Here is a 72089-nt window from a genome sequence, read left to right as displayed (position 1 = left end):
GAAATGGTATGTTAGCTACTAAGTATGAACTTAACGGGTAGGTACTAACCGAATTAAAGAGTATAAAATGCTAATATGAAGAAAGAGCTTTTATAAATAAGTGAGGCCTTGCTTCATTGGTATCCATGTTTCATGGATTCGTGAGTGACCCAGGTTCGAGTCTAACAACTAACAACTAACCTTGCCTTTCAAAAAAAAAAAATAAGTTCATATTACGCTACGAAATACTATTGACTACTCTTGATATTCTATATGATTAACTCGTTTCATTTGACTATTTTGAAGGAAATGGCACCGGCTACTCGACACACCTTGAATATGAGTGAAGAGGAATTTTGTGCCTTTCTTGCTTCAAACATAGCCGCAGTACAGGTTGCGCTACATACCAACAATAACCTTGGATCTAGCAGTACAGGAAATCGTGTAGAATGCACCTACAAAGAATTCACTGCCTGCAAACCTTTGGAATTTGATGGAACCGAAGGACCGATCGGATTGAAACGGTGGACCGAGAAGGTCGAATCGGTGTTTTCCATAAGTAAGTGTACTGAAGAGGAAAAAGTAAAGTACGCTACGCATACCTTCACAGGTTCTGCGTTAACATGGTGGAATACCTATCTAGAGCAAGTGGGACAAGATGATGCATACGCACTACTGTGGTCAGCATTCAAGCACTTGATGAACGAGAAGTACCATCCCAGAACCGAGGTCAATAAGCTTAAGACAGAACTTAGAGGGTTACGAACCCAAGGATTTGATATTACCATGTACGAAAGACGATTCACAGAATTGTGCTTATTGTGTCCGGGAGCTTTTGAAGATGAGGAAGAGAAGATCGACGCGTTTGTGAAAGGATTACCGGAAAGAATCCAAGAAGATATAAGTTCACACGAGCCCGCCTCCATACAACAGGCATGTAGAATGGCTCACAAACTAGTGAACCAGATTGAAGAAAGAATTAAAGAACAGACTGCTGAAGAGGCCAATGTGAAGCAAGTCAAAAGAAAGTGGGAGGAAAACGGTGATAAGAATCACCAATACAACAACAACAGCAATTACACCAATAATCGCAACAACTATCCCAACAATCGCAACATCAATCGCAACTACAACAAACGGCCCAACAACAACAACAACAACAATAACAACAACAACAACAACAACTACAACAATCATCCCAACAACAATAATAACCGCAACAACAACAACAATCAAAAGCAGCTATGCCAAAGGTGTGAAAAGTATCACTCGGGGTTCTGCACCAAATTTTGCAACAAGTGTAAAAGAAATGGTCATAGCGCGGTGAAGTGTGAGGTCTACGGACCAGGGGTTAACAGAACGAAAGGAACAAATGGTGTCGGAACGAGTAATGGCGGAGTAAGTAGTGTCGGAGCAAGTTATGCCAATGTAGTTTGTTATAAATGTGGAAAACCGAGCCACATTATTAGAAATTGCCCGAACCAGGAGAACACGAATGGACAAGTCCGCGGAAGAGTTTTCAATATTAATGCGGGAGAGTCACAGGAAGACCCGGAGCTTGTTACGGGTACGTTTCTTATTGACAATAAATCTGCTTACGTTTTATTTGATTCGGGTGCGGATAGAAGCTATATGAGTAGAGATTTTTAGGCTAAATTAAGTTGCCCATTGACGCCTTTGGATAGTAAATTTTTACTCGAATTAGCAAATGGTAAATTAATTTCAGCAGATAATATATGTCGGAATCGAGAAATTAAACTGGTTAGCGAAACATTTAAGATTGACTTGATACAAGTAGAGTTAGGGAGTTTAGATGTGATAATCGGTATGGACTGGTTGAAAGAAGTGAAAGCAGAGATCGTTTATTACAAAAATGCAATTCGCATTATACGAGAAAAAGGAAAACCCTTAATGGTGTACGGAGAAAAGGGCAACACGAAGCTACATCTTATTGGTAATTTGAAGGCACAAAAACTAATAAGAAAAGGTTGCTATGTTGTTCTAGCACACGTCGAGAAAGTACAAACTGAAGAAAAGAGCATCAATGATGTTCTCGTCGCAAAAGAATTTCCCGATGTATTTCCGAAAGAATTACCGGGATTACCCCCACATCGATCCGTTGAATTTCAAATAGATCTTGTACCAGGAGCTGCACCAATAGCTCGTGCCCCTTACAGACTTGCACCCAGCGAGATGAAAGAACTGCAAAGTCAATTACAAGAACTTTTAGAATGTGGTTTCATTCGACCAAGCACATCACCGTGGGGAGCTCCTGTTTTGTTTGTCAAGAAGAAAGATGGTACATTCAGGTTGTGTATCGACTACCGAGAGTTGAACAAACTTACCATCAAGAACCGCTACCCACTACCGAGAATCGACGACTTATTTGATCAACTACAAGGCTCGTCTGTTTATTCAAAGATTGACTTACGTTCCGGGTATCATCAAATGCGGGTGAAAGAAGATGATATTCCAAAGACTGCTTTTAGGACGCGTTATGGTCATTACGAGTTTATGATTATGCCGTTTGGATTGACTAACGCACCAGCTGTGTTCATGGACCTTATGAACCGAGTGTGTGGACCATACCTTGACAAGTTTGTCATTGTTTTCATTGATGACATACTTATTTACTCAAAGAATGACCAAGAACACGGTGAACATTTGAGAAAGGTGTTAGAAGTATTGAGGAAGGAAGAATTTTACGCTAAGTTTTCAAAGTGTGCATTTTGGTTGGAAGAAGTTCAATTCCTCGGTCACATAGTGAACAAAGAAGGTATTAAGGTGGATCCGGCAAAGATAGAAACTGTTGAAAAGTGGGAAACCCCGAAAACTCCGAAACACATACGCCAGTTTTTAGGACTAGCTGGTTACTACAGAAGGTCATCCAAGACTTTTCCAAAATAGCAAAACCCTTGACTGCATTAACGCATAAAGGGAAGAAATTTGAATGGAAGGATGAACAAGAGAAAGCGTTCCAGTTATTGAAGAAAAAGCTAACTACGGCACCTATATTGTCATTGCCTGAAGGGAATGATGATTTTGTGATTTATTGTGATGCATCAAAGCAAGGTCTCGGTTGTGTATTAATGCAACGAACAAAGGTGATTGCTTATGCGTCTAGACAATTGAAGATTCACGAACAAAATTATATGACGCATGATTTGGAATTAGGCGCGGTTGTTTTTGCATTAAAGACTTGGAGGTACTACTTATATGGGGTCAAAAGTATTATATATACCGACCATAAAAGTCTTCAACACATATTTAATCAGAAACAACTGAATATGAGGCAGCATAGGTGGATTGAATTGTTGAATGATTACGACTTTGAGATTCGTTACCAACCGGGGAAGGCAAATGTGGTAGCCGACGCCTTGAGCAGGAAGGACAGAGAACCCATTCGAGTAAAATCTATGAATATAATGATTCACAATAACCTTACTACTCAAATAAAGGAGGTGCAACAAGGAGTTTTAAAAGAGGGAAATTTAAAGGATGAAATACCCAAAGGATCGGAGAAGCATCTTAATATTCGGGAAGACGGAACCCGGTATGGGGCTGAAAGGATTTGGGTACCAAAATTTAGAGATATGAGAGACATGGTACTTAGAGAAGCTCATAAAACCAGATACTCAATACATCCTGGAACGAGGAAGATGTACAAGGATCTCAAGAAACATTTTTGGTGGCCGGGTATGAAAGCTGATGTTGCTAAATACGTAGAATAATGTTTGACATGTTCTAAGGTCAAAGCTGAGCATCAGAAACCATCAGGTCTACTTCAACAACCCGAAATCCCGAAATGGAAATGGGAAAACATTACCATGGATTTCATCACTAAATTGCCAAGGACTGCAAGTGGTTTTGATACTATTTGGGTAATAGTTGATCGTCTCACCAAATCAGCACACTTCCTGCCAATAAGAGAAGATGACAAGATGGAGAAGTTAGCACGACTGTATTTGAAGGAAGTCATCTCCAGACATGGAATACCAATCTCTATTATCTCCGATAGGGATGGCAGATTTATTTCAAGATTCTGGCAGACATTACAGCAAGCATTAGGAACTCGTCTAGACATGAGTACTGCCTATCATCCACAAACTGATGGGCAGAGCGAAAGGACGATACAAACGCTTGAGGACATGCTACGAGCATGTGTTTTTGATTTCGAAAACAGTTGGGATCGACATCTACCGTTAGCAGAATTTTCCTACAACAACAGCTACCATTCAAGCATTGAGATGGCACCGTTTGAAGCACTTTATGGTAGAAAGTGCAGGTCTCTGATTTGTTGGAGTGAAGTAGGGGATAGACAGATTACGGGTCCGGAGATAATACAAGAAACTACCGAGAAAATCATCCAAATTCAACAAAGATTGAAAACCGCCTAGAGTCGACAAAAGAGCTACGCTGACATTAAAAGAAAAGATATAGAATTTGAAATTGGAGAGATGGTCATGCTTAAAGTTGCACCTTGGAAAGGCGTTGTTCGATTTGGTAAACGAGAGAAATTAAATCCAAGGTATATTGGACCATTCAAGATTATTGATCGTGTCGGACTAGTAGCTTACCGACTTGAGTTACCTCAACAACTCGCGGCTGTACATAACACTTTCCACGTCTCGAATTTGAAGAAATGTTTTGCTAAAGAAGATCTCACTATTCCGTTAGATGAAATCCAAATCAACGAAAAACTTCAATTTATCGAAGAACCCGTCGAAATAATGGATCGTGAGGTTAAAGACTTAAGCAAAACAAGATACCAATTGTTAAGGTTCGATGGAATGCTCGTAGAGGACTCGAGTTCACCTGGGAATGAGAAGATCAGATAAAGAAGAAATACCCACACTTATTTTATCCAGAAGATACGTCAACACCTCCAACTGCTTAAAATTTCGGGACGAGATTTATTTAACGGGTAGGTACTGTAGTGACCTGAACTTTTCCATGTTTATATATATTAAATGAAATTGTTATTTACATGATTAAGTGTTTCCAACATGTTAAGCAATCAAACTTGTTAAGACTTGATTAATTGAAATAGGTTTCATATAGACAATTGACTACCCAAGTTGACCAGTGATTCACGAACGTTAAAACTTGTAAAAACTATATGATGACATATATATGGTTATATATATAGTTAACATGATATTATTATAAGTAAACATATCATTAAGTATATTAACAATGAACTACATATGTAAAAACAAGACTACTAACTTAATGATTTTGAAACGAGACATATATGTAACGATTATCGTTGTAACGACATTTAATGTATATATATCATATTAAGAGATATTCGTACATCATAATATCATGATAATATAATAATTTAAAATCTCTTTTGATATTATAAACATTGGGTTAACAACATTTAACAAGATCGTTAACCTAAAGGTTTCAAAACAACACTTACATGTAACGACTAACGATGACTTAACGACTCAGTTAAAATGTATATACATGTAGTGTTTTAATATGTATTCATAAACTTTTGAAAGACTTCAAGACACTTATAAAAATACTTCTACTTAACAAAAATGCATACAATTACATCCTCGTTCAGTTTCATCAACAATTCTACTCGTATGCACCCGTATTCGTACTCGTACAATACACAGCTTTTAGATGTATGTACTATTGGTATATACACTCCAATGATAAGCTCTTAGCAGCCCATGTGAGTCACCTAACACATGTGGGAACCATCATTTGGTAACTAGCATGAAATATCTCATAAAATTACAAAAATATGAGTAATCATTCATGACTTATTTACATGAAAACAAAATTACATATCCTTTATATCTAATCCATACACCAACGGCCAAAAACACCTACAAACACTTTAATTATTCAATTTTCTTCATCTAATTGATCTCTCTCAAGTTCTATCTTCAAGTTCTAAGTGTTCTTCATAAATTCCAAAAGTTCTAGTTTCATAAAATCAAGAATACTTACAAGATTGCAAGTTTACTTCCAAGTTTTCTAAATCCATTCCAAGTAATCATCCAAGATCAAGAAACTTTTGTTACTTACAGTAGGTTATATTTCTAATACAAGGTAATAATCATATTCAAACTTGAATTCAATTTCTATAACTATAACAATCTTATTTCGAGTGGAAATCTTACTTGAAATTGTTTTCGTGTCATGATTCTGCTTCAAGAACTTTCAAGCCATCCAAGGATCCTTTGAAGCTAGATCTATTTTTCTCATTTCCAGTAGGTTTATCCAAGGAACTTGAGGTAGTAATGATGTTCATAACATCATTCGATTCATACATAAAAAGCTGTCTTATTCAACGTTATAAACTTGTAATCACTAGAATATAGTTTAGTTAATTCTAAACTTGTTCGCAAATAAAGTTAATCCTTCTAACTAGACTTTTAAAATCAACTAAACACATGTTCTATATCTATATTATATGCTAACTTAATGATTTAAAACCCGGAAACACGATAAACACCATAAAACTGGATATACGCCGTCGTAGTAAAACCGGGGGCTGTTTTGGTTGAGATAATTAAAAGCTAAGAAGAACTTTGATTTTAAAGCTATACTTCTGAAAAAATGATTTTTCTTATGACATGAAACTATATCCAAAAATCATGGTTAAACTTAAAGTGAAAGTATGTTTTTCAAAATGGTCATCAAGATGTCGTTCTTTCGACGGAAATGACTACCTCTTTCAAAAATGACTTGTAACTTCTATTTCTGACAATAAACTTATATTTTTTCTGTTTAGATTCATAAAGTTAAGTTCAATACGAAACTGTGGCCACTGGAATCACTCAAAACGGATTAGAAACGAAGAAATGGCGAGTAAAACAAGATTGATAAAAACTACTCATTTTACCTACGTGAAAGTTAGTAATAAATCTATTCCAACCATAACCTAATCAACTTATATTGTATATTATGTAATCTTGAGATACATAGACACGTATACAATGTTTCAACCTATCATGTCAACCCATCTATATATAAATATATATATATATATATATATATATATATATATATATATATATATATATATATATATATATATATATATATATATATATATATATATATATATATATATATATATATATATATATATATATATAGTTTGAGTTGTGATCAATACTGAGATACGTATACACTGGGTTGTGGATTGATTCAAGATAATATTTATCGATTTATTTCTGTACATCTAACTGTGGACAACTAGTTGTAGGTTACTAATGAGGATAGCTGACTTAATAAACTTAAAACATCAAAATGTATTAAAAGTTTTGTAAATATATTTTGAACATACTTTGATATATATGTATATATTGTTATAGGTTTGTGAATCAACCAGTGGCCAAGTCTTACTTCCTGACGAAGTAAAAATCTGTGAAAGTGAGTTATAGTCCCACTTTTAAAATCTAATATTTTTGGGATGAGAATACATGCAGGTTTTATAAATGATTTACAAAATAGACACAAGTACGTGAAACTACATTCTATGGTTGAATTATTGAAATCGAATATGCCCCTTTTTATTAAGTCTGGTAATCTAAGAATTAGGGAACAGACACCCTAATTGATGCGAATCCTAAAGATATATCTATTGGGCCTAACAAATCCCATCCAAAGTACCGGATGCTTTAGTACTTCGAAATTTATATCATATCCGAAGGTTGTCCCGGAATGATGGGGATATTCTTATATATGCATCTTGTTAATGTCGGTTACCAGGTGTTCACCATATGAATGATTTTTATCTCTATGTATGGGATGTGTATTGAAATATGAAATCTTGTGGTCTATTGTTACGATTTGATATATATAGGTTAAACCTATAACTCACCAACATTTTTGTTGACATTTAAAGCATGTTTATTCTCAGGTGAATACTAAGAGCTTCTGCTGTTGCATACTAAAATAAGGTCAAGATTTGGAGTCCATGTTTGTATGATTTTGTGTAAAAACTGCATTCAAAAACTGATTTAGATGTAACATATTTGTATTGTAAACCATTATGTAATGGTCGTGTGTAAACAGAATATTTTAGATTATCATTATTTGATAATCTACGTAAAGCTTTTTAAACCTTTATTTATGAAATAAAGGTTATGGTTTGTTTTAAAAATGAATGCAGCCTTTGAAAAACGTCTCATATAGAGGTCAAAACCTCGCAACGAAATCAATTAATATGGAACGTTTTTAATCAATAAGAATGGGACATTTCAGTTGGTATCCGAGCATTGGTCTTAGAGAACCAGAATTTTATATTAGTGTGTCTTATCGAGTTTGTTAGGTGCATTAGTGAGTCTGGACTTCGAGCGTGTTTATTTGAAAAAAAAAAAAAAGATTGCTTAACAAATTTTGTTGGAAACTATATATTTTTAACATGTGAATATTATGTGATATATTAATCTCTTAACGTGTTTGATATTATGTGATAGATGTCTACCTCTAGAACTAGTCCCATTGACTCACCTAATAATAATGAAGAGTCAAATGTAAATTGGAATGATTCGTGGACTGATTCACAAGTTCCCGAAGAGGAACCGGAAGAAGAGTCGGAACCGGAAGAAGAACCAGTGGGGGAAATAATAAAATGGTTAAGTAGAAGAAAATCCTCAACTAACCGACCAAAGTTAATTATGGTCAACGGTGTTTCCGCCAAGGAAGCAAAATATTGGGAGGATTACCAATTCTCCAATGAATCGGATCCCGACGAGGATTCCGATGATGTTATAGAAATTACCCCAACTGAATTTAAAAAGGCAAAAGAGAACAATAAGGGAAAGGGTATAAAAATAGAGAAATCTGATTCTAACCCCGATGAACTTTATATGTATCGTCAACACCCATATTTCTTAAGTTGTAACAATAACCCGGGAACCTCTAAACCACCAGGTTTTTCTAGACCAATGTGGAAAACGACGGCTCGTATTAGGGGAACATCATATATCCCTAAAAACTTAGCAAAAAGAACCAAGTTCAAAAAAGAAGAAATGAGTGAGTCGGAATAAGATAGTTGTATTTGTGCGGTGTAATATATGTAATATAGTGTGCTTATGCTTTACGATATATGTAAAAATTGATTGTATTAATAAGTATCTTTTATGAATCTAACTCTTGTCTATTTTACAGTATAAAAACACAAAATGGATAGACAACCCAATATTTTAGAAGACTTACCCGGAGACATGATTGATGAAATCTTGTCTAGAGTCGGTCAGAATTTCTCAGCACAACTATTTATGGCAAAATCAGTTTGTAAGACATTCGAAGAACATTCCAAGAATGCCTTAGTTTATAAAAGGCTTTTGTTTGAAAGATGGGGGATATCACATTGGGAAACCCATAAGTTACGATGTATTTACTTTGACGCATATATTGCTGGGAACCCAAATGCTATTTTACGCAACGGGTTAAGAAATTATTTTGACTCAATGTATCCGAATATAGGACTTCATGATTTAGAAAAAGCGGCTAACATGCAACATAAAGAAGCATGTTATGCTTATGGGTTAGTAATGTTCGCTTCTCACCAAAGTGATAAAAAGAACATCGGGCTACAACTATTAAACAAAATGTTCCCACAAGTGACGGAGTCGGTAATTGGGGTAAGAAATGAGGTTTTTAGGTTATTACGAGACTGTTGGTCATTACGTAACCTTCAACCTTTTGACAACGTTACAACACGTTGTCATACTATCGGTCACAACGGTTACGTTCCGCAAGACCAAGGATGGGAAGTGGTATTAGTAAAACCAGAATGCATGACTTGTTTCTGGACGTATGAATTACGTGTCTTTGTTGCCTTTGATGAACGCCTTATTTATTAGCTAGAATTATCTTCGCAACTACTTTGTATCAAAGTTTTATGTGCTATATTTCATGCTATATGTTGCAAGTTATTGTATAAAGGGTTGAATATGATATATTTTTTTTTGTTGTGATTAGTTTTTCATATAGAATTGTAGTAGTTGAAATGGTATGTTAGCTACTAAGTATGAACTTAACGGGTAGGTACTACCCGAATTAAAGAGTATAAAACGCTAATATGAAGAAAGAGCTTTTATAAATAAGTTCATATTACGCAACAAAATACTATTGACTACTCTTAATATTCTATATGCTTAACTCGTTTCATTTGACTATTTTGAAGGAAATGGCACCGACTACTCGACACACCTTGAATATGAGTGAAGAGGAATTTCGTGCCTTTCTTGCTTCAAACATAGCCGCAGTACAGGCTGCGCTACATACCAACAATAACATTGGATCTAGCAGTACAGGAAATCGTGTAGGATGCACCTACAAAGAATTCACTGCCTGCAAACCTTTGAAATTTGATGGAACCGAAGGACCGATCGGATTGAAACGGTGGACCGAGAAGGTCGAATCAGTGTTTGCCATAAGTAAGTGTACTGAAGAGGACAAAGTGAAGTACGCTACGCATACCTTCACTGGTTCTGCGTTAACATGGTGGAATACCTATCTAGAGCAAGTGGGACAAGATGATGCTTACGCACTACCGTGGTCAGCATTCAAGCATTTGATGAACGAGAAGTACCGTCCCAGAACCGAGGTCAATAAGCTCAAGATAGAACTTAGAGGGTTACGAACCCAAGAATTTGATATTACCACGTACGAAAGACGATTCACAGAATTGTGCTTATTGTGTCCGGGAGCGTTCGTAGATGAGGAAGAGAAGATCGACGCGTTTGTGAAAGGATTACCGGAAAGAATCCAAGAAGATATAAGTTCACACGAGCCCGCCTCCATACAACAGGCATGTAGAATGGCGCACAAACTAGTGAACCAGATTGAAGAAAGAATTAAAGAACAGACTGCTGAAGAGGCCAATGTGAAGCAAGTCAAAAGAAAGTGGGAGGAAAATGGTGATAAGAATCACCAATACAACAACAACAGCAATTACAACAATAATCGCAACAACTATCCCAACAATCGCAACATCAATCGCAACTACAACAAACGGCCCAACAACAACAACTACAACAACAACAATAACAACAACAACAACAACAACAACTACAACAATCATCCCAACAACAATAATAACCGCAACAACAACAACAATCAGAAGCAGCTATGCCAAAGGTGTGAAAAGTATCACTCGGAGTTCTGCACCAAATTTTGCAACAAGTGTAAAAGAAATGGTCATAGCGCGGTGAAGTATGAGGTCTACGGACTAGGGGTTAACAGAACGAAAGGAACAAATGGTGTCGGAACGAGTAATGGTGGAGTAAGTAGTGTCGGAGCAAGTTATGCCAATGTAGTTTGTTATAAATGTGGAAAACCGGGCCACATTATTAGAAATTGCCCGAACCAGGAGAACACGAATGGACAAGTTCGCGGAAGAGTTTTCAATATTAATGCGGCAGAGGCACAGGAAGACCCGGAGCTTGTTACGGGTACATTTCTTATTGACAATAAATCTACTTACGTTTTATTTGATTCGGGTGCGGATAGAAGCTATATGAGTAGAGATTTTTGTGCTAAATTAAGTTGCCCATTGACGCCTTTGGATAGTAAATTTTTACTCGAATTAGCAAATGGTAAATTAATTTCAGCAGATAATATATGTCGGAATCGAGAAATTAAACTGGTTAGCGAAACATTTAAGATTGACTTGATACCAGTAGAGTTAGGGAGTTTTGATGTGATAATCGGTATGGACTGGTTGAAAGAAGTGAAAGCAGAGATCGTTTGTTACAAAAATGCAATTCGCATTATACGAGAAAAAGGAAAACCCTTAATGGTGTACGGAGAAAAGGGCAACACGAAGCTACATCTTATTAGTAATTTGAAGGCACAAAAACTAATAAGAAAAGGTTGCTATGCTGTTCTAGCACACGTCGAGAAAGTACAAACTGAAGAAAAGAGTATCAATGATGTTCCCGTCGCAAAAGAATTTCCCGATGTATTTCCGAAAGAATTACCGGGATTACCCCCACATCGATCCGTTGAATTTCAAATAGATCTTGTACCAGGAGCTGCACCAATAGCTCGTGCTCCTTACAGACTCGCACCCAGCGAGATGAAAGAACTGCAAAGTCAATTACAAGAACTTTTAGAACGTGGTTTCATTCGACCAAGCACATCACAGTGGGGAGCTCTGGTTTTGTTTGTCAAGAAGAAAGATGGTACATTCAGGTTGTGTATCGACTACCGAGAGTTGAACAAACTTACCATCAAGAACCGCTACCCACTACCGACAATCGACGACTTACTTGATCAACTACAAGGCTCGAATGTTTATTCAAAGATTGACTTACGTTCCGGGTATCATCAAATGCGGGTGAAAGAAGATGATATTCCAAAGACTGCTTTTAGGACGCGTTATGGTCATTACGAGTTTATGGTTATGCCGTTTGGATTGACTAACGCACCAGCTGTGTTCATGGACCTTATGAACCGAGTGTGTGGACCATACCTTGACAAGTTTGTCATTGTTTTCATTGATGACATACTTATTTACTCAAAGAATGACCAAGAACACGGTGAACATTTGAGAAAGGTGTTAGAAGTATTGAGGAAGGAAGAATTGTACGCTAAGTTTTCAAAGTGTGCATTTTGGTTGGAAGAAGTTCAATTCCTCGGTCACATAGTGAACAAAGAAGGTATTAAGGTAGATCCGGCAAAGATAGAAACTGTTGAAAAGTGGGAAACCCCGAAAACTCTGAAACACATACTCCAGTTTTTAGAACTAGCTGGTTACTACAGAAGGTTCATCCAAGACTTTTCCAGAATAGCAAAACCCTTGACTGCATTAACGCATAAAGGGAAGAAATTTGAATGGAAGGATGAACAAGAGAAAGCGTTCCAGTTATTGAAGAAAAAGCTAACTACGGCACCTATATTGTCATTGCCTGAAGGGAATGATGATTTTGTGATTTATTGTGACGCATCAAAGCAAGGTCTCGGTTGTGTATTAATGCAATGAACAAAGGTGATTGCTTATGCGTCTAGACAATTGAAGATTCACGAACAAAATTATACGACGCATGATTTGGAATTAGGCTCGGTTGTTTTTGCATTAAAGACTTGGAGGCACTACTTATATGGGGTCTAAAGTATTATATATACCGACCACAAAAGTCTTCAACACATATTTAATCAGAAACAACTGAATATGAGGCAGTGTAGGTGGATTAAATTGTTGAATGATTACGACTTTAAGATTCGTTACCATCCGGGGAAGGCAAATGTGGTAGCCGACGCCTTGAGCAGGAAGGACAGAGAACCCATTCGAGTGAAATCTATGAATATAATGATTCACAATAATCTTACTACTCAAATAAAGGAGGCGCAACAAGGAGTTTTAAAAGAGGGAAATTTAAAGGATGAAATACCCAAAGGATCGGAGAAGCATCTTAATATTCGGGAAGACGGAACCCGGTATAGGGCTGAAAGGATTTGGGTACCAAAATTTGGAGATATGAGAGAAATGGTACTTAGAAAAGCTCATAAAACCAGATACTCAATACATCCTGGAACGGGGAAGATGTACAAGGATCTCAAGAAACATTTTTGGTGGCCGGGTATGAAAGCCGATGTTGCTAAATACGTAGGAGAATGTTTGACGTGTTCTAAGGTCAAAGCTGAGCATCAGAAACCATCAGGTCTACTTCAACAACCCGAAATCCCGGAATGGAAATGGGAAAACATTACCATGGATTTCATCACTAAATTGCCAAGGACTGCAAGTGGTTTTTATACTATTTGGGTAATAGTTGATCGTCTCACCAAATCAGTACACTTCCTGCCAATAAGAGAAGATGACAAGATGGAGAAGTTAGCACGACTGTATTTGAAGGAAGTAGTCTCCAGACATGGAATACCAATCTCTATTATCTCTGATAGGGATGGCAGATTTATTTCAAGATTCTGGCAGACATTACAGCAAGCATTAGGAACTCGTCTAGACATGAGTACTACCTATAATCCACAAACTGATGGGCAGAGCGAAAGGACGATACAAATGCTTGAAGACATGCTACGAGCATGTGTTATTGATTTCGTAAACAATTAGGATCAACATCTACCGTTAGTAGAATTTTCCTACAACAACAGCTACCATTCAAGCATTGAGATGGCGCCGTTTGAAGCACTTTATCGTAGAAAGTGCAGGTCTCCGATTTGTTGGAGTGAAGTGGGGGATAGACAGATTACGGGTCCGGAGATAATACAAGAAACTACCGAGAAGATCATCCAAATTCAACAACGGTTGAAAACCGCCCAAAGTCGACAAAAGAGCTACGCTGACATTAAAAGAAAAGATATAGAATTTGAAATTGGAGAGATGGTCATGCTTAAAGTTGCACCTTGGAAAGGCGTTGTTCGATTTGGTAAATGAGGGAAATTAAATCCAAGGTATATTGGACCATTCAAGATTATTGATCGTGTCGGACCAGTAGCTTACCGACTTGAGTTACCTCAACAACTCGCGGCTGTACATAACACTTCTCGAATTTGAAGAAATGTTTTGCTAAAGAAGATCTCACTATTCCGTTAGATGAAATCCAAATCAACGAAAAACTTCAATTTATCGAAGAACCCGTCGAAATAATGGATCGTGAGGTTAAAAGACTTAAGCAAAAAAAGATACCAATTGTTAAGGTTCGATGGAATGCTCGTAGAGGACCCGAGTTCACCTGGGAATGAGAAGATTAGATAAAGAAGAAATACCCACACTTATTTCCAGAAGATACGTCAACACCTCCAACTGCTTAAAATTTCGGGACGAGATTTATTTAACGGGTAGGTACTGTAGTGACCCGAACTTTTCCATGTTTATATATATTAAATGAAATTGTTATTTACATGATTAAGTGTTTCCAACATGTTAAGCAATCAAACTTGTTAAGACTTGATTAATTGAAATAGGTTTCATATAGACAATTGACCACCCAAGTTGACCGGTGATTCACGAATGTTAAAACTTGTAAAAACTATATGATGACATATATATGGTTATATATATAGTTAACATGATATTATGATAAGTAAACATATCATTAAGTATATTAACAATGAACTACATATGTAAAAACAAGACTACTAACTTAATGATTTTGAAACGAGACATATATGTAACGATTATCGTTGTAACGACATTTAATGTATATATATCATATTAAGAGATATTCGTACATCATAATATCATGATAATATAATAATTTAAAATCTCTTTTGATATTATAAACATTGGGTTAACAACATTTAACAAGATCGTTAACCTAAAGGTTTCAAAACAACACTTACATGTAACGACTAACGATGACTTAACGACTCAGTTAAAATGTATATACATGTAGTGTTTTAATATGTATTCATACACTTTTGAAAGACTTCAAGACACTTATCAAAATACTTCTACTTAACAAAAATGCTTACAATTACATCCTCATTCAGTTTCATTAACAATTCTACTCGTATGCACCCGTATTCGTACTCGTACAATACACAGCTTTTAGATGTATGTACTATTGGTATATACACTCCAATGATCAGCTCTTAGCAGCTCATGTGAGTTACCTAACACAGGTGGGAACCATCATTTGGAAACTAGCATGAAATATCTCATAAAATTACAAAAATATGAGTAATCATTCATGACTTATTTACATGAAAACAAAATTACATATCCTTTATATCTAATCCATACACCAATGACCAAAAACACCTACAAACACTTTCATTCTTCAATTTTATTCATCTAATTGATCTCTCTCAAGTTCTATCTTCAAGTTCTAAGTGTTCTTCATAAATTCCAAAAGTTCTAGTTTCAAAAATCAAGAATACTTACAAGATTGCAAGTTTACTTCCAAGTTTTCTAAATTCATTCCAAGTAATCATCCAAGATCAAGAAACTTTTGTTACTTAAAGTAGGTTATCTTTCTAATACATGGTAATAATCATATTCAAACTTTAATTCAATTTCTATAACTATAACAATCTTATTTCGAGTGGAAATCTTACTTGAAATTGTTTTCGTGTCATGATTCTGCTTCAAGAACTTTCAAGCCATCCAAGGATCCTTTGAAGCTAGATCTATTTTTCTCATTTCTAGTAGGTTTATCCAAGGAACTTGAGGTAGTAATGATGTTCATAACATCATTCGATTCATACATAAAAAGCTGTCTTATTCAACGTTATAAACTTGTAATCACTAGAACATAGTTTAGTTAATTCTAAACTTGTTCGCAAATAAAGTTAATCCTTCTAACTAGACTTTTAAAATCAACTAAACACATGTTCTATATCTATATGATATGCTAACTTAATGATTTAAAACCCGGAAACACGATAAACACCATAAAGTTGGATATACGCCGTCGTAGTAAAACCGGGGGCTGTTTTGGTTGGGATAATTAAAAGCTAAGAAGAACTTTGATTTTAAAGCTATACTTCTGGAAAAATGATTTTTCTTATGAACATGAAACTATATCCAAAAATCATGGTTAAACTCAAAGTGAAAGTATGTTTTTCAAAATGGTCATCAAGATGTCGTTCTTTCGACGGAAATGACTACCTCTTTCAAAAATGACTTGTAACTTGTATTTCTGACTATAAACTTATATATTTTCTGTTTAGATTCATAAATTTAAGTTCAATACGAAATCGTGGCCACTGGAATCACTCAAAACGGATTAGAAACGAAGAAATGGCGAGTAAAACAAGATTGATAAAAACTACTCATTTTACCTACGTGAAAGTTAGTAATAAATCTATTCCAACCATAACCTAATCAACTTATATTGTATATTATTTAATCCTGAGATACCATAGACACGTATACAATGTTTCGACCTATCATGTCGACCCATCTATATATATATTGCGGAACAACCATAGACACTCTATATGTGAATGTTGGAGTTAGCTATACAGGGTTGAGGTTGATTCCAAAATATATATATAGTTTGAGTTGTGATCAATACTGAGATACGTATACACTGGGTCGTGGATTGATTCAAGATAATATTTATCGATTTATTTCTGTACATCTAACTGTGGACAACTAGTTGTAGGTTACTAACGAGGACAGCTGACTTAATAAACTTAAAACATCAAAATGTATTAAAAGTTTTGTAAATATATTTTGAACATACTTTGATATATATGTATATATTGTTATAGGTTTGTGAATCAACCAGTGGCCAAGTCTTACTTCCCGACGAAGTAAAAATCTGTGAAAGTGAGTTATAGTCCCACTTTTAAAATCTAATATTTTTGGGATGAGAATACATGTAGGTTTTATAAATGATTTACAAAATAGACACAAGTACATGAAACTACATTCTATGGTTAAATTATCGAAATCGAATATGTCCCTTTTTATTAAATCTGGTAATCTAAGAATTAGGGAACAGACACCCTGATTGACGCGAATCCTAAAGATAGATCTATTGGGCCTAACAAACCCCAACCAAAGTACCGGATGCTTTAGTACTTCGAAATTTATATCATATCCGAAGGGTGTCCCGGAATGATGGGGATATTCTTATATATGCATCTTGTTAATGTCGGTTACCAGGTGTTCACCATATGAATGATTTTTATCTCTATGTATGGGATGTGTATTGAAATATGAAATCTTGTGGTCTATAGTTACGATTTGATATATATAGGTTAAACCTATAACTCACCAACATTTTTGTTGACATTTAAAGCATGTTTATTCTCAGGTGAATACTAAGAGCTTCCGCTGTTGCATACTAAAATAAGGACAAGATTTGGAGTCCATGTTTGTATGATATTGTGTAAAAACAGCATTCAAGAAACTGATTTCGATGTAACATATTTGTATTGTAAACCATTATGTAATGGTCGTGTGTAAACAGGATATTTTAGATTATCATTATTTGATAATCTACGTAAAGCTTTTTAAACCTTTATTTATGAAATAAAGGTTATGGTTTGTTTTAAAAATGAATGCAGTCTTTGAAAAACGTCTCATATAGAGGTCAAAACCTCGCAATGAAATCAATTAATATGGAACGTTTTTAATCAATAAGAACGAGACATTTCAAATAATATATAGTTCCCAACAAAAATGTTAAGCAATCATTTTTAAAGAAAACACAGTCGAAGTTCAGACTCACTAATGCATCCTAACAAACTCGATAAGACACACTAATGCAAATTTTCTAGTTCTCTAAGACCAACGCTCGGATACCAACTGAAATGTCCCGTTCATATTGATTATAAACGTTCCATATTTATTGATTTCGTTGCGAGGTTTTGACCTCTATATGAGACGTTTTTCAAAGACTGCATTCATTTTTAAAACAACCATAACCTTTATTTTATCAATAAAGGTTTTAAAAATATTACGTAGATTATCAAATAATGATAATCTAAAATATACCGTTTACACACGACCATTACATAATGGTTTACAATAGAAATATATTACATCGACATATGTTTCTTGAATGCAGTTTTTACACAATATCATACAAACATGGACTCCAAATCTTGTCCTTATTTTAGTATGTAACAGCGGAAGCTCTTAGTATTCACCTGAGAATAAACATGCTTTAAATGTCAACAAAAATATTGGTGAGTTATAGGTTTAACCTATATATATCAAATCGTAACAATAGACCATAAGATTTCATATTTCAATACACATCCCATACATAGAGATAAAAATCATTCATATGGTGAACACCTGGTAACCGACATTAACAAGATGCATATATAAGAATATCCCCATCATTCCGGGACACCCTTCGGATATGATATAAATTTCAAAGTACTAAAGCATCCGGTACTTTGGATGGGGTTTGTTAGGCCCAATAGATCTATCTTTAGGATTCGCATCAATTAGGGTGTCTGTTCCCTAATTCTTAGATTACCAGACTTAATAAAAAGGGGCATATTCGATTTTGATAATTCAACCATAGAATGTAGTTTTATGTACTTGTGTCTATTTTGTAAATCATTTATAAAACCTGCATGTATTCTCATCACAAAAATATTAGATTTTAAAAGTGGGACTATAACTCACTTTCACAGATATTTCCTTCCTCGGAAATAAGACTTGGCCACGGATCGATTCACGAACCTATACATATATGTACATATATATCAAAGTATGATCAAAATATAATTACAACCATTTTTATTATGTTTTAAAGATTTGAGTGTATTAAGTCAGCTGTCCTCGTTAGTAACCTACAACTAGTTGTCTACAGTTAGATGTACAGAAATAAATCGATATATATTATCTTGAATCAATTCACGACCCAGTGTATACACGTCTCAGGCTATATCATAACTCAAAGTATATATATGTTTGGAATCAACCTCAACCATGTATAGCTAACTCCAACATTACTGCATATAGAGTGTCTATGGTTGTTCCAATTAATATATATACATGGGTCGATATGATATGTTAAAACATTTGCATACGTGTCTATGGTATCCCAAGATTACATAATATATTAGAATACATGTATAATACAATATAAGTTAGCTAGGATATGATTTGTATAGATTTGTTATACATTTCCCGTAGCTAAAAAGATCAAAAATATCCAATCTTGTTTTACCCATAACTTCTTCATTTTAAATCCGTTTTGAGTGAATCAAATTGCTATGGTTTCATATTGAACTCTATTTTATGAATCTAAATAGAAAAAGTATAGGTTTATTGTCAGAAATATAAGTTACAAGTCATTTTTGTAAAGGTAGTCATTTCAGTCGAAAGAACGACGTCTAGATGACCATTTTAGAAAACATACTTTCACTTTGAGTTTAACCTTGATTTTTGGATATAGTTTCATGTTCATATGAAAAATAATTTTCCCAGAAGAACAACTTTTAGATCAAAGTTTATCATAGTTTTTAATTATCCAAACCAAAACAGCCCCCGGTTTCACTACGACGGCGTATATCTGATTTTATGGTGTTCATCGTGTTTCCAGGTTTTAAATCATTAAGTTAGCATATCATATAGATATAGAACATGTGTTTAGTTGATTTTAAAAGTCAAGTTAGAAGGATTAACTTTTGTTTGCGAACAAGTTTAGAATTAACTAAACTATGTTCTATTGATTACAAGTTTAAACCTTCGAATAAGATAGCTTTATATGTATGAATCGAATGATGTTATGAACATCATTACTACCTCAAGTTTTCTGGATAAAACTACTAGAAATGAGAAAAATGGATCTAGCTTCAAAGGATCCTTGGATGGCTTGAAAGTTCTTGAAACAGAATCATGACACGAAAACAGTTCAAGTAAGATTTTCACTCGAAATAAGATTGTTATAGTTGTAGAAATTGAATCAAAGTTTGAATATGAATATTACCTTGAATTAGAAAGATAAACTACTATAAATAACAAAGGTTCCTTGATATTAGATGATTACTTGGAATGGATTAGAAAGCTTGGAAGTAGACTTGCAAACTTGGAAGTATTCTTGATTTTTATGAAAATATACTTATGGAATTTATGAAGAACACTTAGAACTTGAAGATGGAACTTGAGAGAGATCAATTATATGAAGAAAATTGAAGAATGAAAGTGTTTGTAGGTGTTTTTGGTCGTTGGTATATGGATTAGATATAAAGGATATGTAATTTTGTTTTCATGTAAATAAGTCATGAATGATTACTCATATTTTTGTAATTTTATGAGATATTTCATACTAGTTGCCAAATGATTGTTCCTACATGTGTTAGGTGACTCACATGGGCTGCTAAGAGCTGATCATTGGAGTGTATATACCAATAGTACATACATCTAAAAGCTGTATATTGTACGAGTACGAATACGGGTGCATACGAGTAGAATTGTTGATGAAACTGAACGAGGATGTAATTGTAAGAATTTTTGTTAAGTAGAAGTATTTTGATAAGTGTCTTGAAGTCTTTCAAAAGTGTATGAATACATATTAAAACACTACATGTATATACATTTAAACTGAGTCGTTAAGTCATCGTTAGTCGTTACATGTAAATGTTGTTTTGAAACCTTTAGGTTAACGATCTTGTTAAATGTTGTTAACCCATTGTTTATTACATCAAAGGAGATGTTAAATTGTTACATTATCATGATATTATGATATATAATATATCTTAGTATGATATATATACAGTTAAATGTCGTTACAACGATAATCGTTACATATATGTCTCGTTTCGAAATCATTAAGTTAGTAGTCTTATTTTACATATATAGTTCATTGTTAATACACTTAATGATATATTTAATTATCATTTAACATAATTAAAGTGTATCAATATCTTAATATGATTCATATGTACCTAGTAAGACGTTGTTATAACGATAATCGTTATATATATCGTTTTCGAGTTTCTTAATTTAATAGTTTCATTTTTATGTATATAACTCATTGTTAAAATACCTAATGAGATACTTACTTATAATTAAATCATTTTAACTATATATATATAACCATATATATGTCATCGTATAGTTTTTACAAGTTTTAACGTTCGTGAATCACCGGTCAACTTGGGTGGTCAATTGTCTATATGAAACCTATTTCAATTAATCAAGTCTTAACAAGTTTGATTGCTTAACACGTTGGAAACATTTAGTCATGTAAATATCAATCTCAATTAATATATATAAACATGGAAAAGTTCGGGTCACTACAATGTTGCTGAAGCTGGTAAATTTTGCACCATATTCTCCAAATTTATTTCTCGAGCGCGAAGTTCGTTGACTTCTTCTATTTTCTGGGATGATTGTCAGTCAAAATGAGTGGATGAATAAGGTTTTGAATTTGAGATAGTATATAATCGTGGCGAGATATTCGGGACATGAGTGTGAGAATGGTGTTTCGAATGAGTTCATCGGTAAGTGCATCAGGTTCTTCGCCAAGAGTGCAAGTGTATAAAAGTATTCTATAAGTTGTAGGCACCCGATAACAAGCCTTAATATTCATGTTTTACCCTCTGAAGTACACCAGATCAGGTGTGTTTAAAATAACCTCGAAGTACTAAAGCATCCCATAGTCAGGATGGGGTTTGTCAGGCCCAATAGATCTATCTTTAGGATTCGCGCCTACCGTACATAGACAAGTAGTTTAATGTTACCAAGCTAAGGGTATATTTCTGGTTTAAACCCACATAGAATTAGTTTTAGTACTTGTGGATATTTCGTAAAACATTTATAAAACAGCGCATGTATTCTCAGCCCAAAAATATATTGCAAAAGCAATTAAAAAGGGAGCAAATGAAACTCACAATACTGTATTTTGTAGTAAAAATACATATGACGACATTGAACAAATGTAGGGTTGGCCTCGGATTCACGAACCTATATCAAGTATATATATTAACACATATAATCGTAATCGAGAAAGTTTATATATTAATATTAGTAATATATATATATATATATATATATATATATATATATATATATATATATATATTCATTTTCTATCTTGTTAATAAATAATTATATCTATTTTTAACTTAAATAAGTTCTTAATGTTAGTATATCAAATAATTATTAAACTACTTTAATTAACTAATTTATTGATAATTGATATATAATCAATATAATACATCTAACTTAATATTTGTTTAATAAAAATAATAATAATAATACTAAATAAAATGTTATATTATTTTTACAATAGAAACAATAATGGTCATAATAATACTTAAAAATATTATTTGATAATAATAATACTGATAATTATAATAATTATAAAACTAAAAATTTTTCTGCTAATAATAATTATGATACTAGTTTAGTTGTAATAATAATCCTATGGTAAAAGTAATAATGATAATAATAATAATAATAATAATAATAATAATAATAATAATAATAATAATAATAATAATAACAATAATAATAATAATAATAATAATAATAATAATAATAATAATAATAATAATAATAATAATAATTTATACCATCATTATGTTATCATCTCTACATCATCATTTTCATGTCATGATCATCATCTCTATCATAACATCATCATCATCATCATCATCATCATCATACAATTATCACTCCATGATTATCATCATCACTCTTCCATCATCATTATAATCCTAATATCCATCATCATCATTCTTATCGTCATCTCGCTATCATATTCATCGTCACCATCATTATTATCATATATCATTTTAGTTATCATCATCATTTTCTTAACCATGTTATCGTGATCCTAAACTTTATTATTCGAATTATTATCATAACCCTTATCTTTTTTGATTCTTAATTATCATCATCTACATTCATCTCACGTTTATTTCATCATTCATCTTTAACATCAACATGATATTATCATCTACGTATCTTCCTAATCATGTTCTATAGTTTCTGTATTAAAAGAGATCGAGCAACAACAACAGCTAGTCCACGAACCAACTTCCCGGTTAGATTTCCTTTTTGAAGCCTAATCAAATAAACCAAAGCATAAGCCCAACAGCGAAAGTAATTTGATCTTGGCCCAACAATAAAAAGTATTACGTCCCAAAATCATAATTAAATAAGCCTATTATCCGAAATTATGAAGGGTTTTCGGTTTCTTTCTTTAACAATCAACAAGTGGGATCCGTTTGAAACAAAAATATCACGACATTATCTAGATGTGGGGTCATCAAATCCAACTTTCTTCATCATATCATCATACTTCTCGTCATTCATTCATCATCCTCCATATCAACAAAAGGTGTTGATGCTTCGGCCCACAACAAAAGAAAAAGGGACGGCAATCTAAAAAAAAATACCAAGTGGTTGTTTATATAATTAAAATAGGAGTAGCATCATTATCCTAGTTCATCATGATCTTTAATAAATCATTTATTATCCTCATCACTTTTATCTAATCATCAACCTCACTATCCTAACTTTCCTTCCCATTATGATCGATCACCATAAGCATTATCATCTTTAATTCATTTCCTCATCTTCATTATTTAACACACAATAGCATTGATATCTTCACTGTATACTTCATCATTTCAACAATATCTACAACATAATGAATGCATCGATCTTAGACAGTAACATAGGGTGCTAATGGTGGTTCACGATTTGTGTTGGTGTTCGACTAAACAGAAAAAAACAGAAACGTGGTAGTAGTAGTTTATTGGTGTTAGAAAATGGTTATTTATGGGTTCGAAGGTGGTGATAGTGATGGGGTTCGTAGGTGGTCCTTGGTGGTGAAAGTAGTGATATTAGTGGTGGTTCAAGGGAATGAAGATGGTGGTTTATTCAAAGGGTGGTGAAAGTTGAGATAAAGAAGAGATGGTTGAAGATTTTAATGAAATTGTCCTACAAATCAGACGAAAGTCGTAGTCGTCTTGTTGTTCCAAATTCCTAGTAGCAACAGTAGCACATAGAATATGTTTCGAATACAGTGGTGTTTGCGATTCGTATATATACAGGAAAAAGGAAAAGAAACGCAACAGTTTCAACGATGAGCTGGGTTGTCGGGTTTGCAGGGAGTAGGGTGAAGTGGTGATCACCGTTGGTGATTACAAAGGTGATGAAATGGGTTGTGATGGCGGTTGTAGGTGGTGATTAAATGGAGAAAAAAAAGGCGAATGAGGTGATTGAGCATAGTGACCGAAATAACAAAATGATGTTGGGTTGTCAATGGGTCTCAATATGGTGTGGCGGTTTTGATCATGAAGGTGGTTGTTTGAGAGTTTGTAAGAGGGTGGATTTACTTGCAACAATCATGGAATAATAGCGGCAGTCTGTAGTCAAAATAAATTAGAACAGCAGCATGCTTAAAAGTGTTGGTTTTGACAATTACAGTAATGAATTGGTGGTTGTTTATAGTGATCGAAAAAATATGAAGCAAGGTGGTGTCATGGTGATTATCGATGGTGGTTTGTGGTGGTTGAATAAGAGGTTGAGGTGGCGGATATGGTTAGGGATGGTGGGGTGATGTTGCTTGACAAAAGAAACAAAGAGGAAAGAATAATTGGTGGTGATGATTGAAATGTGGTGGTGTTGAATCAAATGTTTATGTATGTATATATAATATATTAATGAGAGATGGACAGATTTGTTCCATATATAAACATACAAACACAGTAATCAATTATCAATCATCTAATTCATTTACAGCTAATAATATGAGAAAAGAAAAGATTGGTGTGTTTTGTAGTAGGATGGTGGAAGACAAAAGATCACAAGAAGAGAAAAATAAAGATACTGAGATAGATATATATAACTGATTGCACCTTTATCAGATTTTTATATTTATATATATATGCATGCACATTTATTTACAATTAATGGTTCGTGAATCGTGAGAAATGGTCGAGGTTAAATGAATGTAAGGAAATAGTTCAAAACTTTTGAGACGCAACATAACGAACTTTGCTTATCATGTCAGAATTATGAAATCGTATCGTGAGTTTGGTTCAAAATTAGTCGAAATTTTCCGGGTCATGACAGTACCTACCCGTTAAAGAAATTTCGTCCCGAAATTTGAGTGAGGTCGTCATGGCTAACAATAATAATGTTTTCATGACGAATATGAGTTGCTAGATAGAGTTTTATTATTATTGATTAATATAGATAAAACGATTCGATTATGTGAAACGTACGAGTGAAGCTGTCACAAAAGAGTGAATTGAGGAATTTAAGATTTGTCTTACTTTTGACGTAGTCATGTTTGAATTTAAAAAATAAGGTGCGTCTTAACTTTTGATGTTGTCTTGGTTGAATTCCGGAATTCAAAGGATTTAAAGAAAATCTTCGAAAACTAAAAGATTCGATTCTTTGGCGAATAAGGAAATCAAGATCTCTATAATTAGATACGGTGATCTGCCTCGATTATTCTGTCTGATATTTCCATTATAAATTAAGCTCCTCCATTTCATTATTCCCACCATTCTTATACTTTCTTCCTTCATTCATACTTCCAACTCATCAGTCAATATGCTTCATCCAGTTTTAATTCTGGATAAAATTCTGATTTTCATATCAATCATTCTCCTTTTTCATCTACCCCCGAAGGAATCTATTCACTTCTACTATTACCTTGGGGTTATAGTATTCCTAATTCTCCCGTGTCTTTATTTTGCTATACGCATTGATATACACGGTTTGTAATTTATGTGTTTGTGATCGGCTTTATATTTCTTGTTATGTTTCTGAGCTCCATGCTCTTGTTTTCTCTTTTCGACTTCAAGTCAAGCGAATAATGGTCCAGAATTTGTAGATATAGAGTTTTGAATGATTATAATGTTCTAAGCAGGAAGGAACGTGATAGCACGATTTAATTTGTCAAATTACTAGAATCTCTGAGGATGGAATTATCAAGAATATATTTTCTTGATATGTTCAGAGGTTAAGTAGAATGAAAGAGTTATGTGACATGGTTCATGATAAAGGTATGATCTGTGATCCTTTATCACGTTCCATTAGAAACTCAGCATGACTTACTATAATATAATCACGTTGGCCGGGCGTCATTATATTATACTAACCAATGCTTCAATTCCCAACACTTCTCCACAATTCATTCATAATTTATACTTAAATTTTACAGAAGTTTCCAATATAATGGAATACAGAAAACACGAAGAGGTAGATAATTTAAGACAAGAATATTTATGAAAATATCTTCAGAAATATCGAAGATATTTATGATAATATTTTGGAATTTCTAAGTTCGAAGATTGATGAAGAAAATTTTCCGCAAGATTTTAACGTGGGTACGGAGCAAGATATTCTCTAAAGATTTCATCGGATCCAGATTTACTTGGATTCTTTGAAAATAGGGTTTGGTCCTTGTATTTGTTCTTTGTTTCCTTCATGGTTAGCTCAATCCGTTTTTCAATATCAAATTTTTCTATCGAGCGTTCCTAACACTCCCTTCTTTATCATCAAACTTTTGGCCATTTAGACCATCTACAATTTTTCTGTTTCCTCTGCATTTAATGCTACGATATATGAATCATCGGTTATCAATCCGAGGTGGTTTCAGGAGAATTGTGTTTTTAGATGATTAAACACTGATGGTAATATGGTGGAATATAAAAGGTTCTCCAGTAACAATAAAAGAGCACGCATATAAATCAAGGTTATAATAAGGTTGTTTCGAACGAAAAGTCAAAGTTGACTTGCTGGAGCTGTGACAAAATTGACTAATTTGGAAAGAGATTGCAAAGTTATTTTCGGTAATAATAATGCTAAAGGAATTAGCACAGCTACGCGTTAAACGTTTACTCAGTTTTCGAGAGTTTTTAGGTGCATAACTATAGGTATCAATCTTTTCTTTCGTAGATGAAGTGCACTTGGTTCATCCTCTCGATTGAGGTGTTTTCAAGAATCATGAAAAGTTTGAACGCAGATTGAAATCGTCAAGATACGAATGAGGTTTAAGATGAAATCAAGTGGCAAACTTGAAGAATTGTTTAGTTTCATATAATATTCTAATTCATTTTAATTGTCCAAATGTTATTAGTCCACAGTCGATAGTCCATAGTTGACAGTCCAATAATTTATATATAGTTTAATATATAATATTCGAATTAATTAATACGTATCGTGACCCGTTTACATGTCTCAGACTCAATCATAACTCAAACTATATATATTATTGTAGAATCAACCTCAACCCTGTATAGCTAACTCCTGCATTACTGCATATAGAGTGTCTATGGTTATTCCAAATAATATATATAGATGCGTCGATATGATATGTCAAAACCTTGTATACGTGTCCCGATATTTAAAGTGCATAAAATAAATAACAGAAATTAAATGAAGATAAATAAAATTGCGAGAATAAAATTTGCGATAAATAAAATGCGATAAATAAATTGCGATAAATAAAAGGTAATACGGAATTAACAGTTAGCTAGGAACAGTTAGCTAGGAATAGTTAGCGTGGATTCTTAACAAAATTTCTCATAGTTAATTTGTTTTTTTCTAACAAATTTTATTTTTGTCCAATGTTTTCTTCATTATGCCACTTGTTGGATTCTGATAGATCAAAATCCAAATATGAAATTGAATGAAAAGGGTTATTCTGCAGTGAACCGATACGTATAGCGGTGGTTATAAATAGGATAGTAAATGACTGTTGAATTAGATTCGAAGAATGTACAATGTAACTTATTAATGTGAAATCTAAATATTCCTCGGGTATTACCTACCCGTCAAAATATTTTCACCATTAACAGTTTGTACAAAAGAATTTTTAATTACAATCTTTATGAAAATATACTTTCATATATATATTTTCTTCAGATGTAATATAGATTTAATGAGTTAATATGATATTAATCTCATTTTGTTTACCATTAGAACAAGAATATATATATATATAATCTCTAAAACATTAGAGATTATATAATCGCCATGTCGAACGAAGATAAATGATGTAGAACGTCATGTAGAACGATGATTATACTCGAGGTATAGAATGAGATGTTGAGGCATGGATTGTTGATGATATTGGTGCTGTTGCTGATGGTACTGTTGGTACCGGTGATGTTGCTGAAGCTGGTAAATTTTGCACCATAATCTCCAAATTTATTTCTCGAGCGCGAAGTTCGTTGACTTCTTCTATTTTCTGGGATGATTGTCAGTCGGAACGAGTAGATGAATAAGGTTTTGAATTTGAGATAGTATATAATCGTGGCGAGATATTCAGGAAATGAGTGTGAGAATGGTGTTTCGAATGAGTTCGCCGGTAAGTGCATCAGGTTCTTCGCCAAGAGTGCAAGTTGGTGGGTGGAAATGATCGCCTTCTTCTCGTCTCCATCGGTTAAGTCAACTACGAACCCATCAGATGAATTGGGGATGGATGATTGGTTGATTCATTCTGATGACACTGCTTTCGGAGCTTAGGTGAAACTCCATATCAGAATAGCTGTCGGAATAACTATCGAAATAGCTATCGAAATGTAAGGGACTCGAAGTAGTTGAGGGATTCACCTCGTACGATCAGATGAAGGATTTTTGATAAGAAAAAGATTATAGGATGTAGATTAGTACCCTACAATACATAATTTACATATGCATATATAATACTAAAATCCCATAAGTTACGGAGAAATCTACGAAAGCTGTCAGGCAAAGGTATCAATAACAGATACGCTAAGAACTGAATTTATCTATACACTGTCTATGCAATAGAGGCAGTAAGACATGTCTAGATTTTAAGGATGATAAGCAAATAATTTTCGACACGAAATGATAAGCAAAACTTTTGACATGCAGACACGGTCGAAGTCCAGACTCACTAATGCATCTAAACAACTATTAGTTAGACACACTAATGCAAGACCTGGTTCGCTAAGACCACCGCTCTGATACCACCTGTAGTGACCCATTCTAATCCACCTGGACAAGTCATCAACATCTGGTCTCATTGCGAGGTACTGACTTGAATATGCCATGTATGACTCCATATAATATCTTTAAAATGAGCAAATGCACAGCGGAAGATTTCTTTCATACCTGAGAATAAACATGCTTTCAAGTGTCAACCAAAAGGTTGGTGAGTTCATAGGTTTATCATAACAATCATTTCAATATATTAATAGACCACAAGATTTCCGTTTATAAATATATGTACACTCATAAGTGTATAAAAGTATTCTATAAGTTGTAGGCACCCGGTAACAAGCCTTAACGTTCATGTTTAACCCTCTGAAGTACACTAGATCAGGTGTGTTTAAAATAACCTCGAAGTACTAAAGCATCCCATAGTCAGGATGGGGTTTATCAGGCCCAATAGATCTATCTTTAGGATTCGCGCCTACCGTACATAGACAAGTACTTTAATGTTACCAAGCTAAGGGTATATTTCTGGTTTAAACCCACATAGAATTAGTTTTAGTACTTGTGCCTATTTCGTAAAACATTTATAAAACAGCGCATGTATTCTCAGCCCAAAAATATATTTCAAAAGTAATTAAATAGGGAGCAAATGAAACTCACAATACTGTATTTTGTAGTAAAAATACATATGACGACATTGAACAAGTGTAGGGTTGGCCTCGGATTCACGAACCTATATCAAGTATATATATTAACACATATAATCGTAATCGAGAAAGTTTATATATTAATATTAGTAATATATTTATATTTTCATTTTCTATCTTGTTAATAAATAATTATATCTATTTTTAACTTAAGTAAGTTCTTAATATTAGTATATCAAATAATTATTAAACTACTTTAATTAACTAATTTATTGATAATTGATATATAATAAATATAATACATCTAACTTAATATTTGTTTGATAAAAATAATAATAATAATACTAAATAAAAAGTTATATTATTTTTACAATAGAAACAATAATGGTGATAATAATACTTAAAAATATTATTTGATAATAATAATACTGATAATTATAATAATTATAAAACTAAAAATTTTTCTGCTAATAATAATTATGATACTAGTTTAGTTGTAATAATAATCCTATGGTAAAATTAATAATGATAATAATAATAATAATAATAATAATAATAATAATAATAATAATAATAATATAATAATAATAATAATAATAATAATAATAATAATAATAATAATAATAATAATAATAATAATAATAATAATAATAATAATAATGATAATAATAATAATAATAATAATAATAATAATAATAATAATAATAATAATAATAATAATAAGAATTTATACCATCATTATGTTATCATCTCTACATCATCATTTTCATGTCATGAACATCATCTCTATCATAACATCATCATCATCATCATCATACAATTATCACTCCATGATTATCATCATCACTCTTCCATCATCATTATAATCCTAATATCCATCATCATCATCATTCTTATCGTCATCTTGCTATCATATTCATCGTCACCATCATTATTATCATATATCATTTTAGTTATCATCATCATTTTCTTAACCATGTTATCGTGATCCTAAACTTTATTATTCGAATTATTATCATAACCATTATCTTTTTTGATTCTTAATTATCATCATCTACATTCATCTCACGTTTATTTCATCATTCATCTTTAACATCAACATGATATTATCATATACGTATCATCCTGATCATGTTCTATAGTTTCTGTATTAAAAGAGATCGAGCAACAACAACAGCTAGTCCACGAACCAACTTCCCGGTTGGATTTCCTTTTTGAAGCCTAATCAAATAAACCAAAGCATAAGCCCAACAGCGAAAGTAATTTGATCTTGGCCCAACAATAAAAAGTATTATGTCCCAAAATCATAATTAAATAAGCCTGTTATCCGAAATTATGAAGGGTTTTCGGTTTCTTTCTTTAACAATCAACAAGTGGGATCCGTTTGAAACAAAAATATCACGACATTATCTAGACGTGGGGTCATCAAATCCAACTTTCTTCATCATATCATCATACTTCTCATCATTCATTCATCATCCTCCATATCAACAAAAGGTGTTGATGCTTCGGCCCACAACAAAAGAAAAAGGGACGGCAATCTAAAAAAAAAATACCAAGTGGATGTTTATATAATTAAAATAGGAGTAGCATCATTATCCTAGTTCATCATGATCTTTAACAAATCATTTATTATCCTCATCACTTTTATCTAATCATCAACCTCACTATCCCAACTTTCCTTCCCATTATGATCGATCACCATAAGCATTATCATCTTTAATTCATTTCCTCATCTTCATTGTTTAACACACAATAGCATTGATATCTTCACTGTATACTTTATCATTTCAATAATAGCTACAACAAAATGAATGCATCGATCTTAAACAGTAACACATGGTGCTAATGGTGGTTCACGATTTGTGTTGGTGTTCGACTAACCAGAAGAAAAACAGAAACGTGGTAGTAGTAGTTTATTGGTGTTAGAAAATGGTTATTTATGGGTTCGAAGGAGGTGATAGTGATGGGGTTCGTAGGTGGTCCTTGGTGGTGAAAGTAGTGATGTTAGTGGTGGTTTAAGGGAATGAAGATGGTGGTTTATTCAAAGGGTGGTGGAAGTTGAGATGAAGAAGAGATGGTTGAAGATTTTAATGAAATTGTCCTACAAATCAGACGAAAGTCGTAGTCGTCTTGTTGTTCCAAATTCCTAGTAGCAACAGTAGCACATAGAATATGTTTCGAATACAGTGGTGTTTGCGATTCGTATATATACAGGAAAAAGGAAAAGAAACGCAATAGTTTCAACGATAAGCTGGGTTGTCGAGTTTGCAAGGAGTAGGATGAAGTGGTGATCACCGTTGGTGATTACAAAGGTGATGAAATGGGTTGTGATGGCGGACGTAGGTGGTGATTAAATGGAGAAAAAAAAGGCGGATGAGGTGATTGAGCATAGTGACCGAAACAACAAAATGATGTTGGGTTGTCAATGGGTCTCAATATGGTGTGGCGGTTTTGATCATGAAGGTGGTTGTTTGAGAGTTTGTAAGAGGGTGGATTAACTTGCAATAATCATGGAATAATAGCGGCAGTCTGTAGTCAAAATAAATTCGAACAGCAGCATGCTTAAAAGTGTTGGTTTCAACAATTACAGTAATGAATTGGTGGTTGTTTATAGTGATCGAAAAAATATGAAGCAAGGTGGTGTCATGGTGATTATCGATGGCGGTTTGTGGTGGTTGAATAAGAGGATGAGGTGGTGGATATGGTTAGGGATGGTGGGGTGATGTTGCTTGACAAAAGAAGCAAAGAGGAAAGAATAATTGGTGGTGATGATTGAAATGTGGTGGTGTTGAATCAAATGTTTATGTATGTATATATAATATATTAATGAGAGATGGATAGATTCGTTCCATATATAAACATACAAACACAATAATCAATTATCAATCATCTAATTCATTTACAGCTAATAATATGTGAAAAGAAAAGATTGGTGTGTTTTGTAGTAGGATGGTGGAAGACAAAAGATCACGAGAAGAGAAAAATAAAGATACTGAGTTAGATATATATAACTGATTGTACCTTTATCAGATTTATATATTTATATATATATGCATGCACATTTATTTACAATTAATGGTTCGTGAATTGTGAGAAATGGTAGAGGTTAAATGAATGTAAGGAAATAGTTCAAAAATTTTGAGACGCAACATAACGAACTTTGCTTATCATGTCAGAATTATGAAATCGTATCGTGAGTTTGGTTCAAAATTAGTCAAAATTTTCCGGGTCATGACAAAATCCGATATTGCTAAATATGTAGGAGAATGTTTGACATGTTCTAAGGTCAAAGCTGAACATCAGAAACCATCAGGTCTACTACAACAACCTGAAATCCCGGAATTGAAATGGGAAAACATTACCATGGATTTCATTACTAAATTGCCAAGGACTGCAAGTGGTTATGATACTATTTGGGTAATAGTTGATCGTCTCACCAAGTCAGCACACTTCCTGCCAATGAGAGAAGATGACAAAATGGAGAAGTTGGTGCGATTGTATTTGAAGGAGGTTGTCTCCAGACATGGAATACCCGTCTCTATTATCTCTGATAGGGATGGTAGATTTGTTTCAAGGTTTTGGCAGACGTTGCAACAAGCATTGGGGACTCGTCTAGACATGAGTACTGCCTATCATCCACAAACCGATGGGCAGAGCAAAAGGACGATACAAACGCTTGAAGACATGCTACGAGCATGTGTTATTGATTTTGGAAATAGTTGGGATCGACATCTGCCATTAGCAGAATTTTCCTACAACAACAGTTATCATTCTAGTATTGAGATGGTGCCGTTTGAGGCACTTTATGGTAGAAAGTGCAGGTCTCTGATTTGTTGGAATGAAGTGGGGGATAGACAGATTACGGGTCCGGAGATAATACAAGAAACTACCGAGAAAATCATTCAAATTCAACAACGATTGAAAACCGTCCAGAGTCGACAAAAGAGCTACGCGGACAGTAAAAGAAAAGATATAGAGTTTGAAATTGGAGAAATGGTCATGCTTAAGGTTTCACCTTGGAAAGGCGTTGTTTGATTTGGTAAATGGGGGAAACTAAATCCAAGGTACATTGGACCATTCAAGATTATAGATCGTGTCGGACCAGTAGCTTACCAACTGGAGCTACCTCAACAACTCGCGGCTGTACATAACACTTTCCACGTCTCGAATTTGAAGAAATGTTTTGCTAAAGAAGATCTCACTATTCCATTGGATGAAATCCAAATCAATGAAAAACTTCAATTCATTGAAGAACCCATTAATAATGGATCGTGAGGTTAAGAGACTTAAGCAAAACAAGATACCGATTGTTAAGGTTTGATGGAATGCTCGTAGAGGACCTGAGTTCACCAGGGAGCGTGAAGATCAGATGAAGAAGAAATACCCGCATCTATTTCCAGAAGATTCGTCAACACCTTCAACAGCTTAAAATTTCGGGACGAAATTTATTTAACGGGTAGGTACTGTAGTGACCCGAACTTTTCCATGTTTATATATATATATTAATTGAGATTGATATTTACATGACTAAATGTTTCCAACGTGTTAAGCAATCAAACTTGTTAAGACTTGATTAAATGAAATAAGTTTCATATAGACAATTGATCACCCAAGTTGATCGGCGATTCATGAACGTTACAAAATTGTAAAAACTACATGTTGTGGTATATATAGACATATATATATGGTTGACATAAGATTGTGATGAGTAAGTATCTCACTAAATATATTAACAATGTGTGATATACATAAGAAATGAGATTACTAAGTTAAGAAACTCGAAATGATATATATAACGATTATCGATATGATAACTCTACTAAATACATATGTATCATATTAAGATATTGATACACTATATTTAACATGATAAAATGATATTTAAATATATCATTAAGTGTGTTAACAATGAACTACATATGTAAAAACAAGACTACTAACTCAAGAATTACGAAACGAGACTTATATGTAACGATTATCGTTGTAACGATACTTTAATGTATATATCATATTAAAAGATATTCATACATCATAATATCATGATAATATAATAATTTAATATCTCATTTGATATAATAAACATTGGGTTAACAACATTAAATGAGATCGTTAACTTAAAGGTTTCAAAACAACACTTACATGTAACGACTAACGAAGACTTAACAACTCCATTAGAATGTATATTATAACGACCCTCATTTTTCCATTCTATATTTTTCCAATATTAAAAGCCCAAACAATATAATTAAAACTTAATGATTAAACTTTAATCAACAATTTTTAAGTGTTAAGAGTTAGAAAACATATTAATTAACTTTGTGCAAAAATTGACAAGTTAATAAAAGATGAAAATAATAAACTGTTAGTCGACACTCACTGCTAATTAAAATTTATGCATTTATGTAATATTATAACTAATAACCTATAAGTAATAAATAAAAAGTGACATTTATATAAATAATAAAACAATTGGGAACTAAATATATACAAGTCATGAATTAGTAAAAAGAAAATAATACTTATCATATAGTAAATGTAAAAATAATAATAATAATAATAGTAATAATAATGAGACTAAAGAATCTTAAACAATTACATCCTTATGTTGACAAAAAATAAAGTATAAACTAGTACATCCTTATGTTGACTAATTATAAACTAGTACCACCTATTGTTGACTAAAAATTATAAAACAAAATAAAATCATTAATTAGAACATCCTTATGTTGACTAACACTCTAATACTTGCACTATATAAACACTCCTAGACTCCTAGTTTCTCATTCACAAATCACACCAAAATCCTCCCTTAAAAACAATCTCTCCCTTTCCTTCTCTTGTGGTATTCGAATCTTCAAGCTTGTTCTTCGTGTTCTTCAAGAATCTTCAAGGAGTTCTTCAAGATTTTCAAGGCTTTGATCTTCCATCTTCATCGTGTTCATCTTTTCTTTGTTAATTATCTTGAATCTTCAAAGGTATAACATAAACCCTAAACTATTTACATAAACTTTGATCTTTTTTAATTCATATTCATATTATAAACTTGTTATTCATAAGTATATACATAAACACACCTAGATTTATACATATATATATATATATATATATATATATATATATATATATATATATATATATATATATATATACACGAATTATATATACATATACATATTAAAACCTTAAACCCTAATTACACCTAAACTATAATTCTTAAACCCTAATTAATTAAACTCTGAACATTTATGAAACCCTAGGACATTAATTACTAAACCCTAGTTATTAATTACTACTTTAATTAACTAACCCTAATTAATGAAACCCTAATACTACTTATACTAGTACTTAACATGTATACACTATTACTATTACTAGCACCTATAACCTACTACTTATATTGTAGCACAAAAACATTTTGGGATATGTATTAGAGATGTATAGATCTTCGAACTTTCTTGACGAATGGTTTCTACGAGATTCTAGGCAGAGGGTTTGGATTTCCGATTTAAAGGGTCCTATGGCTCAAGCCCCTAGAGCTAAATTAGCCATTCGTAGGGAAATGGGTGATTGGAAGCTTATCTAATACGGCAAGTATCCTAAAATAGAAAACACTGATAAAGTAGAAACTCTCTAGTCATAGAAACTTAGTAAAATAAGAAACTTTCTAAAAATAGAAACTTTATAAAAATAGTAACTTACTAGGAATAGAAACTTAGTAAAACAAACTATACTTAAATACATACTTAAACTTAAACATGGGCAAAACACTTAACTACTCTTAAATGTCAATAGGTTGACTTTTCTGCTCACTCGTTCAACTCTTTATTCCGAGGAATAACTCTCTCTCTACTTACTAAGGTGAATTTCGTAGCCCCACTTTTTACTATTTCATTACTGTTTTGAAACTATGGGGTGAGACACATGCTTGCTTTTAAATTTTTAACATGCAATATTTTAATAACTGTTTTACAATATTTATATACGTGAATTCATAGCCCCACTTTTTACTGTTTTATAACTGTTTTATAACTTTTGGGGTGAGAATACATGCACAACTTTTATAACTGTTTTACACGTATTAACTATTAAACTATGATATGTTGGGCTATGACCAGCAAGCCCCCAACCGATAAGTATAAACGATAACTTGTTACGAGGTAAACTTGAAAGTCTAGTCTAAATATCAGTACTTACATGTATCAACTATTAAACTGTGATATGTTGGGCTATGACCAGCAAGCCCCCAACCGACAAGTATAAACGATAACTTGACATGGGATAAACTTGAAAGTCTAGTCTAAATATCAGTACCAACTACTAAAACTATGCTATACCCGGCTATGTCCGACTAAGTCCCTAGAGTGATATTTTTAATTGCTGCGGCATGCTTAATTATTGGGGGTAGGCCTATCGGGAGTAACGTCCCCGATACATTTGACTAAGTCATTGTATTACTTGATAATGAAATAAAAGCGACAAGGACAGACACAACTTGTCATGGGGCAAACTTGAATGTTTAGTCTAAATATCACGCACTGGCATAACTTTTGGATCTGTGAGATCTACTTTTTGATCCTGCGGGAGATCAACTTTACAACTAAATCTTGTGGTCTAAAAACAACGATAACTACTTTTGTTAAACCTATAAACTTCACTCAACCTTTTTGGTTGACACTTTAGCATGTTTTGTCTCAGGTGCTGTTTGATTCAAGCTTTCTTATCTACTACTTATGTGATGCTACTTAGACTTAGGATCAAGAGATATCACAGTTATTACCTCTGCATATGAACAATTACTTTATCGTTATTTCCATTATTGTAACGACATTTCATATTCCGCTGCGTACTCAATAAAGTTAAATTTTCTCATTTAGTATTGTTCTCGTATTATAATATGTTGGTTTATTTGATATTAGTAACGTTTCTTCCAGACCCTATTGGGAGGACGTTACAGATTGGTATCAGAGCTTAACCAGGCTGTTATAGAGAACCAGGATTTATGTGTGCCTTACTTGCTAGCTAGAGTGCCTTAGCAATCTAGGAAACTATAACCTTTCCTGCCTTAGACTTAAAGCACTTAGGATTACCTTATAATCTTAACAATCATGCTTTACCAAACTTGACTTAAAGATTCTAATCAAAGTCTCTTTCCTAATGTAGGACTACAACTTTCCTTGACCATAGTGCCTTTAATTGTTGCCTTTAACTGTTAAATGCTACACTATACTTTAGAAACTTTACTTATCTTATAATGCCAAGCCAATCTAAGGACTTTCCTGAGTACTATCCAATTACACCACCGCATCTAAATACGACACAATGATTTCAGATATTCTTGACATTTCTAAGTCATCTATCATGGTTTGTGTATTACATATGTATTACATGAAATATTATCCATGCATTTTGAAGCTCCTATATTTGTTACTATTCATACTCAAACGTATATAACTCCCTGTTATATAACGTACCTATATGCCTTATGCCTTTATGCATCGGTTTGCGAACCAGAAAATGTCATTGAGTTATCGAGAATCTCAAAAACATTATAATGTCATCACTATTCATATTCATTACTTTCTTTGCTTTCTTATTGTTTTGATCATTGAATTTTCTTGACGGATGACGTCTACGAAACTATAGAATAGAAAGCGTTTGGATTACTAATTTAAAGAATCCTATAGCTCAAGCCCCTGGACCTGAATAGGTCATTACGAATTGAAAATCTTTAATCAAAAGATTATCAGATTACATACTTATCATCTAGACACATCATACTGCCATTATTAGAGTATAGACACATCATATCTTATTATATCTTATCATATCTATCCCAATAATCTTTGGCTAACACTTTTCCTAAATTTCCTCCGTAAATTACGGAAATGTTTTTTCTACATATACATATTCAAGGAGATGAATATATCATCCAGTATTGAACACTAATCTCATATCAAACCCTAATTCAAATCACATAATATGGATTTCTCAACTGATTCCTCGAGTTCCAATGGCAGCGTAACTGGAACAAACGAACCAATCAGCCATCATCTATTTTGGATGAATTGGGGATGGGTTCGTAGTAAACTTAATCAATGGAGACAAGAAGAAGGTAATCCCTTCCATCAACTGAATTCACCTCTTGGTGAAGAACCTGAAGCACTTACCGGCGAACCTGTTCGGAACACTATTTTCACCCTCATTTCCAGGATATCCAGTCACGAATATATATAATATCTAAAATTCTAGATCTTATACATCCACTTGTCCGAACCGTCAATCATCCAGGAATAATAGAAGAAGTCAACGAGCTTCGCGCTCGAGTGGTGGCTCTGGAGAATATGGTGCGAAACCTACGAACACCAGCAGCAGCACCAGCAGCATAACCAGTAACATCAGCATCACCACCAACAGCATCAGCTTCACCAACAACAACAACCACACCGCAAACCTCAACATCACACTCGGTACCTCGGATATCAACATCATACGCCCCATAGATACCAAGGAATATTAGTAATAATGAGTTAAGATGTATTGACTCATTCTTCCTGAAGAATTATATATATATATATATATATATATATATATATATATATATATATATATATATATATATATATATATATATATATATATATATATATGATTTGGAACAATAATATATCTTTTCGTACTAAGCTATTACGTGTGAATCTAAACTAGTATGTACTACTTGGTGAATTCATATCACTAATATGCTATGATGTACATCCCTTGTTAAGGACTTACCAATCGTTAATCACTGCTTTAACATAATAAACTCCATTTCATAATAAATCAAGTGTATTACTCAAATACATGATTAATTGTATACTTTCACTTTCGATGTACTCGAAACTTTTTAGAAAACATTATTCGTGTCTTGTGAATTTCACAAGGATTTCACGAGCACCAACATCATATACCAAGATATATCAATAACAATGAACAATTAAGCATTGATTCATAACTTCATTTAGCAAAATATTTCGCGACAATTATGAAATCTCTAAGATTTTGGAGATTATTTATTCTCATTTCAACAGCAAATTAAATGAGTTTAATATTATATTACTCATTAAATCTATATTATATCTGAAGAATACATATATGAACGTATATCTTCATAAAGATTGTAATTCTTTTGTACAAACTGTTAATTATGAAAATATTTTAACGGGTAGGTAATACCCGAGAAACATTTATATCTCACATTATTATGTTACATTATACATTCTTCAGTTCTGATTCAATAATCAATAACTATACTACTTACATCCACCTATGTATCCGTTCACTAAAGAACAACCATTTTCATACAAATTCAATTACATATTCTGATTTTGACCTATCGGAATTTAAGTAAAGCTTTAGCAAGTGTTATCTTCCTAAAGATCACTACATTCATGAATTATATTCATTCGTATTCTATGATGAATTATCACATCAAACCACCGAACTTATCATTCCTTACTTTTGAAAATCACAACATTTCTTCGTCAACCGTTAGATCCATTGATGGATGCATCTTACGCTTAAACACTTCAAATTTAAAATTCTTAAAAACATCCTTTGAATCTTGACGATCATAATTAGCGTTTAATCATCTAAAAATGAAATTTCTTGAAACCATCTCGGATTGATAACCAATGATTCAAATATGGCTGCATTAAATGCAGAGGAAACAAAAAAATTGTAGATGGTCTTAAGGGCCAACAGTTTGATAATAAAGAATGGTACGTTGGAAAAGCCCAAAAGAAAATTTGGAACTAAAAAACAGATTGAGCTAACCATGGAGGAGATCAAGGACAAACACAAGGGCCAAACCCTATATTCAAAGAATCCAGGAAATTTTGGATCCGGTGAAATCTTTAGAGAATATCTTGCTCCGAAGTCATGTTAAAAGCTTGCGGAAAATTTTTCTTCATCAACTTTCGAACATAGAAATTCCAAAATATCATCATAAATATCCTCTATATTTTGGAAGATATCTTTATAACGATTCTTGTCCGCAATTAAGTATCTCTTTGCGATACCTTTATAAAGGAAACTGTTTTAGTTTCTATATTCTGTAAAATTAGAGTTTAAATTATAAATGTTTTGAAGAAGTGTTGGGAATTGAAGCATGAGTTAGTATAATATAATGACGTCAGACCAACGTGATTATATTACAGTAAGTCATGCTAAGTTTTTTTTTATGGAAGATGATGATTCATAGACTTTATAATCATCATTTGCCATGTTACACGACTCTTACATTCTATTTAACCTCTAAACATATCAAGAAAATATTTTTCTTAATGATTCGGTCTTTTCCGGATATTCTGGTAATATGACAAATCAAATCGTGCTATTACCTTTCCTTTCTACTTTATATATTATGATCATTCGAAATTTCATACCTATGAATTCTGGACCATTACTCGCTTGACTTGAAGTCGGGAAGAAGAAACAAAAACATAAAGCTCCGACATATAAGGGAAAATTTAAAGCCCGATAACGACTCCGAAATTACAAACCGTGTATATCAATGCGTATAGCAATATAAAGACACGGGATAATTAAAAACACTATAACCCCAAGAGCATAGTAGAAGTAAACAGATTCCTCTGGCGGTAAAAGAAAAAGAAGAATGACTGCATAGATGGTCAATATAATAACCAGGATCAGAACTGGATTAAGCATTTTCTTAATCTTTTGGAAGTTTGAATTGAGAAAGAAAGTATAGAAGTGGTGAAGATAATGAAACGGAAGAAGCTAATTTATAGCAAAATTCCAAACACATCAATCGAGGCAAATCACCGCATTTAATCAAACAAATCTCAAAATTTCATAAATACCGGAGAATCAAATCTTATAGATTACGAAGATTTCCTTTAATTCCTTGAATTCCGGAAATCAATCGTGAATACGTCAAAAGTTAAGGCGAACATTTAATTTTCTCATTTCACTCTTTTATGATAGCTTCGTTTATACTCTTCCTATAAATAAATCGTTTTATCCATATTATTCAATAGTGATAAAACTTTATTTTTCAACTTATATTCATCATTAAAATATTCTTGTTGTAAACAATGAAGATCTCTATCAAATTTCATGACTGTGATTTTCACGAACTCCTCTCTGTTTGTCTGCACTAATATTGTGGCATAACATGCTCAAGATTTTAAATGAGCTCAATACTATTCATAACACATTTCATGTATCCAATTTACTGAAATGACTTGTATAACATCATCATTTTGAATGATCTTCGCATTAATGATAAAATGCACTTCGTTGAAGAACCTATAGAAATCATGGAAGGAGAGGTCAAACAAACGCGTAAAAGCAACATACCTATCATTAAAGTCCATTGGAATTCTCGTAGAGGCCTCGAATATACCTGGGAACGCAAAGACCATATGAAATGGAAATATCCCCATCTCTTCTTAACTGCTGATGCAAACGAGGAAACTACCTAAAAACTTCGGGACGAAGTTTTCAATAACGGGGAGGTACTATAACGACCCTCATTTTTCCATTCTATATTTTTCCAATATTAAAAGCCCAAATAATATAATTAAAACTTAATGATTAAACTTTAATCAACAATTGTTAAGTGTTAAGAGTTAGAAAACATATTAATTAACTTTGTGCAAAAATTGACAAGTTAATAAAAGATGAAAATAATAAACTGTTAGTCGACACTCACTGCTAATTAAAATTTATGCATTTATGTAATATTACAACTAATAACTTATAAGTAATAAATAAAAAGTGACATTTATATAAATAACAAAACAATTGGGAACTAAATATATACAAGTCATGAATTAGTAAAAAGAAAATAATACTTATCATGTAGTAAATGTAAAAATAATAATAATAATAGTAATAATAATGAGACTAAAGAATCTTAAACAATTACATCCTTATGTTGACAAAAAATAAATTATAAACTAGTACATCCTTATGTTGACTAATTATAAACTAGTACCACCTATTGTTGACTAAAAATTATAAAACAAAATAAAATCATTAATTAGAACATCCTTATGTTGACTAACACTCTAATACTTGCACTATATAAACACTCCTAGACTCCTAGTTTCTCATTCACAAATCACACCAAAATCCCCTCTCAAAAACAATCTCTCCCTTTCCTTCTCTTGTGGTATTCGAATCTTCAAGCTTGTTCTTCGTGTTCTTCAAGAATCTTCAAGGAGTTCTTCAAGATTTTCAAGTCTTTGATCTTCCATCTACATCGTGTTCATCTTTTCTTTGTTAATTATCTTGAATCTTCAAAGGTATAACATAAACCCTAAACTATTTACATAAACTTTGATCTTTGTTAATTCATATTCATATTATAAACTTGTTATTCATAAGTTTATACATAAACACACCTAGATTTATATATACATACATACATGTAAAAAAATATATTTATATATATATATATAAATATATATACGAATTATATATACATATACATATTAAAACCTTAAACCCAAATTACACCTAAACTATAATGCTTAAACCCTAATTAATTAAACTCTAAACATTTATGAAACCCTAGGACATTAATTACTAAACCCTAGTTATTAATTACTACTTTAACTAACTAACCTTAATTAATGAAACCCTAATACTACTTATACTAGTACTTAACATGTATGCACTATTACTATTACTAGCACCTATAACCTACTACTTATATTGTAGCACAAAAACATTTTGGGATATGTATTAGAGATGTATAGATCTTCGAACTTTCTTGACGAATGGTTTCTACGAGATTCTAGGCAGAGGGTTTGGATTTCCGATTTAAAGGGTCCTATGGCTCAAGCCCCTAGATCTAAATTAGCCATTCGAAGGGAAAGGGGTGATTGGAAGCTTATCTAATACGGTAAGTATCCTAAAATGAAAAATACTGATAAAAGTAGAAACTCTCTAGTCATAGAAACTTAGTAAAATAAGAAACTTTCTAAAAATAGAAACTTTATAAAAATAGTAACTTACTAGGAATAGAAACTTAGTAAAACAAACTATACTTAAATACATACTTAAACTTAAACATGGGCAAAACACTTAACTACTCTTAAATATCAATAGGTTGACTTTCCTGCTCACTCGTTCAACTCTTTATTCCGAGGAATAACTCTCTCTCTACTTACTAAGGTGAATTTCATAGCCACACTTTTTACTATTTCATTACTGTTTTGAAACTATGGGGTGAGACACATGCTTGCTTTTAAATTTTTAACATGCAATATTTTAATAACTGTTTTACAATATTTATATACGTGAATTCATAGCCCCACTTTTTACTGTTTCATAACTGTTTTATAACTTTTGGGGTGAGAATACATGCACAACTTTTATAACTGTTTTACACGTATTAACTATTAAATTTTGATATGTTGGGCTATGACCAGCAAGCCCCCAACTGATAAGTATAAACGATAACTTGTTACGGGGTAAACTTGAAAGTCTAGTCTAAATATCATTACTTACACGTATCAACTATTAAACTGTGATATGTTGGGCTATGACCAGCAAGTCCCCAACCAACAAGTATAAACGATAACTTGACACGGAAACTTGAAAGTCTAGTCTAAATATCAGTACCAACTACTAAAACTATGCTATACCCGGCTATGTCCGACTAAGTCCCTACAGTGATATTTTTAATTGCTGCGGCATGCTTAATTATTGGGGGTAGGCCTATCGGGAGTAACGTCCCCGATACATTTGACTAAGTCTTTGTATTACTTGATAATGAAATAAAACCGATAAGGACAGACACAACTTGTCATGGGGAAAACTTGAATGTTTAGTCTAAATATCACGCACTGGCATAACTTTTGGATCTGCGAGATCTACTTTTTGATCTTGCGGGAGATCAACTGTAACGACCCAGATTTTTCCGATCGTTTTATACTTATGAGATTAATATTTACATAAAATAAACCTTACCAACATGATAAGCAATCCAAACTGTTGAGACTTATGTTTTTGAAAAGAGTTTCACACAACGTTTGACCGTCCAATTTGACCGATGATATCTCGAACTATATAACACACGATAATTATACGATTATGTATATGTACATATCTATAGATATTTATAATGATTTAAGGATGGTTTAACATTTCATTGTGAACTAACAACAATGAGTTATAAGTATACTTTGAGACCACTAACTTAAGTTTTCAAAACGATAACTATATGTAACGTTCTTTGACATATATACTTACAATCTATAATGTGTTGGTGATCTATGTCACCAATATGATTTAAGTGTAATGGGATTAATTTGTAACCAAAATAATCTTGATAAATATCGAACAAGTTTGGGGAAGTGTGGAGTGCACACTTGTTTGAACTTATCTTGATTATGACGGGGGTTCGGGGGCAGCGCCCCCGATAAGCGGGGTCCAGGGGGTGGCAACCCCTGGCGGGGTCCAAGGGGCAGAGCCCCTGGCTGGGGTCGAGCTGCCATTGCTTTATTAAAAAATGTCTTAAAATTTTATTTTGGCCCGGTTTGACCCAAAAATAAAAGCCCAGTTTTGAGCCTCTTTTACAGTTATAAACCCGTCCATATTTGAATTCTCGTTCCGATTCCTCAAAATTTCTACAAGTATATCTAGGGTATATGTAACCGTATCATACCCAGCTTCTATACGTATTTACTATTGGTATATACCAATAATAAACTTCATTGATCAGCCACTAGACATGATGTTACATGTGGGAACCAGCTATTTAACCTCATGTGTGACTTTTGTGCAAGAAAACAAACTAAATCTCCTATATATCCATCCCATAATCATGCTATTTTGCACACACACACATACAATTTCATTTCCAATTTTCTTTCAAGTTAATTCACTCCCTAATCTCTCTTCATTTACCTACTCAAGAACGTATCAATATAGTCATCCGATTTTAAGGAGATTACTTCCAATCTTTCAATCCCACTCCACCACTCTTTTGATTCCAAGATTTTTCTTACCTTTTCCAGTAGCTTTGTCCAAGTAACTTGAGGTAGTAACCTTATTCATAACCTTATTCGATTCATATTTATATATCTATCTTATTTTGTGTTGTAAAATTTTAACAACAAGAACATAGTTTGAGTGATTTCAAACTTGTTCACAAACTAAATAGATCCTTCTAATTTGATTTTTAAAAAAACACTTCAAGACCTGTAATATATCATATTATGACAAAATCGAAATAATCATATCTTGGTTAATTAACATAATATTTAATATATATTTACTTATGATTTGATTTTATATATTTCAGGACCACCCGTAAACAACACGAGAAGATTAATCATAAGACCTCATGATTGTACGCAACACGTCATTTGACAACACGGTACTTTATGTACGCAACACGTTACTTGACAACATGGTACCATGGGTCGAGATTAATTCTGATCAATACGAATACGACAGGGTCTTTATTTATTTTATTTAAGCAACTAATTGTGGACCACTAACATCGGACTGCTAACTACGGACTAAGAAAATAATAAAAGTATTAAAAGTATATATATATATATATATATATATATATATATATATATATATATATATATATATATATATATATATATATATATATATATATATATATATATATATATATATATATATATATATATATATATATATATATATATATATATATATATAACGATTACTTAAAAAGAAAATATGTTGATATATTATATATATGGTTAGGTTCGTGATATCTATCGGAGACCAAGTCGAGTTAAATACCTTCAAGACAAAAGTGAGTATATAGTCCCACTTTTAAACTCTAAATATTTCGGGATGAGAATACATGCATTTTATGATTTACGTTATGGACACAAGTGATTAAAAATATATATTCTACGTTGAGTTGTACCACTGGCATACTTCCCTGTAACTTGGTAACTATTATTTACATGAGGTATTGTAAACGCGAATCCTGTTGATAGATCTATCGGGCCTGACAACCCCAACCGGACTGGATGACCAGTATTCAACGGTTGCACAGTACTTCGTTTTGGTGACTACACTTGGTACGGTGTAGTAAGATTTCATAATAAAGGGAATATGCGACATTGATTAAATGTTAAGTATGGTTATCAAGTGCTCAACAACTTAGAATATTTTTATTAAAACGTTTATATATGAAATCTTGTGGTCTATATTTATAACGCTGCCGGCATTAAACCTATATCTCACCAACTTTATGTTGACATTTTAAGCATGTTTATTCTAAGGTGATAACTAAAAGCTTCCGCTGCAACATGTTAAATTTAAGCAAGATCTTGAGTATGCATATTTGTTTCAAAAATAAAACTGCATATCGGAGGATTTGTAATGTAAAATATGTTGGAGGTCGTATTGTTATTATCACATGTAAAGTTTGTAAGTCTAAGATTATCGCTAAACGATAATCATTAATAAGTTGTTTAAACCTTGTATTTGTAATAAAAGCTATGGTTTGTATTGTAAAAACGAATGCCGTTTTTGAAAAATGTCGCATATAGAGGTCAATACCTCGCGATGAAATCATATGTTATTGTATTCGTACTTATGGTTAAGGTTGGGTTATGACATGTGGTATCAGAGCGTTGGTCTTAGAGAACCATAGAATTTGCATTAGTGTGTCTTATCGAGTTTGTTAGGATGCATTAGTGAGTCTGGACTTTGACCGTGTTTGATTTCGAAAACTATTGCTTATCCTTGTTGGTTAAAAATTAATATGTAAATATTATGTGGTATTAACGTGCTAGTTGTTATGTGATAGATGTCTGGCTTGGAACTTATTATCACATTCAGCGACTCCGAACCAGAATCTTCAGATGGTGTTCCAGTCATTAACCTATCCGATGATGAAAACGACACCTTTGGGGAAGACTCACAAGTTCCGGATGAATCAATTGAAGAGGAACCGGAAAGTGATCCTGAGGAGGAAGAAATACAGGAAATTACGAAAGACAAGTTCGAACGAGGAAAGAAACGAAAGGCTACTGAAATGGAAAATCCAAATCCCGAGTCTAGAGAGAATGTTGTCGCACCAACTCCACCAGATACTTCCACACCTATTCCCGCTATTCCTATTAGTTCTATCCCGACATCCAGTTCTTCAGTTCCTCAGCCAAAACACAGGGAGACAACCAGGATAACCTTTAAGCGATTTCTTTGAACACAAACGCTTTGGGTTAAATGATGCACTGTTGTTTTAAACCATGGGATCATATAATGTTTTGTATAATATTACTAGTGTGGTTTGCTTAATGTTTGATGTAAGATAAGCATATGTAAAATAGTGAAGTGTGAAATGCAATAATTTTCCATGGTTAAGTATTATTTGGGTGGTAGTAATTGGTTTTCGTACTAAGCTATTAAGTATGAACTTTAACGGGTAGGTACTACCCTAGATATAATTATAAAATGCTAATAAGAAGAAAAGGCTTTTATAATAATAACTGGTTCATATTATTAATAAGCTACGATGTACTATAAATACATACTACATCTATAATATTCCATGTGAATAATTATTTTTTTTCATTCTTGTTGAAGATTATAGCGCGATTGAACCAAATGACGGAACAAGAAATCCAGGAACTCATCAATCAGCGAGTGAACGACAGAATGTTATGGGTCGAGGCTGCAAGAGGTGCTGCAGTTAACCCAAATCCTCGTGTGGGGTGCACTTACAAAACTTTTCAAGGTTGCAAGCCCTCATCATTCAGTGGAACAGAAGGACCGGTTGGTTTAACCCGGTGGATCGAAAAGATTGAGTCTGTGTTTAAAATCAGTGGTTGTATTGAGAAGGACATGACCAAGTATGCATCGTGCACCCTACAAGATAGTGCACTCATGTAGTGACCCGAACTTTTCCATGTTTATATATATAAATTGAGATTGATATTTACATGATTAAATGTTTCCAACATGTTAAGCAAACAAACTTGTTAAGACTTGATTAATTGAAATATGTTTCATATAGACAATTGACCACCCAAGTTGACCGGTGATTCACGAACGTTAAAACTTGTAAAAACTATATGATGACATATATATGGATATATATATAGTTAACATGATACTATGATAAGTAAACATATCATTAAGTATATTAACAATGAACTACATATGTAAAAAACAAGACTACTAACTTAATGATTTTTAAACGAGACATATATGTAACGATTATCGTTGTAAAGACATTTAATGTATATATATCATATTAAGAGATATTCATACATGATAATATCATGATAATATAATAATTTAAAATCTCATTTGATAATATAAACATTGGGTTAACAACATTTAACAAGATCGTTAACCTAAAGGTTTCAAAACAACACTTACATGTAACGCCTAACGATGACTTAACGACTCAGTTAAAATGTATATACATGTAGTGTTTTAATATGTATTTATACACTTTTGAAAGACTTCAATACACTTATCAAAATACTTCTACTTAACAAAAATGCTTACAATTACATCCTCGTTCAGTTTCATCAACAATTCTACTCGTATGCACCCGTATTCGTACTCGTACAATACACAGCTTTTAGATGTATGTACTATTGGTATATACACTCCAATGATCAGCTCTTAGCAGACCATGTGAGTCACCTAACACATGTGGGAACCATCATTTGGCAACTAGCATGAAATATCTCATAAAATTACAAAAATATGAGTAATCATTCATGACTTATTTACATGAAAACAAAATTACATATCCTTTATATCTAATCCATACACCAACGACCAAAAACACCTACAAACACTTTCATTCTTCAATTTTCTTCATCTAATTGATCTCTCTCAAGTTCTATCTTCAAGTTCTAAGTGTTCTTCATATATTCTACAAGTCCTAGTTACATAAAATCAAGAATACTTTCAAGTTTGCTAGCTCACTCCCAATCTTGTAAGGTGATCATCCAACTCAAGAAATCTTTGTTTCTTACAGTAGGTTATCATTCTAATACAAGGTAATAATCATATTCAAACTTTGGTTCAATTTCTATAACTATAACAATCTTATTTCAAGTGATGATCTTACTTGAACTTGTTTTCGTGTCATGATTCTGCTTCAAGAACTTCGAGCCATCCAAGGATCCATTGAAGCTAGATCCATTTTTCTCTTTTCCAATAGGTTTATCCAAGGAACTTAAGGTAGTAATGATGTTCATAACATCATTCGATTCATATATATAAAGCTATCTTATTCGAAGGTTTAAACTTGTAATCACTAGAACATAGTTTAGTTAATTCTAAACTTGTTCGCAAACAAAAGTTAATCCTTCTAACTTGACTTTTAAAATCAACTAAACACATGTTCTATATCTATATGATATGCTAACTTAATGCTTTAAAACCTGGAAACACGAAAAACACCGTAAAACCGGATTTACGCCGTCGTAGTAACACCGCGGGCTGTTTTGGGTTAGTTAATTAAAAACTATGATAAACTTTGATTTAAAAGTTGTTATTCTGAGAAAATGATTTTTATTATGAACATGAAACTATATCCAAAAATTATGGTTAAACTCAAAGTGGAAGTATGTTTTCTAAAATGGTCATCTAGACGTCGTTCTTTCGACTGAAATGACTACCTTTACAAAAACGACTTGTAAATTATTTTTCTGACTATAAACCTATACATTTTATGTTTAGATTCATAAAATAGAGTTCAATATGAAACCATAGCAATTTGATTCACTCAAAACGGATTTAAAATGAAGAAGTTATGGGTAAAACAAGATTGGATAATTTTTCTCATTTTAGCTACGTGAAAATTGGTAACAAATCTATTCCAACCATAACTTAATCAACTTGTATTGTATATTATGTAATCTTGAGATACCATAGACACGTATACAATGTTTCGACCTATCATGTCGACACATCTATATATATTTCGGAACAACCATAGACACTCTATATGTGAATGTTGGAGTTAGCTATACAGGGTTGAGGTTGATTCCAAAATATATATAGTTTGAGTTGTGATCAATACTGAGATACGTATACACTGGGTCGTGGATTGATTCAAGATAATATTTACCGATTTATTTCTGTACATCTAACTGTGGACAACTAGTTGTAGGTTACTAACGAGGACAGCTGACTTAATAAACTTAAAACATCAAAATATATTAAAAGTGTTGTAAATATATTTTGAACATACTTTGATATATATGTATATATTGTTATAGGTTTGTGAATCAACCAGTGGCCAAGTCTTACTTCCTGACGAAGAAAAATCTGTGAAAGTGAGTTATAGTCACACTTTTAAAATCCAATATTTTTGGGATGAGAATAAATGCAGGTTTTATAAATGATTTACAAAATAGACACAAGTACGTGAAACTACATTCTATGGTTGAATTATTGAAATCGATTATGCCCCTTTTTATTAAGTCTGGTAATCTAAGAATTAGGGAACAGACACCCTAATTGACGCGAATCCTAAAGATAGATCTATTGGGCCTAACAAACCCCATCCAAAGTACCGGATGCTTTTGTACTTCGAAATTTATATCATATCCGAAGGGTGTCCCGGAATGATGGGGATATTCTTATATATGCATCTTGTTAATGTCGGTTATCAGGTGTTCACCATATGAATGATTTTTATCTCTATGTATGGGATGTGTATTGAAATATGAAATCTTGTGGTCTATTATTATGATTTGATATATATAGGTTAAACCTATAACTCACCAACATTTTTGTTGACGTTTTAAGCATGTTTATTCTCAGGTGATTATTAAGAGCTTCCGCTATCGCATACTTAAATAAGGACGAGATTTGGAGTCCATGCTTGTATGATATTGTGTAAAAACTGCATTCAAGAAACTTATTTTGTTGTAACATATTTGTATTGTAAACCATTATGTAATGGTCGTGTGTAAACAGGATATTTTAGATTATCATTATTTGATAATCTACGTAAAGCTTTTTAAACCTTTATTGATGAAATAAAGGTTATGGTTTGTTTTAAAATGAATACAGTCTTTGAAAAACGTCTCATATAGAGGTCAAAACCTCGCAACGAAATCAATTAATATGGAACGTTTTTAATCAATAAGAACGGGACATTTCAGTTGGTATCCGAGCGTTGGTCTTAGAGAACCAGAATTTTGCATTAGTGTGTCTTATCGAGTTTGTTAGGATGCATTAGTAAGTCTGGACTTCGACCGTGTTTACTTGAAAAATGATTGCTTAACAAATTTTGTTGGAAACTATATATTTTTAACATGTGAATATTATGTGATATATTAATCTCTTAACGTGTTTGATATTATGTGATAGATGTCTACCTCTAGAACAAGTCCCATTGACTTACCTAATAATAATGAAGAGTCAAATGTAAATTGGAATGATTCGTGGACTGATTCACAAGTTCCCGAAGAGGAACCGGAAGAAGAGTCGGAACCGGAAGAAGAGTCGGAACCGGAAGAAGAATCGGAACCGGATGAAGAAATAGAACCGGTGGGGGAAATAATAAAACGGTTAAGTAAAAGAAAATCCTCAACCAACCGACCAAGGTTAATTATGGTCAATGGTGTTTCCGCCAAGGAAGCAAAATATTGGGAGGATTACCAATTCTCCGATGAATCGGATTCCGACGAGAATTCCGATGACGTTATAGAAATTACCCCAACTGAATTTAAAAAGGCAAAAGAAAATAATAAGGGAAAGGGCATGAAAATAGAGAAATCTAATTCCAACCCCGATGAACTTTATATGTATCGTCAACCCCCGAAATCCTTAAGTTGTAATAATGACCCGGGAACCTCTAAACCACCAGGTTTTTCTAAACCAATGTGGAAAACGACGGCTCGTATTAGGGGAACATCATATATCCCTAGAAACTTGGCAAAACGAACCAAAACCGAAGAAGAAGAAACAAGCGAGTCGGAATAAGATAGTTGTATTCGTGTGGTGTAATATATGTAATATAGTGTGCTTATGCTTTAAGATATATGTAAAAATTGCTTGTATTAATAAGTATTTTTTTTTTATGAATCTAACTCTTGTCTATTTTACAGTATAAAAACACAAAATGGATAGACAACCCAATATTTTAAGAGACCTACCCGGAGACATGATTGATGAAATCTTGTCTAGAGTCGGTCAGAATTCTTCGGCACAACTATTTAAGGCGAGATCAGTTTGTAAGACATTCGAAGAACGTTCCAAGAACGCCTTGGTTTATAAAAGGCTTTCGTTCGAAAGATGGGGGATATCACATTGGGAAATCCATAAGTTACGATATGTTTACTTTGACGCATATATTACGGGGAACCCAAATGCTATTTTACGCAATGGGTTAAGAAATTATTTTGACTCAAAATATCTGAATATTGTACTTCATGATTTAGAAAAAGCGGCTAACATGCAACATAAAGAAGCATGTTATGCTTACGGATTAGTAATGTTCGCTTCTCACCAAAGTGAGAACAAGAACATCGGGCAACAACTATTAAACAAAACGTTCCCACAAGTGACGGAGTCGGTAATTGGGGTAAGAAATGAGGTTTTTAGATTGTTACGGGACTGTTGGACATTATGTAACCCTCGTCCCTTTGACGACGTTACAACACGCTGTCTTATCAATGGCCATAACGGTTATGTTCCACAAGAACAAGGATGGGAAGTAATCCTAGTAAAACCAGAATGCATGACTTGTTTCTGGACGTATGAATTACGTGTCTTTATTGCCTTTGCTGAACAACTTGTGTACTAGCTAGAATTATCTTCACAACCATCTTGTATCAAATTTATTGTGTGCTATATTTCATGCTATATGTAAAATAAGCGGTATTGTAAGTTTGTAAAATATTGTGTAAAAGTTTGAACGCGAAATATTATTATAATCAGTTTTTCATATAGAATTGTAGTAGTTGAATTGTATATTAGCTACTAAGTATGAACTTAACGGGTAGGTACTACCCGAATTTAAACTTATAAAACGCTAATATGAAGAAAAAGCTTTTATAAATGAGTTCATATTATGCTACGAAATACTATTAACTACTCTTAATATTCTGTATGATTAACTTGTTCCATTTGACTATTTTGAAGGAAATGGCACCGACTACTCGACACACCGTGAATATGAATGAAGAGGAATTCCGTACTTTTCTAGCTTCAAACATAGCCGCAGTACAGGCTGCGCTACATACCAACAATAACCTTGGATCTAGCAGTACAGGAAATCGTGTAGGATGCACCTACAAAGAATTCACTGCCTGCAAACCTTTGGAATTTGATGGAACCGAAGGACCGATCGGATTGAAACGGTGGACCGAGAAGGTCGAATCGGTACTTGCCATAAGTAAGTGTACTGAAGAGGACAAAGTGAAGTACGCTACGCATACCTTCACAGGTTCTGCGTTAACATGGTGGAATACCTATCTAGAGCAAGTGGGACAAGACGATGCGTACGCACTACCGTGGTCAGCATTCAAGCACTTGATGAACGAGAAGTACCGTCCCAGAACCGAGGTCAATAAGCTCAAGACAGAACTTATAGGGTTACGAACCCAAGGATTTGATATTACCACGTACGAAAGACGATTCACAGAATTGTGCCTATTGTGTCCGGTAGCATTCGAAGATGAGGAAGAGAAGATCGACGCGTTTGTGAAAGGATTACTGGAAAGAATCCAAGAAGATATAAGTTCACACGAGCCCGCCTCCATACAACAGGCATGTAGAATGGCTCACAAACTAGTGAACCAGATTGAAGAAAGAATTAAAGAACACACTGCTGAAGAGGCCAATGTGAAGCAAGTCAAAAGAAAGTGGGAGGAAAACGGTGATAAGAATCACCAATACAACAACAACAGCAATTACAACAATAATCGCAACAATTACCCCAACAATCGCAACATCAATCGCAACTACAACAAACGGCCCAACAACAACAACAACAACAACAACAACAACAGCAACTACAACAATCATCCCAACAACAATAATAACCGCAACAACAACAACAATCAGAAGCAGCTATGCCAAAGGTGTGAAAAGTATCACTCGGGGTTCAGCACCAAATTTTGCAACAAGTGTAAAAGAAATGGTCATAGCGCGGCGAAGTGTGAGGTCTACGGACCAGGGGTTAATAGAACGAAAGGAACAAATGGTGTCGGAACGAGTAATGGCGGAGTAAGTAGTGTCGGAGCAAGTTATGCCAATGTAGTTTGTTATAAATGTGGAAAACCGGGCCACATTATTAGAAATTGCCCGAACCAGGAGAACACGAATGGACAAGGCCGCGGAAGAGTTTTCAATATTAATGCGGCAGAGGCACAGGAAGACCCGGAGCTTGTTACGGGTACGTTTCTTATTGACAATAAATCTGCTTACGTTTTATTTGATTCGGGTGCGGATAGAAGCTATATGAGTAGAGATTTTTGTGCTAAATTAAATTGTCCATTGACGCCTTTGGATAGTAAATTTTTACTCGAATTAGCAAATGGTAAATTAATTTCAGCAGATAATATATGTCGGAATCGAGAAATTAAACTGGTTAGCGAAACATTTAAGATTGATTTGATACCAGTAGAGTTAGGGAGTTTTGATGTGATAATCGGTATGGACTGGTTGAAAGAAGTGAAAGCAGAGATCGTTTGTTACAAAAATTCAATTCGCATTATACGAGAAAAAGAAAAACCCTTAATGGTGTACGGAGAAAAGGGCAACACGAAGCTACATCTTATTAGTAATTTGAAGGCACAAAAACTAATAAGAAAAGGTTGCTATGCTGTTCTAGCACACGTCGAGAAAGTACAAACTGAAGAAAAGAGCATCAATGATGTTCTCATTGCAAAAGAATTTCCCGATGTATTTCCGAAAGAATTATCGGGATTACCCCCACATCAATCCGTTGAATTTCAAATAGATCTTGTACCAGGAGCTGCACCAATAGCTCGTGCTCCTTACAGACTCACACCCAGCGAGATGAAAGAACTACAAAGCCAATTACAAGAACTTTTAGAGCGTGGTTTCATTCGACCAAGCACATCACCGTGGGGAGCTCCTGTTTTGTTTGTCAAGAAGAAAGATGGTACATTCAGGTTGTGTATCGACTACCGAGAGTTGAACAAACTTACCATCAAGAACCGCTACCCACTACCGAGAATCGACGACTTATTTGATCAACTACAAGGCTCGTCTGTTTATTCAAAGATTGACTTACGTTCCGGGTATCATCAAATGCGGGTGAAAGAAGATGATATTCCAAAGACTGCTTTCAGAATACGTTACGGTCATTACGAGTTTATGGTCATGCCGTTTGGTTTAACTAATGCACCAGCTGTGTTCATGGACCTTATGAACCGAGTGTGTGGACCATACCTTGACAAGTTTGTCATTGTTTTCATTGATGACATACTTATTTACTCAGAGAATGACCAAGAACACGGTGAACATTTGAGAAAGGTGTTAGAAGTATTGAGGAAGGAAGAATTGTACGCTAAGTTTTCAAAGTGTGCATTTTGGTTGGAAGAAGTTCAATTCCTCGGTCACATAGTGAACAAAGAAGGTATTAAGGTGGATCCGGCAAAGATAGAAACTGTTGAAAAGTGGGAAACCCCAAAAACTCCGAAACACATACGCCAGTTTTTAGGACTAGCTGGTTACTACAGAAGGTTCATCCAAGACTTTTCCAGAATAGCAAAACCCCTGACTGCATTAACGCATAAAGGGACGAAATTTGAATGAAATGATGAACAAGAGAAAGCATTTCAGTTATTGAAGAAAAAGCTAACTACGGCACCTATATTGTCATTGCCTGAAGGGAATGATGATTTTGTGATTTATTGTGACGCATCAAAGCAAGGTCTTGGTTGTGTATTAATGCAACGAACGAAGGTGATTGCTTATGCGTCTAGACAATTGAAGATTCACGAACAAAATTATACGACGCATGATTTGGAATTAGGCGCGGTTGTTTTTGCATTAAAGACTTGGAGGCACTACTTATATCGGGTCAAAAGTATTATATATACCGACCACAAAAGTCTTCAACACATATTTAATCAGAAACAACTGAATATGAGGCAGCGTAGGTGGATTGAATTATTGAATGATTACGACTTTGAGATTCGTTACCACCCGGGGAAGGCAAATGTGGTAGCCGATGCCTTGAGCAGGAAGGACAGAGAACCCATTCGAGTAAAATCTATGAATATAATGATTCATAATAACCTTACTACTCAAATAAAGGAGGCGCAACAAGGAGTTTTAAAAGATGGAAATTTAAAGGATGAAATACCCAAAGGATCGGAGAAGCATCTTAATATTCGGGAAGACGGAACCCGGTATAGGGCTGAAAGGATTTGGGTACCAAAATTTGGAGATATGAGAGAAATGGTACTTAGAGAAGCTCATAAAACCAGATACTCAATACATCCTGGAACGGGGAAGATGTACAAGGATCTCAAGAAACATTTTTGGTGGCCGGGTATGAAAGCCGATGTTGCTAAATACGTAGTAGAATGTTTGACGTGTTCTAAGGTCAAAACTGAGCATCAGAAACCATCAGGTCTACTTCAACAACCCGAAATCCCGGAATGGAAATGGGAAAACATTACCATGGATTTCATCACTAAATTGCCAAGGACTGCAAGTGGTTTTGATACTATTTGGGTAATAGTTGATCGTCTCACCAAATCAGCACACTTCCTGCCAATAAGAGAAGATGACAAGATGGAGAAGTTAGCACGACTGTATTTGAAGGAATTCGTCTCCAGACATGGAATACCAATCTCTATTATCTCTGATAGAGATGGCAGATTTATTTAAAGATTCTGGCAGACATTACAGCAAGCATTAGGAACTCGTCTAGACATGAGTACTGCCTATCATCCACAAACTGATGGGTAGAGCAAAAGAACAATACAAACGCTTGAAGACATGCTACGAGCATGTGTTATTGATTTCGGAAACAGTTGGGATCGATATCTACCGTTAGCAGAATTTTCCTACAACAACAACTACCATTCAAGCATTGAGATGGTGCCGTTTGAAGCACTTTATGGTAGAAAGTGCAGGTCTCCGATTTGTTGGAGTGAAGTGGGGGATAGACAGATTACGGGTCCGGAGATTATACAAGAAACTACCGAGAAGATCATCCAAATTCAACAACGGTTGAAAACCGCCCAAAGTCGACAAAAGAGCTACGCTGACATTAAAAGAAAAGATATAGAATTTGAAATTGGAGAGATGGTCATGCTTAAAGTTGCACCTTGGAAAGGCGTTGTTCGATTTGGTAAACGAGGGAAATTAAATCCAAGGTATATTGGACCATTCAAGATTATTGATCGTGTCGGACCAGTAGCTTACCGACTTGAGTTACCTCAACAACTAGCGGCTGTACATAACACTTTCCATGTCTCGAATTTGAAGAAATGTTTTGCTAAAGAAGATCTCACTATTCCGTTAGATGAAATCCAAATCAACGAAAAACTTCAATTCATCTAAGAACCCGTCGAAATAATAGATCGTGAGGTTAAAAGACTTAAGCAAAACAAGATACCAATTGTTAAGGTTCGATGGAATGCTCGGAGAGGACCCGAGTTCACCGGGGAGCGTGAAGATCAGATGAAGAAGAAATACCCGCATCTATTTCCAGAAGATTCGTCAACACCTTCAACAGCTTAAAATTTCGGGAAGAAATTTATTTAACGGGTAGGTACTGTAGTGACCCGAACTTTTCCATGTTTATATATATTAATTGAGATTGATATTTACATGATTAAATGTTTCCAACATGTTAAGCAATCAAACTTGTTAAGACTTGATTAATTGAAATATGTTTCATATAGACAATTGACCACCCAAGTTGACCGGTGATTCACGAACGTTAAAACTTGTAAAAATTATATGATGACATATATATGGATAAATATATAGTTAACATGATACTATGATAAGTAAACATATCATTAAGTATATTAACAATGAACTACATATGTAAAAAACAAGACTACTAACTTAATGATTTTTAAACGAGACATATATGTAACGATTATCGTTGTAAAGACATTTAATGTATATATATCATATTAAGAGATATTCATACATGATAATATCATGATAATATAATAATTTAAAATCTCATTTGATAATATAAACATTGGGTTAACAACATTTAACAAGATCGTTAACCTAAAGGTTTCAAAACAACACTTACATGTAACGCCTAACGATGACTTAACGACTCAGTTAAAATGTATATACATGTAGTGTTTTAATATGTATTTATACACTTTTGAAAGACTTCAATACACTTATCAAAATACTTCTACTTAACAAAAATGCTTACAATTACATCCTCGTTCAGTTTCATCAACAATTCTACTAGTATGCACCCGTATTCGTACTCGTACAATACACAGCTTTTAGATGTATGTACTATTGGTATATACACTCCAATGATCAGCTCTTAGCAGCCCATGTGAGTCACCTAACACATGTGGGAACCATCATTTGGCAACTAGCATGAAATATCTCATAAAATTACAAAAAATATGAGTAATCATTCATGACTTATTTACATGAAAACAAAATTACATATCCTTTATATCTAATCCATACACCAACGACCAAAAACACCTACAAACACTTTCATTCTTCAATTTTCTTCATCTAATTGATCTCTCTCAAGTTCTATCTTCAAGTTCTAAGTGTTCTTCATATATTCTACAAGTCCTAGTTACATAAAATCAAGAATACTTTCAAGTTTGCTAGCTCACTCCCAATCTTGTAAGGTGATCATCCAACTCAAGAAATCTTTGTTTCTTACAGTAGGTTATCATTTTAATACAAGGTAATAATCATATTCAAACTTTGGTTCAATTTCTATAACTATAACAATCTTATTTCAAGTGATGGTCTTACTTGAACTTGTTTTCGTGTCATGATTCTGCTTCAAGAACTTCGAGCCATCCAAGGATCCATTGAAGCTAGATCCATTTTTCTCTTTTCCAGTAGGTTTATTCAAGGAACTTAAGGTAGTAATGATGTTCATAACATCATTCGATTCATATATATAAAGCTATCTTATTCGAAGGTTTAAACTTGTAATCACTAGAACATAGTTTAGTTAATTCTAAACTTGTTCGCAAACAAAAGTTAATCCTTCTAACTTGACTTTTAAAATCAACTAAACACATGTTCTATATCTATATGATATGCTAACTTAATGATTTAAAACCTGGAAACACGAAAAACACCGTAAAACCGGATTTACGCCGTCGTAGTAACACCTCGGGCTGTTTTAGGTTAGTTAATTAAAAACTATGATAAACTTTGATTTAAAAGTTTTTATTCTGAGAAAATGATTTTTATTATGAACATGAAACTATATCCAAAAATTATGGTTAAACTCAAAGTGGAAGTATGTTTTCTAAAATGGTCATCTAGACGTCGTTCTTTCGACTGAAATGACTACCTTTACAAAAACGACTTGTAACTTATTTTTCCGACAATAAACCTATACTTTTTCTGTTTAGATTCATAAAATAGAGTTCAATATGAAACCATAGCAATTTGATTCACTCAAAACGGATTTAAAATGAAGAAGTTATGGGTAAAACAAGATTGGATAATTTTTCTCATTTTAGCTACGTGAAAATTGGTAACAAATCTATTCCAACCATAACTTAATCAACTTGTATTGTATATTATGTAATCTTGAGATACCATAGACACGTATACAATGTTTCAACCTATCATGTCGACACATCTATATATATTTCGGAACAACCATAGACACTCTATATGTGAATGTTGGAGTTAGCTATACAGGGTTGAGGTTGATTCCAAAATATATATAGTTTGAGTTGTGATCAATACTGAGATACGTATACACTGGGTCGTGGATTGATTCAAGATAATATTTATCGATTTATTTCTGTACATCTAACTGTGGACAACTAGTTGTAGGTTACTAACGAGGACAGCTGACTTAATAAACTTAAAACATCAAAATATATTAAAAGTGTTGTAAATATATTTTGAACATACTTTGATATATATGTATATATTGTTATAGGTTTGTGAATCAACCAGTGGCCAAGTCTTACTTCCCGACGAAGTAAAAATCTGTGAAAGTGAGTTATAGTCCCACTTTTAAAATCTAATATTTTTGGGATGAGAATACATGCAGGTTTTATAAATGATTTAAAAAATAGACACAAGTACGTGAAACTACATTCTATGGTTGAATTATTGAAATCGAATATGCCCCTTTTTATTAAGTCTGGTAATCTAAGAATTAGGGAACAGACACCCTAATTGACACGAATCCTAAAGATAGATCTATTGGGCCTAACAAACCCCATCCAAAGTACGGGATGCTTTAGTACTTCGAAATTTATATCATATCCGAAGGGTGTCCCGGAATGATGGGGATATTCTTATATATGCATCTTGTTAATGTCGGTTACCAGGTGTTCACCATATGAATGATTTTTATCTCTATGTATGGGATGTGTATTGAAATATGAAATCTTGTGGTCTATTATTATGATTTGATATATATATGTTAAACCTATAACTCACCAACATTTTTGTTGACGTTTTAAGCATGTTTATTCTCAGGTGATTATTAAGAGCTTCCGCTATCGCATACTTAAATACGGACGAGATTTGGAGTCCATGCTTGTATGATATTTTGTAAAAACTGCATTCAAGAAACTTATTTTGTTGTAACATATTTGTATTGTAAACCATTATGTAATGGTCGTGTGTAAACAGGATATTTTAGATTATCATTATTTGATAATCTACGTAAAGCTTTTTAAACCTTTATTGATGAAATAAAGGTTATGGTTTGTTTTAAAATGAATGCAGTCTTTGAAAAACGTCTCATATAGAGGTCAAAACCTCGCAACGAAATCAATTATTATGGAATGTTTTTAATCAATAAGAACGGGACATTTCAACTCACGTGGTGGAAAAACTATGTGAAGGCCGTAGGAGGAGATGTAGCTTATGATACTCCTTGAGAAGAATTCAAAACAATGCTAATCAACGAATATTGTCCAAGGAACGAGGTTAGGAAGTTGGAGCTGAATTACGAAGCCTGGAAGTTGTTGGTACTGAACTCACCAACTACAATCAGCGATTCATGAAATTAGCTTTGCTATGTCCCAAATTGGTACCAACCGAAGAACGGAAGATTGAACTGTACAAAGATGGTTTGCCTAAAAAGGTAAAGGCAAATGTTACAGCATCCAAACCGAAGACTATTCATGAAGCTATCACCATGGCGAACGAGTTGATGGACCAGATTATTCTGGATAAGAACACCGATGTCAAGACATCGGGAAATAAAAGAAAGTGGGAAGGTAATCATCAAAAATCCAACAAGAAACAAGAAACCACGCAAGGTGCGGGTAGCGGTTCAAACTCAGGTTACAAAGGACAAAATCCTTTATGTAACAGATGCCACAAACATCACTCTGGTTATTGTAATGTGGCGTGCAACAATTGTAATCGAAAAGGTCATCTTGCTGAAGATTGTAGGGTTCCCGCTACAAATACAAATGGTACCAAGACTCCTGCCACCAATGCAAATAGAACTGCCTTGGCCACTGTTACCTGTTATGGGTGTGGGAAACAGGGTCATTATAAGAGCCAGTGTTCGAATCCAGAGAAGAATAATGGATCTGCACGTGGAAGAGCATTTGTTATTAATGCTAGAGAGGCGTGTGAAGACCCGGAGCTTGTTACGGGTACGTTTACCATTAATAACTTATCCGCATCTATTATATTTGATACTGGTGCCGATAGAAGTTATGTGTGTAGAGACTTTCACGCTAAATTTAATTGTTCATCATTACCTCTAGATGCTAAGTACATGATTGAGTTAGCTAATGGTAAACTAATTAAAGCTGATAAAATTTTCCGTGATTGTAAAATAAATTTAGCAGGAGAAACATTTAAGATTGATTTGATACCCGTAGAATTAGGAAGTTTTGATGTAATAGTCGGCATGGACTGGATGTCCAAAATAGGAGCTGAAGTTGTGTGCGCCAAGAAAGGGTACTATGCTATCCTAGCACATGTTAATAAAGTCGGAACGAAGGAAAAAGTGAAGAGCATCAACGACGTGCCTGTGGCAAGAGATTTTCCTGACGTATTTCCGGAAGAGTTGCCGGGATTACCTCCATTTAGATCTGTAGAATTTCAAATAGATCTAGTACCAGGAGCTGCACCAGTGGCTCGTGCTCCATATAGACTTGCACTATCTGAGATGAAAGAGTTACAAAGCCAGTTACAAGAATTACTGGACCGTGGTTTCATTCGACCGAGCACTTCACCGTGGGGAGCTCCGATTTTATTCGTCAAGAAGAAAGATGGATATTTCCGAATGTGTATAGATTATCGTGAATTAAATAAGTTAACTATCAAGAATCAGTATCCACTACCGAGAATTGATGACTTATTTGATCAATTGCAAGGATCATGTGTTTACTCGAAAATCGACCTAAGGTCGGGCTATCATCAACTACGCGTCAAAGAATAAGATATTCCGAAAACTGCTTTTCGGACACGCTACGGTCATTATGAATTTTTGGTCATGCCGTTTGGGTTGACTAATGCGCCAGCTGTATTCATGGACCTCATGAATCGAGTTTGTAGTCCGTATTTAGATAAGTTTGTTATCGTTTTCATTGACGATATTCTTATCTATTCCAAGAGTGAGCAAGAGCATGAGCAGCATTTAAGGTTGGTATTAGAATTGTTAAGAAAAGAACAGTTATACGCCAAATTTTCTAAGTGTGCATTTTGGTTGAAAGAAGTGCAATTTCTTGGCCACGTTATTAGTAGCAAAGGAATTCAGGTTGATCCAGCTAAAATTGAGGCCATTAAAAAATGGGAGACTCCTAAGACACCAACGCAGATACGCCAATTTTTGGGTTTAGCTGGTTATTATAGAAGGTTTATTCAAGATTTTTCCCGAATAGCTAAACCATTAACAGCGTTAACGCAAAAAGGGAAGAAGTACGAATGGACTTCTGAGCAAGAGAGTGCATTTCAATTACTGAAGAAGAAGTTGACTACCGCACCTATTTTATCATTACCTGAAGGGAACGATGATTTTGAGATATATTGTGACGCTTCGCGACAAGGTTTTGGTTGCGTCCTTATGCAACGGAAGAAAGTTATAGCATACGCATCCCGACAATTGAAGATTCACGAGCGGAATTATATGACGCATGATTTAGAATTGGGAGCAGTAGTGTTTGCATTGAAGATATGGAGACACTATTTATATGGGGTTAAATGCACTGTGTTTACTGATCATAAAAGCCTTCAACATATTTTTGATCAGAAACAGCTGAACATGAGGCAACGTAGGTGGGTCGAGCTGATAAATGACTATGATTGTGAGATTCGCTATCATCTCGGGAAAGCGAATGTAGTGGCCGACGCTCTAAGCAGAAAGGAACGGGAACCAATTCGAGTACGAGCAATGAACATAAAAATTCGCATGAATCTCAACTCACAAATCAAAGAGGCTCAACGAGAAGCTCTTACTAAAGAAAACATAGGAAATGAAATAATGAAGAAGAATGAGAAGCAACTCGTTATACGGGAAGACGGAATTCGATATTTCGCAAACCGTATTTGGGTACCGAAGTTGGGTGGATTAAGGAAGTTGATATTGAACGAGGCACATAAGACAAGATACTCGATACATCCTGGAGTTGGAAAGATGTATCAAGATCTTAAGACGCATTATTGGTGGCCTAATTTAAAGACAGATGTTGTAACATATGTTGGGGAATGTTTAACTTGTTCCAAAGTCAAAGCAGAACACCAGAAGCCGTCAGGGTTACTTCAACAACCAGAAATCCCAGAATGGAAATGGGATGGTATTACCATGGATTTCATCACAAAGTTACCTAAGACTGCCTGGGGATATGACACCATTTGGGTAATAGTTGATCATCTCACCAAATCTGCACATTTCTTACCTATAAAGGAAACGGATAGAATGGAGAAACTATTACGATTATACATAAAGTAAATTGTTTCAATGCATGGAATACCTATTTCCATTATATCCGATCGTGATAGTAGATTTACATCAAAGTTTTGGCAATCACTACAGGAGGCCCTGGGAACCCGTTTGGATATGAGCACCGCATATCATCCGCAAACTGACGGGAAGAGTGAAAGAACAATTCAGACTCTTGAAGACATGCTCAGGGCATGTGTGATCGATTTTGGAAACGGATGGGATAAATATCTACCATTAGCAGAATTCTCGTATAATAATAGTTATCATGCGAGCATTAAAGCTGCACCATTCGAAGCACTGTATGGAAGGAAGTGTAGATCCCCTATCTGTTGGAATGAAGTAGGAGATCGACAATTAACTGGTCCCGTGATCATCCATGAAACTACTGAGAAGATAGTGCAAATCAAAGAGAGATTGAAAACAGCCCGTAGTCACCAAAAGAGCTACGCCGATGTCCGAAGGAAACCATTAGAGTTTCAGATCGGTGACATGGTTATGCTAAAGGTGTCACCTTGGAAAGGTGTAATACGTTTTGGAAAAAGGGGTAAACTGAACCCAAGGTATGTAGGCCCGTTCAAGATCATCGAACGCATCGGACCAGTAGCTTATCGACTCGAGTTACCACAACAACTCGCCAGGGTACATAATTCATTTCACATCTCAAACCTCAAGAAATGTCTTGCAAAGGAAGATCTCACCATTCCTCTTGAAGAAATCCAAGTCGACGAGAAACTACAATTTATAGAAGAACCAGTCGTAATCATGGACCGTGAAGTTAAACAACTCAAGCAGAGCAACATACCAATCGTCAAGGTTCGTTGGAATGCTCGAAGGGGTCCCGAGTTTACTTGGGAACGAGAGGATCAGATGAAACAAAAGTATCCACATTTGTTTCCCGACAACGCAAAATAGGTACAACTTTAAAATTTCAGGACGAAATTTATTTAACGGGTAGGTACTGTAACGACCCGTATTTTTCCGATCGTTTTATACTTATGAGATTAATATTTACATAAAATAAACCTTACCAACATGATAAGCAATCCAAACTGTTGAGACTTATGTTTTTGAAAAGAGTTTCACACAACGTTTGACCGTCCAATTTGACAGATGATATCACGAACTATATAACACACGATAATTATACGATTATGTATATGTACATATCTATACATATTTATAATGATTTAAGGATGGTTTAACATTTCATTGTGAACTAACAACAATGAGTTATAAGTATACTTTGAGACCACTAACGCAAACGATAACTATATGTAACGTTCTTTGACATATATACTTACAATCTATAATGTGTTGGTGATCTATGTCACCAATATGATTTAAGTGTAATGGGATTAATTTGTAACCAAAATAATCAAGATAAATATCGAACAAGTTTGGGGAAGTGTGGAGTGCACACTTGTTTGAACTTATCTTGATTATGACGGGGGTTCGGGGGCAATGCCCCCGATAAGCGGGGTCCAAGGGGTGGCAACCCCTGGCGGGGTCCAAGGGGCAGAGCCCCTGGCTGGGGTCGAGCTGCCATTGCTTTATTAAAAAATGTCTTAAAATTTTATTTTGGCCCGGTTTGACCCAAAAATAAAAGCCCAGTTTTGAGCCTCTTTTACAGTTATAAACCCGTCCATATTTGAATTCTCGTTCCGATTCCTCAAAATTTCTACAAGTATATCTAGGGTATATGTAACCGTATCATACCCAGCTTCTATACGTATTTACTATTGGTATATACCAACAATAAACTTCAATGATCAGCCACTAGACATGATGTTACATGTGGGAACCAGCCATTTAACCTCATGTGTGACTTTTGTGCAAGAAAACAAACTAAATCTCCTATATATCCATCCCATAATCATGCTATTTTGCACACACACACATACAATTTCATTTCCAACTTTCTTTCAAGTTAATTCACTCCCTAATCTCTCTTCATTTACCTTCTCAAGAACGTATCAATATAGTCATCCGATTTCAAGGAGATTACTTCCAATCTTTCAATCCCACTCCACCACTCTTTTGATTCCAAGATTTTTCTTACCTTTTCCAGTAGCTTTGTCCAAGTAACTTGAGGTAGTAACCTTATTCATAACCTTATTCGATTCATATTTATATAGCTATCTTATTTTGTGTTGTAAAATTTTAACAACAAGAACATAGTTTGAGTGATTTCAAACTTGTTCGCAAACTAAATAGATCCTTCTAATTTGATTTTTAAAAAAACACTTCAAGACCTATAATATATCATATTATGACAAAATCGGAATAATCATATCTTGGCTAATTAACATAATATTTAATATATATTTACTTATGATTTGATTTTATATATTTCAGGACCACCCGTAAACAACACGAGAAGATTAATCATAAGACCTCATGATTGTACGCAACATGTCATTTGACAACACGGTACTTTATGTACGCAACACGTCACTTGACAACATGGTACCATGGGTCGAGATTAATTCTGATCAATACGAATACGACGGGGTCTTTATTTATTTTATTTAAGCAACTAATTGTGGACCACTAACATCGGACTGCTAACTACGGACTAAGAAAATATTAAAAGTATATATATATATATATATATATATATATATATATATATATATATATATATATATATATATATATATATATATATATATATATATATATATATATATATATATATATATATATATATATATATATGTAACGATTACTTAAAAAGAAAATATGTTGACATAGTATATATATGGTTAGGTTCATGATATCTATCGGAGACCAAGTCGAGTTAAATACCTTCAAGACAAAAGTGAATATATAGTCCCACTTTTAAACTCTAAATATTTCGGGATGAGAATATATGCATTTTATGATTTACGTTATGGACACATATGATTAAAAATATATATTCTACGTTGAGTTGTACCACTGGCATACTTCCCTGTAACTTGGTAACTATTATTTACATGAGGTATTGTAAACACGAATCCTGTTGATAGATCTATCGGGCCTGACAACCCCAACCGGACTGGACGACCAGTATTCAACGGTTGCACAGTACTTCGTTTCGGTGACTACACTTGGTACGGTGTAGTAAGATTTCATAATAAAGGGAATATGCGACGTTGATTAAATGTTAAGTATTGTTATCAAGTGCTCAACAACTTAGAATATTTTTATTAAAACGTTTATATATGAAATCTTGTGGTCTATATTTATAACGCTGCCGGCATTAAACCTATATCTCACCAACTTTATGTTGACGTTTTAAGCATGTTTATTCTCAGGTGATAACTAAAAGCTTCCGCTGCAACATGTTGACTTTAAGCAAGATCTTGAGTATGCATATTTGTGTCAAAAATAAAACTGCATATCGGAGGATTTGTAATGTAAAATATGTTGGAGGTCGTATTGTTATTATCACATGTAAAGTTTGTAAGTCTAAGATTATCGCTAAACGATAATCATTACTAAGTTGTTTAAACCTTGTATTTGTAATAAAAGCTATGGTTTGTATTGTAAAAATGAATGCCGTTTTTGAAAAATGTCGCATATAGAGGTCAATACCTCGCGATGAAATCATATGTTATTGTATTTGTCCTTATGGTTAAGGTCGGGTTATGACATCAACTTTACAACTAAATCTTATGGTCTAAAAACAACGATAACTACTTTTGTTAAACCTATGAACTTCACTCAACCTTTTTGGTTGACACTTTAGCATGTTTTGTCTCAGGTGCTGTTTGATTCAAGCTTTCTTATCTACTACTTATGTGATGCTACTTGGACTTAAGATCAAGAGATATCGCATTTATTACCACTGCATATGAACAATTACTTTATCATTATTTTCATTATTGTAACGACATTTCATATTCCGCTGCGTACTCAATAAAGTTAAATTTTCTCATTTAGTATTGTTCTTGTATTATAATATGTTGGTTTATTTGATATTAGTAACGTTTCTTCCAGACCCTATTGGGAGGACGTTACATATATACATGTTGTGTTTTGATATGTATTCTTACACTTTTGAAAGACTTCAAGACACATATCAAAGTACTTCTACTTAACAAAAATGCTTACAATTACATCCTCATTCAGTTTCATCAACAATTCTACTCGTATGCACCCGTATTCATACTCGTACAATACACAGCTTTTTGATGTATGTACTTTTAGTATATACACTCTAATGATCAGCTCTTAGCAGCCCATGTGAGTCACCTAACACATGTGGGAACCATCATTTGACAACTAGCATGAAATATCTCATAAAATTACAAAAATATTAGTAATCATTCATGACTTATTTACATGAAAACAAAATTACATATCCTTTATATCTAATCCATATATCAATGACCAAAAACACCTACAAACACTTTCATTCTTCAATTTTCTTCAACTAATTGATCTCTCTCAAGTTCCATCTTCAAGTTCTAAGTGTTCTTCATAAATTCCATAAGTATAGTTTCATAAAAATCAAGAATACTACCAAGTTTGCAAGTTTACTTCGAAGCTTTCTAATCCATTCCAAGTAATCATCTGAGATCAAGGAACCTTTGTTATTTATAGTAGGTTATCTTTCTAATTCAATATAATATTCATATTCAAACTTTGATTCAATTTCTACAACTATTACAATCTTATTTCGAGTGAAAATCTTACTTGAACTGTTTTCGTGTCATGATTCTGCTTCAAGAACTTTCAAGCCATCCAAGGATCCTTTGAAGCTAGATCCATTTTTCTCATTTCCAGTAGTTTTATCCAGAAAACTTGAGGTAGTAATGATGTTCATAACATCATTCGATTCATACATATAAAGCTATCTTATTCGAAGGTTTAAACTTGTAATCACTAGAACATAGTTTAGTTAATTCTAAACTTGTTCGCAAACAAAAGTTAATCCTTATAAATTGACTTTTAAAATCAACTAAACACATATTCTATATATATATGATATGCTAACTTAATGATTTAAAACCTGGAAACACGATGAACACCATAAAATCGGATATACGCCGTCGTAGTGAAACCGGGGGCTGTTTTGGTTTGGATAATTAAAAACTATGATAAACTTTGATTTAAAAGTTGTTCTTCTGGGAAAATGATTTTTCATATGAACATGAAACTATATCCTAAAATCTTGGTTAAACTCAAAGTGAAAGTATGTTTTTCAAAATGGTCATCAAGATGTCATTTTTTCAACGGAAATGACTACCTCTTTAGTAATTGACATGTAACTTAAATTTACGACTATAAACCTATACTTTTTCTGTTTGGATTCTTAAATTAGAGTTTAATATGAAACCATAGCAATTTGATTCACTCAAAACGGATTTAAAATAAAGAAGTTATGGGTAAAACAAGATTGGATATTTTTGATCTTTTTAGCTATGGGAAATGTTTAACAAATCTATACAAATCATATCCTAGCTAACTTATATTGTATTATACATGTATTCTAATATATTATGTAATCTTGGGATACCATAGACACGTATACAAATGTTTTGACATATCATATCGATCCATGTATATATATTATTTGGAACAACCATAGACACTCTATATGCAGTAATGTTGGAGTTAGCTCTACAGGGTTGAGGTTGATTCTAAAAATATATATACTTTGAGTTGTGATCTAGCCTGAGACGTGTATACACTGGGTCGTGGATTGATTCAAGATAATATATATCGATTTATTTCTGTACATCTAACTGTGGACAACTAGTTGTAGGTTACTAACGAAGACAGCTGATTTAATACACTCAAATCTTTAAAACATAATAAAAATGGTTGTAATTATATTTTGATCATACTTTGATATATATGTACATATTTGTATAGGTTCGTGAATCGATCCGTGGCCAAGTCTTATTTCCGAGGAAGGAAATATCTGTGAAAGTGAGTTATAGTTCCACTTTTAAAATCTAATATTTTTAGGATGAGAATACATGCAGGTTTTATAAATGATTTAAAAAATAGACACAAGTACGTGAAACTACATTCTATGGTTGAATTATCGAAATCGAATATGCCCCTTTTTATTAAGTCTGGTAATCTAAGAATTAGGGAACATACACCCTAATTGACGCGAATCCTAAATATAGATCTATTGGGCCTAACAAACCCCATCCAAAGTACCGGATGCTTTAGTACTTTGAAATTTATATCATATCCGAAGGGTGTCCCGGAATGATGGGGATATTCTTATATATGCATCTTGTTAATGTCGGTTACCAGGTGTTCACCATATGAATGATTTTTATCTCTATGTATGGGATGTGTATTGAAATATGAAATCTTGTGGTCTATTGTTACGATTTGATATATATAGGTTAAACCTATAACTCACCAACATTTTTGTTGACTTTTAAAGCATGTTTATTCTCAGGTGAATACTAAGAGCTTCCGCTGTTGCATACTAAAATAAGGACAAGATTTGGAGTCCATGTTTGTATGATATTGTGTAAAAACTGCATTCAAGAAACATATGTCGATGTAATATATTTCTATTGTAAACCATTATGTAATGGTCGTGTGTAAACGGTATATTTTAGATTATCATTATTTGATAATCTACGTAATGCTTTTGAAACCTTTATTGATAAAATAAAGGTTATGGTTGTTTTAAAAATGAATGCAGTCTTTGAAAAAGGTCTCATATAGAGGTCAACACCTCACAACGAAATCAATTAATATGGAACGTTTATAATCAATATGAACAGGACATTTCACACGTCCACCATCGTCTTCATTTTTCATCACGACAAAACGTCATCATCTTCCTACTTTGCGTTTACTGTTTCAGAAACAAAACAGAAACTAACGCAGCAACAGTAGCACGATACAGTCTAATAAACTTTATAAAAATGGTGGTTTGATTCATGATAGTAGAGAGAGAGATAAGAGAGAGGTAGTGGTGGTCATGAAGTAGTAACGGTGGAGTTTAATAAGGTGGGTGTGTTCGATTCTAGCTGTAACAGAAAAAGTAGTGAACTATGGTGAGTGGAGAGTGTGGAGTTTGACGAGAAGAGAGAAAAATGCA

This window comes from Rutidosis leptorrhynchoides, chromosome 11 (genome assembly GCF_046630445.1).
Source record: "Rutidosis leptorrhynchoides isolate AG116_Rl617_1_P2 chromosome 11, CSIRO_AGI_Rlap_v1, whole genome shotgun sequence".
Classification (NCBI taxonomy): Eukaryota; Viridiplantae; Streptophyta; class Magnoliopsida; order Asterales; family Asteraceae; genus Rutidosis; species Rutidosis leptorrhynchoides.
Note: the sequence above shows the minus strand (reverse complement) of the source record.